We start from the raw sequence: 72089 nt of genomic DNA on the forward strand, positions 1-72089 counted from the left end.
ACAGAATGTGTCATAAATCAGGATCACACACAGCCTCAGCTGATGGCAGAAATACAGTAGGGCTGCCTACATAATCTTTCCAGTATACCTGGTCTGAAGATCCTTGAAATTTCACTTCCACAGGCGTAATGGGCCCCATAGTTTGTATACATTCGTTAAGGCTGCAAATTTGAGGTTATTTTAATTCAAAAATTATTTCACTATGATGGACTATTTCAGTTAACTGAACAATTAATAGCAGAGTGTTTTAGTAGTTTGCAAATTTAGTAGTGTAAAGATAAATCCACAGTATGTACTATAGATTTACATATAAAGTAGTATACAGTGGTGGAAAAAGTATTTAGTCAGACACCAATTGGGCAAGTTCTTCCACTTAAAAAGATGAGAGAGGCCTGAAATTGACATCATAGGTAGACCTCAACTATAAAAGACAAGAGAAAACACATCCAGAAAATCACATTGTCTGATTTTTAATGAATTTATTTGCAAATTATGGTGGAAAATAAGTATTTGGTCAATAATAAAAGTTAATCTCAATACTTTGTTATATATTCTTTTTTGGCAATGACAGAGGTCAAACGTTTTCTGTAAGTCTTCACAAGGTTGGTACACACTGTTCCTGGTATGTTGGCCCATTCCTCCATGCAGATCTCCTCTAGTGCATGAGATTTTGGGGCTGTCGCTGGGCAACATGGACTTTCAACTCCCTCCAAACGTTTTCTATAGTTGAGATCTGGAGACTGGCTAGGCCACTCCAGGACCTTGACATGCTTCTTACAAAGCCACTCCTTCATTGCCCTGGCGGTGTTCTTGGGATCATTATCATGCGGAAAGACCCAGCCACGTTTCATCTTCAGTGTCCTTGCTGATAGAAGGAGGTCTGTACTCAAAATCTCACGATATATGGCCTCATTCATCTTTTATGTACATGGATCAATTGTCCTGCTCCCTTTGCAGAGAAATAGCCCCAAAGCTTGATGTTGCCACCCCCATGCTTTCACAGTAGCGTTCAACAATGAGATTGGTCTATAATTTTTAATTTGTTGTTTATCTGTGTCTTCTTTGGGTATAAGAGTTGTTAGTGACTGTCCTGGACTTAGGAAGTTTTGCCTGCTCCAATGCTTCATTATATACCTCTAATAGTAATGTGTCCACTGGCTGTTGTATTTCTTTATAGAATTCTACAGGAATTCCATCTGGCCTCAGTGTTTCATTTATTTATTTTGAACTCCCATTTTCATTTCCATCATTGTAATTTATCATTTAACATTTCTTTAGTTATATCTGTTACTAAGGAGAGGACCCCTCTCATTTAAGTAATTCTTTATTTTATTTTATTAATTAGATTTGTATGCAACCACTCTCCGATATTCTTAATATCTTCCACTATGTTTTCCTGATTGTACAATGATGTAAAGAATTTTTGTACAATAGTCTTCTTCTCTTCCATCTGATAACATATATTTCCCTCTTCATGTTGAATTGTTGAATTAATTTTTTTCCTGACAAAACCAACCAACCAACCAACCAACCAACCTCTGGACTATATTATAGCTTAATAAAGTCCTAATAGTAATCAGACTAGTTCCCAGAGAAATTCCAAGTAGCAGGTGACCTGGAAAGCTTGATTCAGCATGTATAACTTAATGAACAACTTAGTGAACTGGAAGATGACAGAGAGTTTTATACAGAGTCCTTGTCCAAATAATTTACAAGATAATAGAAATCAGCACAAGTCTGTACTAGGCAAAGCATGTGTTACCCTAATTAGCTGAACCTCTTGTCAAGTTCAAAATCAATAGTTGCAAGAGTTCAGCCATAGCTGGTATTATTCTTTCAATAAAACCTTTTCGAGTTTGGCACCCAGGGGAAAACAAACTAGACATTTTGACCCACAACTGTATTTGTTAATTTGTCATAATTTGCATATTACATTCAATCACATATTGAATAGGGACAGGTGTGTCAGTTTCAACCTCCTAAATAATTTAGTCCAGCAAAGGTCAGCATCGCGAAGATCATTCAAGGATTTATTCTACTTCTAGACTGGTTAACTTTACACAGTCTCTCATTTACTGAATTCCTTTTTACGAACTTTTGATTTTGGTGCTGCCAAAAAGAAAAAAAACTGAGGTCACTAATATTCAAATTTATAAACGTCTACACAGATTAAAATGCTGATAGGAGGTTTTTACCATTTGGATTCTCTTGTCCTGTAGAAGGTTTCAGCATCTCCACAGCTTCTTCAGATCGATAACCCCAGCTATGCACTAAAAAAATTAAACATGTTGCTAAAAAATGCATCTTAAATGAAGATTAATCAGCAGAATATATATTTTTTAAAGAACTCAAAAGTGGGAGTAACATAGCTTCTGCTGTTGCTATGCTGGAGTGTTAAAATAAGAATAGAACCTATTAAACAATGCTTGCTAGGTAAGCTATGATTGGAAATAAAACTATTAAGTGGATATGTAAGTAAAATGCATTTGCTTATGAAAAATGTATAATTTATTGAAATTGCACTTGCCTGGCCTAACTGGAAACATCAAATTTAAGAAACTCATGCAAACCAGGACAAACTACGAAACTGTGGTTAAACAAAATCTCAGGAAATATGACCTTAAAATATATATGAAAAAATAATCATGGAATTTATTGGTTAATAGATCTATAGACCGTTGAGGGCTCCTGCCGGTATGGCTAATTGTGTGCGGCTCTGGCGCGCAACTGCGGGATGGAGCTCAATTTTGCTTCCCCACCTTTGGAGGTAGCAAAATCTCACATTGGAACACATGTGTGTGCGAGTTTCGGTGAGGGTTTTTGCTTCCCTGCATGCAGGGAAAATTGAGCTCGATCCCGCACTCGCGCGCCAGAACTGCAGAGCTGTGCTCAATTAGTTGTACCGTCGGGAGCCCCACCACTGTCTACAGAGTGCTTCTCCCAAAAACTTGTTTTTTACCCATTGTTTTCTCTCTAGTTGTCAAGACCTCTTGACCCAGCATAGTGACTTAATGATATTATAGCCACAGATTATCCTCAGATAATATTTATTCTTGAAATATGTAAGCACATTTTACCCCAAATAAGACATCCACTGATAATAAGCCTATTTGGGCTTTTGAGTGCATGGCAATAAGGCCAAGTGCTTATTTCAGACTTCAGAAAAATATAAGACAGGATCTTATTTTCAGGGAAATATAAAAGAAGATATTCTTAGTGAATAAGAAATTTTAAAAGCATATAGTTAAACAAAGGACTGCTTTCCATAATGTTTGTATATTTTAAAATTCAAATATTCTGCTCATAATATAGCACACAGCCAAAATGTAAACATTAGGTGAAATATCAAAAAACATTTACCATGTTGATTCTTTTCTAAAATCTAATTTTATTCTAAAATTGCAATTTGTTTTGTTTATTTAAGCATAGATAAATATTTTTTCTTTTCTACTTGATATTTAGACAAATAAATGTTATACAAAGTCCTTCCATTTTCTATATCCGGACTTAATTTTCCTGGTATTATATGGTTAGTTGCATTCACTGAATCTACCTTGATTATCACCTGTTATTCCAAAGTCTTATTTTCTTATTAAACTATGAAAAATATCTCACTGAACCACAAAATGCAAGAAAACATACAGAGGATTCTATATTAGAGAATAGCATTCCAATCAACAAATTAATTTTTCTAAAATGGGGTGGCTTAAGTCATGAAATAATTTATACACGCTGTCTTCCAAAATGTTGATTTGGCCTTCTAGAGCAAGGTTTTCATCACTACATGACTTTGACATAACACATTTTTATGAACATATAGAAAGGCACAATAATGAAGTACTCACTTGAAATTGTTCTCCTGTATCTGTTAAGGTAGCAGAAGAGATATTTAGAACCGAGCCACAGCCTCCAAACCGTTCATTTTGACAACCATATACAACCAATGGGATTTATGCAGATCAATTAAGGCATTAACTAGGTTAGATAAGAAATCTTACACAGATAGTATATAATATACAAATAGTAACGATCCTGTTTAATTTGTCAGTCCAGCTATTTTGAATTCCGTATTAAGGTGGAACATGACCAACATTTGGAGAAGGATACTCATCATTCGAAGTGCAGCTGCACACATAATACAAGGCTCAACTGTGACATACAATACTGTGTGTGTAAAAACTTCCTCAGGTTGCTTCTTGTGCTGTTGACACCAATCTAAGACCTGATCAATTGCTACCATTTCTGCATGGCGAGTAGCCTATAGGAATAAAGCGAGGGGAAGGGGGAAATCAGAACTGGTACCACATAAAATGGGTTACTTTGCATATAATGTATTCTGACCTTCAGTAAAAGCCCCAAAACCTGGCTTTGCCAATTGGCCTGGTGCTCCAATAGGGAAGTGTCATATTGGAGGCGATTGATAGATTAATAACAGATCCAAACATTCCCATTGCTCATTCTACTCCCACCCTCCCAAATTAGTTAGTTAATAGTGTATGCTTTTATAGTACTTTGTTCTTGTTACATACATGCTTTGTATAGTTTTATCCTTTTTAACATTGTAAATTGCCCACAGTTACACTGTGATAAGATGACCAGCAAACAAATTTAAGAAAATTAAAACAACACATATAAGGGGGAAAACTCATTTTTAATAGAATTACAAGAACTATTTGAACAAGGTGGTCTAGGACAGTTTTCCTCAATCTACTGCCCTCTAGTGTATGGAGTTGAGCATTTTCAGTATTAAAACAGAGTACCGCCACTGGTGGAGAAAGGTTAGTTTTCCTTTAGCTCTGGGGTTGTATTCTCCATGCTTTCCATAATTTCCAAAACTGGAAACCTACTTTGCTTGAGGTAGTCCCGATTTTGTTTGGATTAAGGCAATTAAGACAATTCACTGAAGCATGGAGTGAAGTACTTTCTTACGCCTGAGGATGCTTGTTATATTGTATCAGGAGACAAGATCAAGATTATAACAACGTTTTGCAGAATTTTCTTTATAAGCAAAACAAAACAAAATCATGAGAGGGACCCTTGTTGGAAATTTGTTGCAATTTATTTATTTGTTTGTTTGTTTGTTTGTTATTTTACTAGGCTTATATCCTGCCTTTTCATCAGAAATCACCCAGGAAGCCTCTATGGCTGAGGGCAAATGCTGGTGTCACCCCGACGCCTTCAAAAATATACCACGCTGGCTTTTCGACTGAAAAGGAACGACTGGCCAGGTCATTCAGGAAATTTTATGGTTCCCCAATCCTAATCTGTCACTCTAAACCTACTGGCTGTCATATAAGTATGTATCTTCATACTATCAAAGCAGTCTATCAGAATCCAGGCCTCATTTGAAAAAGCAACAACAAAAGTCATAGTAGAATAGGGCACAATATTTATATTTCTGTAAAGCACCTATACAAGCCAAACAGTTGCAATGGTTGCAATTCTTTTTTACAACAGATTCTCAAAATTTCCACTGTAAGGTAGGGAAGGTCATTGACAACCAATATAGGTGAGGTCTTATTTCATCACACCGATGTTATTTTATACAGTGCCTTTTGTTTTTATTTTACTGGAGCAATTCCAAAAGCCAATCCCAGAACAGAACAGAACCAAAAAAACCACCCCAAAACCCTGCAAGAGCCATAGAAATTCAGTGTCAAAACAATAAAGGTCATCAAAAAACAAAACAAGAATCAAAGGCATGGAGTTGTGTCTCTGCTTTACTTTCTTTTCCTTTTCAGTCTCTGAAACAAGTAAGAGCAAAGAGGACAGGAGAAAAACAGCTGTTTGATCAAAACAGGATTGACTACTAGCAAATGTTTTTCTCTATCTGTCAGGGATTAACTTTGTATTTTCTATTTAATCTTTCCAACAATTAATGCAAAGAAAAAGATTGATCTAACAGTCATAAAAAGCAAATAGACAGCATAGGAAATGCTCTTATGAGCTTTATGCATGTTCATCTATTACATCACCTGTTTTTCTTCCCCAATTATGGCAGCATTTGGCATCAAAGCCTTTAAATACACCTACAGTACTTTCATTTCTTTGCAATACTATATAATAGTGATGGTGAACCTATGGCATGGGTGCCACAGGTGGCACATGGAGCCTTAACTGCTGGCACACGAGCTGTTGCACTAGCTCAGCTCCAACTTGCATGTGTGTGCCGACCAGCTGATTTTTGGCTTGCATAGAGGCTCTGGGAGGGTGTTTTTGACTTCCAAAGAGCCTCCGAGGGGATGGGGGATGGCATTTTTACCCTCCCCTGGCTCCTGGGAAGCCTTTGGACTCAAAACATAAAAATTCCAAAACAGTAATTTGCTATACAATTCCCAAATTATACAAAACAGGTTTTAAACACAGATGAAGTAGAGGAATTTATTGAGGATCTTTCTATTTATACAGTACATGCAGTGCAAAGGATAGGATTGTCACTTACATTTTTGGTTTCGTTAACTTCATTCCTTCCTTTCCCCACAATCTCATTATTGTAGACCATGAGGCAACCAACAGGTACTTCACCACTCTCAAGTGCATCTTTAGCCTATCAATACAAAGTCATTAGCAACAGTATTGTTAGGAAGAATGTGGTGTCCTATTTTTCACAGATTGCAAGTTCAAAAGCACAATGTATCCAGCTGCATTTACTCTGTCACACTTGCACTGGGTCAATAAATGACACAAGACACTAAGTGGAAAATCATATGACTCTGACTATGCTTATAGTCTTTCCTTCAGCCTTCCTTTTTCCCACTCCCCAGCCGTTCAGAATGCTCACCCAGTTGCAGGTGCAATTAATAAGGGAATTTATGTTTGTATTCATTATAGAGGAAAACATTAAAAGAAAGTAAGCAAACATACAATGGAAAAATACATCAAAAGGAATGGATTGGCAAACAGCCAGTGCTAGCATGAGGACCCAGATTGTTGGGGGCAATATGCTGATTCTGTAAACCGTTTAGAGAGGGCTTTAAAAGCACTATGAGGTACTATTGCCATTGCTATTTTCTTTACGGGACGACCGTCCCTCTTTTTTTAAAAAAAAACCAAAACCCTTCGGTTCCGTTGCTTGTCTGCGAGAGGCGCCCTCCTCACCATATCTACAGCTCTGTCCATCCAGGATTCAGTTTCCCCCGCGCTCACCGGCCACCTCCTCGCCACTTCTTCCATCTCTTGGAAAGGAAAGCGTCGCCGCGCTTCCGGAACGAAAAGTAAAGAGAGAGCGGGTCCGAGAGGGAAAGAAATGAAGGGAGAACCGGAGCCAAGCTGCTGGGCGGAGGTGGGTGGGTATAGGACTCGAATTGCTGGAGGACGCGGGCCAAACGAAGCCGGCGTCGGAGACGAGGGGCGGGGCTTCCTGCGGCGCGCGGGGGACGGGTGGGCGGAGCGGTCGGCTTGGCTTGAGAATCCTCATCTGCCGCCGCTGCCGCTGAGATGCTGCTGGCCGTGTGGGGCTTCCTGAAGCGTCACAAAAAGAAATGTTTCTTCTTGGGCGCTTTCCTGGGCGGTGAGTTTCTCCCTCCCTTCCGGGCTTTTCCCGGGCCTCCATTTGCTGGGCTTCGCTGTCCAGAAACAGCTGTTAGCAAGCAGCTCGACTGGATCCCCAACGCCCCCTGTGCTCTTCCTGCGCTGCCCCAAGACCCAGAGGCGTCAGCCCCCTTAAAATCTGCAGGACATTTCCTGGCTCGCCCCTTTAAATTTTGCTTCCTTTATCCATGCTAGGGGTAGGCAAAGTTGGCTCTTCTATGTCTTGTGGACTTCAGTTCCCAGAATTCCTGACCTAGCATGATTGGCTCAGGGATTCTGGGAGTTGAAGTCCACAAGTCATAGAAGAGCCAACTTTGCCTATCCCTGATCTATGCTGAGTGGTCTTCTTCCCAAGGATGGGTTCATGAGGATGGTAACTCCTGATTTATTTACAGATTTTCTTCTTAGTTTTCTATACCTTATATTTATTTATTTTATTTATTTATTTTACTTGTCAATCAAGTATAAACATAATATAGAAATTATTTTAAAAAGACAATAGGACAGGGATGGTAGGCACAATGGTGTGCTTATGCTTATAGAAGTATAGTTATAGGTATATAGGTATAGTTTACCTATACTGTATTGGCTAAAAAATACCATCATCTTGCTCCAGAGGTCGATATGGAGAAAAATGAATAACTTGCCTTTCCTCCTACTGACCCTCATTTCCCTCTTTTTTAGACAAGCTCCTTGTTGTACATATCTTGGTATTTCTGTCTTTAAAAAAAATTATATGCCATGACGAATTAATTTATCTAGCATTTGTTACATTTGTTTGTTATTATATAGCATTTGTTACATTTCTTCCTGTTAATGACTACTTCACCTTCAACCACAGCAATACGAGAGCACGCAATAGATTTAAACTTAAATGTAAACTGCTCCAAATTCAACTGCAGAAAATACGGACTTCAGCAGTGGAGTGATCAATACCTGGAATGCACTACCTGACTGTGGTTTCTTCCCCAGATCCCCAAAAACTTTAACCTTAGATTGTGTACAGCCAACCTCTCCCCATTTATAAAAGGTTTGTAAGGGGAGTGCATAAGCGCACCATTGTGCCTACTATCCCTGCCCTACTGTCCTATTGTGCTCTTTTATTGCTACTTTTTACTTTTACTGCTACTTACTTTGCTTATGTTTCTGTTTATAGCTATACCTGCTATCTTGTACATGTTTGGCAAACAAACAAAAGTAAAATAATAAACAATAAAAATTTGTAAGCTATGCAAATATGCAAACTACTACTATTCTGTACATGTTAGACAAATAAAACAAACAAACAAACCAAGTTAAAATAAACTCAAGCAGTAATGAACAGGAAGAAAAATGATTCAAAGATATGCTTACCTGAGCTCATAATTTGTCAACATCAGCACAAACAGTTTTCCCTTTACATAAAAGTTATCAACCAAGCAAATTTACCTGTAAATTCCAAGAGCATTATCTTTAGCAAAAGACGGGGGAGAAATAAGTTTTTCTGTTGTACTGAAAAATAAGTGGCAAGATTTTTTTCCCCTGAGCCTTATACAAATAGGACAATGGAGGAAAGAATGACAGAGCTACAGTCACATTTGCTGGGCCTGCATGGAAGGTGTGGATTAAAGGCAATGTTTCAAAACCTGTTTTGAAGCACTGTTAATGGTAGCATTTGCTTTTGCAACTGAGTTTAAAATCTCTCTCACTAGAAGATTCTGAATTCATAAATATGTTTCTTTGAATCGGAATTTGTAATTAAAGGAAACCAAGTTGCTATCTTACCATAAATAAATAATGAAAAAATTGATACATAGTGCATCAGGAGAATGCTTGGTTAAAGAATGTTTAGTTAAGAATTTATCTTGCCTAAAAAGTTCCTCCAATGGAGACATAGTTCCTACTGATGAAAGTGGTTCAAGTTTAGACAGATTCTTTAATTAGTTCACATATTCTAGATTAACCTCCTTCTTCATTCACAATTGCATGAACAGACTTGCACAATGCTTTCCTGTTTCAAGTATATCTTGTCACCCATTTGAGAAAATATCTTCTTTTTTCTAAGTACAAAAGCTTTACCCCATGATCTTGCTAAATGCATTTCTTTGTTTAATGCTTCTCTGGATGTACACTGCTCAAAATAATAAAGGGAACACTGAAGCAACACAATATAACTCCAAGTAAATCAATCTTCTGTGAAATCAAACTGTACACTTAGGAAGCAACACTGATTGACAATCAATTTCACATGCTGTTGTGCACATTCAACTTTGTACAGAATAAAGTTTTCAATGAGAATATTTCATTTATTCAGATCAAGGATGTGTTATTTGACTGTTCCCTTTATTTTTTTGAGCAGTATATATTATTCTTGGACTGATCAACCATATCCCAAATTATCAGTAGCTTGGTATTTCAGAGAATGTAGTGTGATATGTATGTGTGTATGTCTTTTGTAGGGGTTTATGTACTGGGAAAATATGGTCAGAAAAAAATGAAGGAAATTCAAGAAAGAGAAGCAGCAGAATATATAGCACAAGCAAGAAGGCAGTATCATTTTGAAAGTAATCAGAGGACTTGCAATATGACAGGTAAGGTGATACCCTAGCTATTTTGTTTGTCAAAGAGACCAAAGTCCGAAGCTCACTGTTTGCCAAATTCCCTTTTTTCCAGTATTTGTTTTAACATCTAAATTCTGTTTCTTTAATGGAGCAATTGCTACAGATGAAATAATGCTTAAAACAATACTGGCTAATTCAGGCAGCTTATCAAAACATGATTACCATAAATACAAACAGATTTTACATGTGAGCAAAAAGAATCAAAACAGAAAATACAAGCTTGGAGGACACAACCTCGTAAATGTCCCTCACTCTCTCAAGGACCTTGAAGTATTCATATGTAATGACCTAAGTGCCAGAGCCCACTGTAACAACACTGCCAAAAAGGCAATAAGAATTGTTAATCTATTACACTGCTAACCAGAGCATACAAAAGATTCGCTAGACCAATTCTTGAATACAGCTCACCTGTCTGGAACCCGCACTGCATATCGGACATTAATATAATCAAGAGGGTCCAGAAATATTTCACAAGAGGAGTCCTCCATTCCTCTGCTCACAACAGACTATCTGTTTTTATTCTTGTGAGCTGCCCTGAGTCTATGAGGAGAAGGGTGGCCTATCAAACAAACAAACAAACAAACAAACAAACAAACAAACAAACAAACAAACAGAATACTGTACATTATTCCACCAGACTTGAAATTTTGGGCTTAGACAATTTAGAACTACGTTGTCTTCAATCTGATCTAAATTTAGTTCATAAAATCATCTGCCACAATGTCCTACCTGTCAATGACTACTTCAACTTTAACCACAACAATACATAAGCACACAATAGATACAAATTTAATGTAAACCACTCCAAATTTGATTGAAGAAAATACAACTTCAGCAACAGAGTGATCAGTGCCTGGAATGCACTACCTGACTGTGGTTTCTTCCCCAAATCCCCAAAACTTTAACCTTATACTGTCTATGGTCAACCTCACCCCATTCCTAAGAGATCTGTAAGGGGCGTGCATAAGCACATCATTGTGTCTACCGTCGCTGTGATACTGTCCTATTGTCCTCATTTATCTGTACTTTCTTTGCTTATGTTTATGTTGTACATGTCTGACAAACAAACAAAGATAGAACAATAAATAATAAAAATTTGTAAGCTATATTTTCTATTTCTAAATTGTTAATTGACTATAAATCATAATTGAACAATTTATCATGCAAAATATGATTACCCTTAACAGTGGTTTGGTACTATTTATGAAATAAATTGGTATGGTTAGTCATGCTAATATGGACAGGTTAGCATAATAAATAGAATTCAAAGAGTCTAGTTCTGCATTTTTAGGAGAGCTGGGTTTTGTTTTTTTGTTTTACCAGTAATGTGTAATCTGATATAGCAGATTCCTTTTGAAACTTACTGAAACTGTCAGTGATCCTTACATTTATTTTTTTCTAAAGATGATTTTAAATCAGCCTTAAATATTTTTCCAAATGTTAAAATTATGTTATAGAGATACTTACATCCAGTTCTACAGTAACATCCTCACTGTTACACTCAAATTATTATTTTTACTTTGTTGATGATGCTCCATGCCTTCAAATAATTCTTCCTATCATCTACTTTTTAGTACTATCAATGCTTCCAACATTAAGAGACACTTTGATGTATCAATTGAATTCTGAGAATCTCACTTCCCTGCTGAAAAACAAGTAAGCATTAATTGTCAAAATATTATTATAGGGTTTTTTGAATGTCTGTCCTTTAGATTTTGGTAATATGTACATAACGTTAGCATGGACAAAACTATGTTTTCTGTTAACACTCTGTTGAAGTACTTTCTTGCCAAAGTCATATAAGATCTAAATAGCTTAGCATGTACTGTACTACGTATATATGAATTGACTTCAGGGGAGAAAAACTGAAATATCTGAATCCTTTTTTTATGCTATTGTTTTATGCATGAAACTCATAGATGAATCTGCATTCTGGTTAAATGACTTTTTTTAACATGTCTTCTGAAATATTTATTACCAAGGCAACATTGGGCTACACAATTGTATTTTTTTAGCATCACAAATACAGATTTATTCCAATCCTATGTGAGTAAATGTGCTTATGCAATTGAACTTCCTGTTCCTTTCCAATGTGTGCAGAAGAATGGGTAGGATTAAGAATCCATTCTTTTGATGGAACAGAAATCCTTTGATGGAAATGGAGCGCCTCTCAACTGAATGGCAACATTGCATAAATTCCTGTGCTTTGCAAGCATTCTCCATATTACAGTATCACTTTCCAAAATCCCAGCATTTTTCTCCTTTATTATATTTTTATGTTTGGTGTCTTTTTTTTTTAATGTGGACTGAAATGGAGCTCTTCAATTAATTATAAATGTGTTTATTCTATTCTTTTGGTAGGCCGGCTAATAAGTTAGAAATATGGGAAGAACTGAAGATTATAAGTAAGTCAAATGAACCATTGTGCTTTTGATCCATCTTTAGGTAAACATAGAATTAGACTTTTCTTTCTTCAGTATTGGCTATTGTGCTTCAAACACTATCCCAATAAACATCATAATTTGTCATAGAAAAAGCAGATGTTGTTTGGTGTTAGAGGTATTATCCCTAGATGTACTCATTCCAAATAAAGTTGCTTTTTGCAATTTACTGATGATAATTTTATCAGTGCTGTTGATGTGGTGCACCAGATGTTTTGGGATTATACCCACCCTGTTACTATTGGTAGCATCTTTGAAGCCTTTTTCAATGATGGATATAGCCACAAGGCACTGGAGGTTTGCAGTCAGAGTTTCCCTTCTCCTAGTGGTTGACCAGGGCGCCTTTTTGTCATGCTCTTAGCATACCACATTGCTTGCAGAGACCGCCTTCATGACCGTTGACCTATTCTAGTAGGTTTCATCCGCTCAGTCCACCGGAATGTATCTTCACATGCTCAGGATAGACAAGTCCCTATCTCACTGAAAGTCAATGACCCATCAGCTACTCTCAGCCTGGTTTGGCCAGCCTGTCAAAACTGGGGTGTGGCTGCTGTGCATGCTACAGCTAGTAGGAGCCACAGGTGAGAGCTAAGTGACAAGTGGGGACCAAAGGCGAATGAGCTGCCCTAAAAGCTGCCCTAAATGAGCTGTTATAAAAGGACACAGCATGCCTCTACACCAGAGGTGCTACCCTTTTCTAAGCACCCCATACACCTCAATATACCTCATGCAGCCCAATAATCATAATAATAGCTGTTGTTTAATATAGCTGCTTGCTCTGAGACACTCTTGCCATGTCTTTGTCTTGTACTTTCATAGAAAGCCTGCTTAGTGTTGTGGTTGGCTCTGGCCCAGCTCCTGCCCCAAGGAATGTGGAGGTGGATGCAGGGGAAACATCAACATGTCATAGGCCTGTTTTATTGCCGACAGAGTCAGGTAGTGCAGTTTCCTCGGATGAAGAAGAAGGTGGGGGTGACTTGGAAGAGGAGGGCTTGCAACACAGCCCAAGAAGCCAATCTCCATTATCTTCGGTTGATTCAGATGAGGAAGTGTTAGACCCACGCAGGCGCAGACTTATGCATAGAAGAGACCAATTGAGGAAATATTACAGGAGATAAGAGAGGCCACCTGTGTTTGGGTGGGGCTCCAGTAATTAGAGCTGCTGATATACATAGCAGCGTGCTGGCTTGGGCCGTTGTGGAAGATTATCTGATCGTTGTTCTTCAGGACTGTGCCTTGCTGTTTGTTGATTTTTCACGACTTTGAAACCAAAGCAGAGCAAAGTGTGTGTGTTTCACTTCGTGGAAGAAGGAGGGCTGTGACGTTCCTTCACAACTGCTAGCTAAGTACTTAAGGACTGATTAAGCGGATTGTACAGACTACCAGGTTGTTTTGGGATGAGTACAAAAAGGGTGCTTTGTTTCTTTTGAATTTTTGTGATAAAGAACATTGTTTTTGAACTTTTAAGGGTGTGTGTCTGAAATTTGTACCCTTGAATTTTCAGGAGACTCATACCATAGAGCCCGGCAGAACACTTAGCTTAAGTGACTTCATCACCACAACCATATATCCATCCTAAGATAAAATACAGGAAATAGTATAAGGGCAGACTAGATGGACCATGAGGTCTTTCTCTGCCATCAATCTTCTATGTTTCTATGTTTCTATCACCAGGATGTGGCAAGAATTTGAATTCTAGCTGCCACACCCTCTGTGTATTATGTTAGAAGCTGTGGCCAACCTTGGTGTTCCTTTGTCGTTACTCTGGTTCTAAGGGCCAGTGTGCCTTTAAACCAAATCACTGGAAGAAGAGCTTACTACCAAAATGACTTGACCTTTCTTTGTGCTAGGCGTTTGAAGGCTTTTCTGCTTGACCTTTGCCTTCAGCAAGATTTTTCAACATGTCCTTCACGATGCTTCCTCTTTAATGTCATCCTTGCTGCTGGTCTCTCCTGCCTGGCCACACATATCTTCAGTCTCAACAAATCATCAGATTCAGTTACTATGTCACACCAAAACTCTCTTTCCCTCAACTTATATTTTACATCTGATTGTGATGTTTAAAGATAGTTTTCTTCCATCAGCTACTATCCAATAAGAGCAATTTCATCAGGAGACTCCTTAACACATGCATAGGGTGATGATATTATATTTACCTCAAAAGGATGCATTGCAATAGTAAAAACACAATTTATGGTTATTATAATTCATTTAAATGTGTCCTAATAGTAAGACTAGTGTCACATAGAATAATGTAAAAATTCTGAAATTTACCCTTTTGCAATCCTTTTGGGAATTGTTCCCCCATTTTTTTCATTTTAAGTAAAATCTTTTTTTAAGCCCTTTACTTCAGTAAATCCATGAATATAATAGCTTTTATTTACCTAAATCTAGTACTTTGATTAGCTTGAGCTTTGAATTACGCTGTTCCTTTAAAAGGTTTTAAAGAAAAATGAGATTTTCCCACCAAATAATTTCCAGAAGTATAGCCTTGATTTAAGTCTTCAAAAAGAAGCATTACAATTTGGTATTATTAATGAAATATATTATTTTAAACATAAATTCAGTATTTCATGGTAATTATTTTGTTTTATTAAAGGTTTTACAAGGAGTATTGTAGCCGTATACAGTACGTGCATGCTTGTAGTTCTCCTCCGAGTCCAATTAAATATTATTGGTGGATACATTTACTTAGACAATGCAGCAGTTTGCAAAAATGGCACTGTAAGTAGATTTTTTTCAAATAGATACATTTCTGGGTTGAAAACTAAGAAAGAAAATCATAGCTTGAATACTCCAGTATATTTTTATCTTTGCTTAAATCGCATTGAAACAAATCCATGCTGAAAATATTTATGATTACCAAAATGAAACTTATGTAAAATGGAAATTTAATTTTCCAAAATGGAATGATGATCAAAAAGCATGAGATACAGATCTTAAAATACCTTCAAAGACTATATCAGTGGTGGGGAACCTATGACACCAGAGCCATATCTGAGGTTACTTGGGCATTGCCTTATGTCAGCTCCAGTCTGCATGCGCATGCTGGCCAGCTGATTTTCAGCCTTCTGTGCGCATGCACTGGGGCAGCACGGGTGTGTGTGTGTTGTATGCATGCATGGGGGGCAGCGCAGAGGTTGTGCGCATACACGAGGAGGGCATTGCATTATGGTTGTGGCCCCACACGTACGCAATCGCACACACATGCACCCTTTTGGCACCTAAGCTATAAAAGGTTCACCATCACTGGACTATATTGTAACCTGGCACCAATCCCCCTTTTTTATATCTGGGAACTGCTCTTAAACAGTTTTTCAGGAAGACTGCAAAGGATATAGTTGTGATGCCAGATGTGACTACCATTGTCAGCTCTTTTTCATCATTTGGACCGGGAGTCACTGCTCACAGTCACTCATGCCCTCATCACCTTGAGGTTCAACTACTGTAATGCTCTCTATATGGGGCTACCTTTGAAGAGTGTTCGGAAACTTCAGATCGTGCAGAATGCAGCTGCGAGAGCAATCATGGGCTTCCTGAAGTATGCCCATGTCACTCCAACACTCCGCAGTCTGCATTGGTTGCCGATCAATTTCCGGTCACAATTCAAAGTGTTGGTTTTGACTTATAAAGCCCTTCATGGCACCGGACCAGGATATCTGCGAGACTGCCTTCTGCTACACGAATCCCAGCAGCCGGTTAGGTCCCACAGAGTTGGCCTTCTCCGGGTCCCATCGACTAAACAATGTTGTCTGGCGGGACCCAGGGGAAGAGCCTTCTCTGTGGCGGCCCTGACCCTCTGGAACCAACTCCCCCCAGGGATCAGGACTGCCCCCACCCTCCTTGCCTTTCGTAAACTTCTTAAAACCCACTTCCGTCGTCAGGCATGGGGGAACTGAAACATTCCCCCCTTGCTTATGTAGCTGTATGTATGATATGTTTGTGTGTATGCTTTTTTATATATTGGGGGGGGGGGGGTTTAGGCTTTTTAATGTAAAATTGTTATTTTAAACTTTAATATTAGATTTGTTATTGTATATTGTTTTTGTCATTGCTGTGAGCCGCCCCGAGTCTGCGGAGAGGGGCGGCATACAAATCTAATAAATAAATAAATAAATGGAAAAATCAAGATTTATTGTAAAGTTTTTTTAAAAAAAAAATCTTTCAGAGGATAGGCATTTTGTGTGTCTGAAGAATTTTAGACAAACCCCTGTTTTATGGCAACATCTTGAGAAGTGGTTTGCCATTGTCTTTTCCTAGGACTGAGACACACCAACTGGCCCAAAGTCACTCAGCTGCCTTATGGAGAACTGGAATTTGCTATCTCCTGATTTTTAGTCTGATGCCTTAAACCAGTGATGGCGAAGCTATAGCACGGGTGCCACAGGTGGCACGTGGAGCCATTATTATTATTATTATTATTATTATTATTATTATTATTATTAATTAGATTTGTATGCCGCCCCTCTCCGAAGACTCGGAGCAGCTTCCAACAACAATACAGTGTACAAATCTAACTGTTAAAAACAAACAGTTATAAAACCCTTATTTAAAGCCAATCATACAATCATAACCATACATAAAACAAGACAGTCAGGGGAATCAATTTCCTCATACCTGGCGACATAGGTGGGTTTTCAGGAGTTTACGGAAGGCAAGGAGGGTGGGGGCAGTCCTAATCTCTGCAGGGAGTTGATTCCAGAGGGATGGGCCACCACAGAGAAGGCTCTTCCCTTAGGTCCCGCCAGACATTGTTTTGTCGACGGAACCCGGAGAAGGCCAACTGTGGAACCTAATTGGTCGCTGGGATTTGTGCGGCAAAAGGCAGTTCTGAAGGTATTCTGGTCCGATGCCATGTAGGGCTTTATAGGTCACAACCAACACTTTGAATTGTGACCGGAATCTGATCGGCAACCAATGCAGGCTGCGGAGTGTTGTTGTAACATGGGCATATCTGCGCAAGCCCATGATTGCTCTCGCAGCTGCATTCTGCATGATCTGAAGTTTCCGAACACTCTTCAAAGGTAGCCCCATGTAGGGAGTGTTACAGTAGTCAAACCTCGAGGTGATGAGGGCATGAGTGACTCTGAGCAGTGACTCCCGGTCCAAATAGGGTCGCAACTGGTACACCAGGCGAACCTGGGCAAACGTCCCCCTCGCCACAGCTGAAAGATGGTGTTCTAATGTTAGCTGTGGATCGAGGAGGACGCCCAAGTTGTGGACCCTCTCCGAGGGGTTCAATAATTCCCTCCCCCCCAGGGTAATGGACAGACAGACGGAATTGTCCTTGGGAGGCAAAACCCACAGCCACTCCATCTTGTCAGGATTGAGTCTGAGCCTGTTGACACCCATCCAGGCCCCAACAGCCTCCATGCACCGGCACATTACTTCCACTGCTTCACTGACTGGACATGGGGTGGAGATGTACAGCTGGATATAATCAGCCATATCTGCTGCACGCGAGCCATTGCCCTAGATCCGCTCCAGTGTGCATCTGTGTGCCAGACAGCTGATTTTTGGCTTGCACAGAGGCTCTGAGAGGGCGTTTTTGGCTTCCAGAGAGCCTCCAGAGGACGGAGGAGGGTGTTTTTACCCTCCCCTGGCTCCAGGGAAGCCTCTGGAGCCTGGGGAGAACGAAACACGAGCCTACTGGGCCCAGTAGGGAAACAGGTCATTTCTGACCATTAGAGCGCCTCTGGGGAGTGGGATAAGCTGTTTTCATCCTCCCCAGGCATTAAATTATGAATGTGGGCACTCACACATGCACGATAGCGCACACCCACACTATTTCGGCACCCGAAGGAAAAAAGGTTCACCATCACTGCCTCAAACCATTATATTAATCTGGTTCTTGGAAGCTTTAATGCACCAATTTTACTTGTTTAAAAAAAGAAGTGCCATGGTTCTTGTTTGCTACCAAATTTTGGCAGCATAATCTTGGGTGTTCAGTGGCTACAAAACCCCCAGGAAAGCTATGGATTGCCTGTTTTTGCCGTAACTGTGTTTCCGAGATAGCTTTCATCAGAGGTGGAGTCTACTTACCTTCATACTACTTTGGAAGCTCTCGCTTTTTTACCTCTGTGCATGCACAAAGGGCTTTGTGCATGTGCAGAGAGTTAAAAAAAGAAAACGGTGGCATCCAGGTGGGTGGAGCCTCGCGCTGCTGCCGCTACCAGTTTTCCAAACCACCAGTGGAGGCTATTACCGTTATGCCTGGAGAGGGCCGAACCATAGCATTTACCCCGGCTTGCATGTAGCTTTTAATGGATGCGGCAAGGTGGAATGAATTGTTTTGTTCTACTTTAAAAGATGACAAGAGTCCTTTAAGAAAGTAGAATATCTTTGGAATTTTAGCAGCTACTGGAGAGGTAAAGGAAGGAGAAGTCTGTGTTTCGATTTACTGCAAGATCATGCAAGATAGGTAGTGTTCCTTAGGTAGCAGGAATGATATAGAATAGCTTTCTTCTTGCAGACACTTTTGGCTCCCGCAGAAGTTCAACAACAGTATTTATCAAGCATTCAACACCTGCTAGGAGATGGTAAGTTATCTATAAAACAATTGTACCTAAAATTAAATATTACGACATTTGAACAAGTAGGAATTGATCTTCAATCATTGTTTCTCTTCTGCCGTAGGCTTGACTGAATTAATAAGCGTGGTTAAGAAGACTGTGCAGAATGTATTTGAAAGGTATAATACGGCCTTTTAAAAATCTAAGCTACTTGGTTTGAATGCACGCTACTAAGTTTGACTCTTCTCATTGCAGTGTTTCTCTCAAGCATGCCCTTTCCCTCATGGAACTGGAACAAAAGCTAAGGGAAATTCGAAAGGTAATTGAACAGCCTGAAGATCCCACATGTGAAGAAACTGCATCACAATCCAAGCTATGTCATTACATGATGCCAGATGAAGAGAATCCTTTAGCTTTCCAGGTATTTTGCATATTATTAACAGCAGGGGGATCAGTCTGACTCTGAACTACAATTAGGGGGTTAATTCTGTAGGTTTTTCATCGAATTGAAACTTACCTTGAATCTAACATCTTTATTCTTCATCTTTTCCAAATTAAGATAGGGGAGAAAAACAGTACAGTGTACAATAGTTTGTTTATTTATTTATTTATTTATTGCATTTATATACCACTCACTCCAAACAGACGCTGAGCGGCTAACAATAAGTATAAATACAATATAAGTTTTAAAAAAAACAATTTAAAAAAATCACTAAAACCACATGTATTATAAAACCATACTTGAAACAATCAGTCTTAATTCCAGGCCCACCGGAAAAGCCAGGTTTTAACAAATTTCCGGAAAACCAGTAGAGAGGAGATAGTGTAAATCTCTGGGAGTAGTTGATTCCATAGGGTCGGAGCAGCCGGAGAAGGCTCTTCCCTGAGGTCCCGCCAACCAACATTGTTTGGCGGACGGGACCTGGAGAAGGCTGGCTCTGTTGGCCCTTACTGGCCCCAGTGAGGGAGGAGGCCGTCCCATAAATTTGCCAAAGATTTCATCATCTGTCATAAACAATGCCTTTGGCAGTATAACATATAGACCAGGGCTGTCAAACCTGTGAGCCGGATGTGTCATGTGATGGCCATGCCCACACCCAGTTTAGCAAAGGGCTTGATGATGTGAGTTTGACACCCTTGATATAGACCAATGATGGCAAACCTATGGCATGGGTGCCACAGTTGCATGCAGAGCCATATCTGCTGGCACACAAGTAGTTGTCCTAGCTCAGCTCCAATGTGCATGTGTGCTGGTCAGCTGATTTTTTGTTTGCAGAGGGGCTCTGGGGGGGCGTTTGTGGCTTCGAGAGAGTCTCCGTGGGGAAGTGGTTGGGTATTTTTACCCTCTCCCAGCTCCAGGGAAGCCTTTGGAAGGCAAAACACAAGACTACTAGGCCCATCAAAAGTTGGGGAACAGGCCATTTATGGCCTCCAGAGGGCCTCGGGGGCGCGGGAAGCTGTTTTTGCTGGACCCAGGCATTGAATTATGGGTGTGGGCACTCACGCATGTGCGATAGTGCGCACTCACGTTCTTTTGTCACCTGAGGAAAAAAAGGTTCTCCATCACTGATATAGACAGTAAATTCTACTCCAATACAGCTCTTTAGGGCCGCAACAATCATGGTTGAATTCAAGGCAGATAAATCCAGTTACACTAATTGTGAAAACATTCAGGTTGCCTTTATTCTCTGTCTTTCTAGGCTAATGAACTGACAGAAAAAGATGTCGCTACCATTAAGTTACTTAATGAAACAAGAGATATGTTAGAAAGGTAAGTAGGCAAAGTTTGAGGATTTCAACCTGAGTTAATGCTAAACATCTTATGACAAACAGGGGAAAAATGGAAATGTGGATATTTTCAACATTTAAGATGTTAGTAGTTTTAATGGTAGTTTCTATAAATCTTTACAAATGAAAGGTCCACTTGTGGAAATAACAGACAATAATTATAAGACTTCAAGAGAGAAATCCTTTATGCCTTTATGCCCTCATATCCTTTAATTTTTACTTCTGGGTTGAGCAAATCAATACCATGGACAAGTGGTATGAATGGAGATCAGATTTACATCAGTAGCATTGCAGACCTTTTTCTAAATTCATTGCAAATTGCATACCTGGTCCTATGGATGTTGCTATGGATGTTGCTAGATCAAAGCATAATTATTATTGTAAACAAATGGCCTGCAATTTGGGTGCCGAAACAACTTATTTATTGTCTGAGTGACAAGCAAACGGATTTATACAGTAAAACTGCGAAGAAATGTGTATTGCTGTTGGAAGCTTTGACATGAAAAGATACCTTAATTGGCATTTTGTGCTGATAAATGAAGTGGATGTTTCTATATGACTTTACTGGCAAGTATCATTTTGAACTATGGTGTTGACTTTATTTCATTTTTTATGTGCTGTAGGAAGTTGGAATGGAATTTCTGTCTTCCAATATGTAACATTTATAATTCCCTAGAGCATGTACAGCCTATGATGTTCAGCCTATGACCCATCAGGTTTTGGAAACTGCAACTGAAAAGTTCAGTTTGTGCATAAAAAGGCAGCATGATACAGCTTTAATTTTTTTCAAAGGATTGTGAATAATACCAGGGAATATTTTCTTCATTCCAGCCCAGATTTTAATAGAGTTTTGAGCAGTTGCTTAAATAGAGGATTTAGTCGATTACTGGATAACATGGCAGAATTCTTTAGACCTACTGAACTGGACATATGCCATACTGGCTCTGTGAACAGGTAAAACTGATTTTAATATTGCAAATGTTCCCAGCTGTTATTCGAGAATAGTTATATCTTTTTCCCTATCTTATTTATTTATTTATTTATTTATTTAATATTTTTATTAATTTTTTAAAAAAAGATATAGACACAAACACAACATAAAACAGGTGCTTTCTGATTAGTGCCCACCACCAGACAAGCATTCACACCCCACCACCAAATTGGGGGTGTTTCTTGTATACCATTTTAACTCAAAAGCAACGTATCTGTTTACATATTATAGAGTGATTCCAATTTATTCGTTGTAGCTTGGTCTCGGATTCTACTCGCCATATATCATTTTACCTTGTCCCATCGTCCCATCAGCTATCGCAAATCGGTTTCATTAACCGAATTCATCCTTTTATCCATAATCTCAAATTGAATATGGTCCACCATGTACCGGTACCAATTTTGCATTGTCCATTTTGTCGCATCCTTCCAACCCAGGGCTATTACCGCCTGAGCGTTTTCTATCGCTGCTTGTTTTATTTCTCTAAATTTCCCCATCACATTGCTTTTAACTAATACTGCCATTTCCTTAGTAATTATCCATTGTATATTTAACATCCCATTAATATCCTCTTGCACTTTTTTCCATAAATTCTGCCGGGCATTCCCAAAACATATGCATAAACACTCCATCTTTTTTCCCTAAGCACTAAAAATGGAATGGCAATTTCACAATGGTAGTTTGAGCAAAAACCCTGCAAATCCTCTCAAAGAAAAATTATTTAAAGTAGATGCATGGAAAATGTCAGTTTTCACTATAGTTCTAATGAAAGTGTTTTATTGTGTGAAGAGTTGTGTATTGGACAAAATAAATAAATAAAAATAAATAAAGAGCAGGGAAGAGCCAGAGGGGGCTGTCTTAGCTGTGAAAAACATGATTACTTCAAACTGAATTATACCATTACATGCTTTGCAATTTTTACCGTATACGCTAGTATATTTTCTAGTTATTGCCTCTCATTTTGTTTTTATCACCAGCTGTCAATTTAGGTACAATGTAGGTAAAATGTAGAAAAACAAGAATTTTCTGTTCCAGTCTGAGCCACACATAAATGGCTGCTCTTGTGTGTTTCCATTGCTAAAAATCTTTTGAACAGAGTTGTATTAGTGTGGAATGTGTCTTTTCTTGTTTAAACATTTTAGTAGAACCTGTTTCTGATAATTCTTGAATTAGAATACTGCTGTCAGCTACTATGCTTGGCAGCCAATAAAAAACTGTGATACTCGGCTCACAGAGATTGAGAAATGCTGAGTATGTACAGTAAATAGAAGAGTTGGGACCAATCTTTTTGAATTCCCACCTCCTTATCACTGTTGCATTGTAAAGGGACAGTTTGTATTGCATATGTTCTTGATGTCGATAGTCAATATTTTCAATCTTAGGTGGCTGTAATATCAGTATATTTCAAAAGTAATTAAGCAGACGACTTCTGTATTTCCCCCCCCCCATCCTAGTTTTTCCAGTGCCAGTCTTCCTCTAGCCAAGATAATCCCAATAATAAATGGACAGATCCATTCAGTCTGCAGTGAAACGCCTAGCCATTTTGTTCAGGTAAGAAAGCCTTTACTTGGTTTTAAAGTTAAATTCTACTCAAACGGCTTGAAAATAAGTTTGACTTAGTTTGATAGGATTTATTCTTAGGCAAGTGTGTTTAGCACTGAAGCCTTAGTCTATTTTAAAATTATATATCTTCCTTGCTAAATCTAAATTCCAATGATTTTAAAACAAAATTAAAATAACAGGAATAGGGAATATTGTTTCAAATTATAAGATTAAGATATTCATAATTAAAGTGACATTTTGTCAGCCTATTCTTTATTTTCATGACTAGGAGGAAAGACTAATCGTTTCTGACACAGAAAAAAGTTTTTACGCTTGCTTTATATTCCCACTCATTCCTAAATGTTTTACATCTTTTCCTTTTCATTATATTTTAATTTTGATTTTAAGCATTTGCGCTGCTTTAGTGTAGATATACTAATACTGCAAAGGTTCAATTTCCATTTTTGATATCACGATATAAATAGTACACCATAATAAAAAAAAGGCAAAAACTGATCTGAATATTCTTTTTAGGACTTATTAATGATGGAACAAGTGAAAAACTTTGCTGCTAATGTATATGAAGCCTTCAGTACCCCACAACAACTAGAGAAGTAAATTGCTGTTCAATATGTACAGAATATATTATTTAGTATACAGTTACTGTGACTATTCATTTTGATAATGAAACTCATTAATAAAGTGCAGTAGAATGACTATTCTTGTAAAACAAACTCATTTTTAAAAAATTCATTTCCAAACTTTTTATACTGGAATCTGACTATATACAAACAAATCTTTGTGCTGTAAGCCTTTGCATTGAGGCAGTCAGTTTTGAATAACTTGTTTACAGAAAAAAGGTACAATAAGTACTATGTCAAAAGATAGATTCTAATTATAAAAAACAAACAAACCACCAGATAGTTTCTGAAGATTAATGGCAGTTTTTACAATTGCGCAGACTACCACAAAAGCAATATGAAAGGAAAACTAAGTCCAGTTAGTTTTCAGGGTGGAGTAATAAAATCTTTTTTTACTGCTTTTCCAATTCAACATCAGTTGAATCAGAAACACAACATGACAATATGCAGATGGAACAAAAATAACCAAAGTCAGCTCTGGTATACCTGATACCATTTTTTCCCATTGGTAAATGAGAATAGCTTTTAGTTGAAGTTTCTCTTGGCACAAAGCCACCATACAATTCTTACTCTACAACTGAGTAAAAGGGGCTTTGATCAAAAGATACTGTTATATTTCTGGTGGTGGATGAGTAATTACCCTTTTCTCTTTTTTAACCACCGAAATCTTTTTCTTAAGCTGACTTGAGGGAGTAACCTAGCAGTGGGCTAAATGGCCTTTAAAGTTTTAGGTTTTCTTTGAACTGGGACTACTGATTACTATATGCTAAAGATCTGCTGGTATCTAAAAAGTGCAATGTTGACCTTGCTGTACGAGTTTGGAATTGAAATGTATTGTTTCTAGCAAAAATTATGTTTACACTGTTTATAAATGGCTTTTGCTGTATACATTCATTTTGTAAATATTTTTAATTTGTATTTACTTGGAGCCCTACCCTAGAAAATATCAAAATCACAATAAACTATTTTGACAGATTACATGCTGTTCTGATCAGTATTGTTTATAGAATTAGGAACTTATTGTTCTTTGAATATAGAGTGAAACCTCAGATAAGTACAAAGCTGCAGTGTAATCAATTAATACAAATAGTAAAAGATCTAATGTAACAATACAAGGTAACAGCAACTAAATCTCTAAGTGAATTTATTCTTTTTGAAGCTGTTTTAGACAATTTCATTAGTGATGCTCTGCACAGACATTTATTATAAACACTTAAATTAAAAACTTATTTTTAATGGTAATAACCTATGTATTTTAAAGTATGAACCAGGTCACTTGGAAATAAGAGTACATATAGAACAGGGCTGTCAAACTTGCAGCCTGCAGGCTGGATGGGTCACAAGCTGGCCATGGTCGATTTAGTGAAGAAAAATCACGATACGTCATGTTACACCACCATAGTAACGGGAGTTTGACACCCCTGATGTAGGAAGTCTATACAGCCCTATTGAAATGCCAGGGGTTTTTTTTTTTGGGGGGGGGGGGGGGGGATCAGAGCAAGATAAATCAGAATTTTTTTCAACTGTCATCAAAATATAAGCTGTACAATTCCATTAAAATACTGAAATCTTTTGGACAAAAAAGCCCCCATACAATAACATGGTTGCATAAGTGTGCACACCTTTAAATTAATAGTTTGTTGAAGCACCATGGCTTTTGTTGTAAGAGGCAACTGAGTAAATGTCAAAAACTCCTACTAGAACAGTTGAAAATGGGCTTGATCAAACACTTTAATTATTACTACTATTTAACCACAATTTGAATATGGTCAGTTAATTCTGAACAGAGCCAAATCCCTACTTAATAGAAGAGTGCAACCATGTTATTATAAGGTATTTATCCCCCCATTTTTACTATTTTTCTTATAAAGAAAAATAATAATTATTCAAAGTTTGTAACCTTCCAACAATTGATCTGGTATCATCTCATTTATTACTGTTTTCTTTATTTTTCCCTTTAATCAAAATTTAATTCAAACTATAATGTTTGTTTGTTTATTCATTAATCAATCAATCAATCAATCAATCTGTATGCTCCAATCTAATATAGAATTATTAACTTATTAAAAAACCTTTTAGTAAGATAATTATGCTGATTAATTATACACACTTATATTTGTGTTTATAAACAACTTCGTGTGTATAAACTTAAGTTTTATATTTTGACACAAATATAAAAAATAATTCTAATTTTAAGAAAATATGTCATGTATAATGACCTTTAAAAATAATTATACAGCACTTATAACATTCCAATTTCAGTAATTGTCTAAATACTTTTCAATATTAAATAAATTTTATAAATTATGCAAATCTTACATAAAAACAAATCTTATACAGAAAATTTGTGATTATTCAATTTTTATAGCCTTCCAACTATTTACCTACTATAGTTTAATTTATAATTAAATTAATTATAATTATAATTAATTATTAATTTAATTCCCTTATTTTTTCCTTTTAAAATTTAATTTAATTCCCTTTTTATTTTTTCCTTTTCATCAAAATTTAATTCAAGCCAAACCTTTTAACGAAATATTTATGCTAATTATACTTATAGAACTAATTGTATTGATACAATTAAATGTAAAATAATTCTTAAAAATTTTTCCTTTCTATTACCTTCTTCTTTTCATCCATTCTCTTTTGATCTCTCAAAAATGCCACTTTTTATAGATTTTCTCCTTCCAACCCCTTCTCTTTAACTTTTTTTTATACCAATGACTTTTCCCTCAAATTCCTTCTTTTAAATCTATCATTTGTGTAAATCTAATTGTAGTCTCTTTTCCCTATTACCTCCCTTTTTTTAATTACTTCTTTTTATACCAATGGTCCCCTCCTACTTTTTCCTTATCACTTTAAATCCCAATGTAATCTTTAATCTGTTTTTTATTCTCAGTCCCTTTTTCATCTGTGTAATCTTCTTGTTCTTGTTCTTCCTTTTCCTTTTCCACCATTGTAAAGTGTTCTTTATGATCCCGCTTCATTTCTGTTTTCTTTCCACCTTTAACTTCAAAAAGGTAAGTTTTAATGTCTTCATGAATGTATTTTAACATCCCCGTCAATTCTTCATAGACACAACACCTGGTCTTTTTACAGGGTTGTGTTTAACATGGCTTCCTATAACCACACAATATTTATTTTTGTTTGTTTGTTTATTATGAAATTTATTTGCTGCTCATCTCATATCCCACAACTTTGCAACATAAAATCATAAAATCATTTTTTTATTGCTGTACACCGCCCTGAGTCCATTTGAAGAAGGGCGGCTTATAAATCTAAGTCATTAAATTAAATTACATTTTTTTAAAAAAACATTAAAATCATTTATAAAATAGTACAAGAGATAAAATCATTAACAGAAGATGGCAAAGGAGCAAGCTGGATGCATGGGGAGAGGTGGGATTAGGTTTTAGTCAAATCCAGTGTGAAATGTCCTCTTTAGGTCCACAAGCCATCTGACAGAGCCAGGTCTTAAGGTTCTAAATCAGAAAGGTAAATCAGGAGGGTGGGAGCCAATCTCGCCTCTGTGGTAAGATGTGGTAAGAATACAGGAAATAGTATAAGGGCAGACTAGACAGACCATGAGGTCTTTTTCTGCCATCAATCTTCTATGTTTCTATGTTCAGAGGACAGGAGCCATGGCATAGAAAGCTCTTCTAGATCCCACCAGCCAGAATTCCTTGATTGTCACCCATCCCATGCAGGCTTTAAATGTGTATACAGAATACTAGATCACCTTTATCCCATCAAAATTATGATCTAAGTGCCAGTGGAGAAATTTTATAACCTTTTTGGAATCCTCTGAGGTAGTCAAAACTGCGATAAAAGCATATTGTTAAGAGAAAGATTAAAACCCCAATTTTAAATCAATTCTGAAACTCCCTTTTGTGGGAACATCTTTCACTGAATTCGGTATTCTGTTTCACAAAGTAATATTGTATTAAGAGCTATATTTAACATTATAAACTTCAGAATTTCGGTTATGTCCATAATTCAGTAGAGAAAGATTCTGTCACTACTGTACATTATTAAGCTGTAGAGTCCAGGCCCACTGATAGGGATATTTATTGAATGGTAACAGAGGTGCAGCTACCATCATTCCTTTTTCTCCCATAGAAATCCAAGGCAAAAATTCTTCATATCCTAATAGTTTCACCTGAAATTTTAAAAAGGCTATTATAAATGGGAGGAAAGTAGAAAGAAAGCTTTTCAAATGAAAAAATGGATTCATATCCAGTAAGAAGAAATAATTAGCTGCTTTCATGGATTGCACAAAATCATGGCTTGTTTTGAAGCACAATTTAAATTAGAAATTCGTTAATTGGCGTTTCAATCCTGTAGATTGCAAATCTGTTCATATTCATAGTTCATAGTCAAAGGGAGTTCATCACAAAGCAGATAGCTAAATGTCTCTGTAGATTCTCAGTCATCCAGATGATGGTTATCCCAAATGTACTTTCTTTCAAAAGGCAACTGGACTTTCTTGCTTTGCTTGAAGACATTTCCCTTCATATCTAAGAAGCTTTTTCAGTTCTGACTGAATGGTGGATAATTGCAGACTACAGGACTTACCACGAGGACACAGATAAACCTCCAAGTGGCTTCAACAACTTTCAGAAAGAACTAACGACCACGACTGCAAGGAATATAAACCCTTCCATTCTCCACCATTCAGTCAGAACTGAAGAAGCTTCTTGATGAGAAGCAAAACATCTTCAAGCAAAACAAAGTCCAGATGCCTTTTGAAAGAAAGCACTTTGGGGGCAACTATGACCAGGATGACTGAGAATCTCTACAGACATTAAACCACAAAAACAAACTGGGAACTAAAATTATGGATTGTTATCTATATAGCATGCTCAGCCACAATAGTAGTAGTAGACTAATGGCTATCTTGATTTGATAGTCTAAAACTGTTTTTTCATCCACCTTCCACTAAGTTTAAAAAAAAAACAACACTAAACCCCATTATCTAAATTTAGCGGTGTTCTGCACATTTGCTTGGTGGTGACTTAAGCTTCATGCACAGAGACTGCTAAATTACACACCCAAATAAAGTTCTAGGATGCCTGTGTCCTTTGAACTTCTTCCACTGAAATAAAATTTGTTTGGGCTACAAGAGTATCAGGCATTTTTTGGTTTAAACGTACTTGAAAAAAGTCATTCTATCATGTGATCTTACTATTGCTACCTGTGCTATTATGGTCTTTGTATCAGCGCTATGAAACCATTTATGGCTAGGCTATTTGGTTCCTGAAACTTATTACACATTCTAGTTTCCCATTTCAATTCCTGAAAGGAAATTTGAAGGTGGAGTAGGACATGGTGATAGACATGAGCAGTTGCATCAATTATCAGACATTTCTGATTTAATGAAAAATCAGTTAGTTGTGGTACTTAGATAGCCCAGTCTGATATACCGGTAGCATGTTCTGTATGCTAGTGCTAACTATTTCTCCAAAGTTCCACCTAAGCAGCAGTAAAAACAATCTTAAAATTCCATCATCACAAAATTTCCCCAAAGGTGGACATTAATAACCCCTATTCATTGGAAGAGTAAGTGGATCTATATGAAGAATCTATAATTTGCAAGGATGCTGCCTATTGACATTTTCTGATGTCTTCAGCTATACTGTAATCAAAATCGCTTACCGTTGTTTTCCCAAGAATAGCTTTAGGTTCACCCATCATCAGAGTTCCGGAAGTTGGCCACTTAAGGAAAATGGCATACAAAATGTTTTCTTTTGGTTTGAATGTGTACCTGATGGGGATAGTTTATTCTATTACATATCTTCAATCTTTCAGAATAAAAGTCTTTCTAAGCATTCTGAGAAGTAACAGTAATAAAACTATAATAGATATTTTAAACTTTAGGTCACTTTCCAGGAACTAAGTATGATACTTATTTTTTTCTGGAAAAAGGAAAATCTAGGGGCAAAAAGGAGCCCCCCTGCTTGTTATTCCAAATGGGGACAGCTGATGTGTGACGAGAGAATAAAGTGAGGATTGAGTTTTGTGATAATCATTTCCAGCAACAAATTATCAATACTTGGTCATTAAATGTTCTAAAATTACATTTTTGCAAAGCAAAAAATGTTATTTAATAGCTTGCAGTTTTTAGAAATCCTAATAACACTGAGACTGAAATATATGTACTGAAGTCTTAATAAGTAGCAGATAAGAGGTGATGGGAGCCAGGGCATTTTCTGGAACATATTACAGCAATCTAGGTTGTAATCTTACTTCAGGAAGGAAGCACATCTTGAAATCACCTCTTGAAGCAAACAGCAGTCTCAGGAAGTGATTAATTTGTATCAGAATAGTGTCCCTCCTACATATATTTAGCCCTTATAGCTACTTCTTTCAAACTTTGTATCTACTTCTTTCAAAACATATTAGAGATCAAATAATACACAAGTATGTACTAGCAATTGATGTCTGTAGCCAATAATCTATCAATTCATGTATAATCAATCCCACTGGAAACATCTAAACGTGTAAGTCTCTCATTTTTACCATTAAATCTAACACTGAAAGAAATAAGAAATGCATGTTTCCTTTTAAGTGCGTTAATTTTAAATGCAGCTTTATCTAATAATTACTGCCCTGCATTCTTATTTCTGATATAATTTTTTAAAAATACGTTATCTACAAGTTGATGTTTTCAGAGCACTTTCAACTGAAGAAATTTTGAGCAGCAAGTTTATCTATGTTCAAAGACAAACCAAATGTGAATAATAGGAAATTGTAAGTGCTCATCTTCAGCTCAGCATCTATTTTGGTTGCCTCCCTCTTCTACAGCCATCTAAATATAAAAATTCAGGCACAAATTGACCATAATTTTAACAACGTAATCCTTCTTGTACGATTGCAAGGTAAGGCCCAGATTACTCCCAAGTAAATCTTGTTCAGTTTAAACATGTTTAAGACAGGTTAGTTTCTTTAATATTATCCAGATACCTGATTTCATGAACTCACCAGATTCCTGGTGTTACACTATCATTTTGGGCTCGCCAAGGTTTAGTGCTGAAAATAGCTTCACCATTCAATGCCAACCAAGTTCCCATTTGCTTCAGACGCTCTTCAAATACAATAGGAATGCGTCCATCATGGGTGGGCCCAATATTCACCAAAAGATTTCCTCCACATGCTACTGTCTCTACAAGTTGCTGAAACAATTTAGGAAAATTATCAATACAGGATTCTAAAATTCAAAACATCTGTTTTGTGTTTTTCCGGTCTAAATTGGTATTTCTCTTGTAATACTGTGAGTGCACTGCTGTCAGTTGAAGCAAAGTACAACAATTCAAGTGGAATTGCCAATTCTACGAATCACTACAAACATCTTATTCATGAGCTCATCAACATGTTGCTCTGTACTTTACATTGTCCTTTTGCCCTATGTTTGGCATTGGCCAGCTCTGTTCATCTACCTAATAGGTCAGGTTTCTCTTACCTCCTAGTGTTTTTGCTCATTTGACTGAAGAACAGCTCTATTTTCTAGAGCAGGGGTGTCAAATTTATGTTGTCACGGCTTCATCATGTGACATATCACGATTTTTTCCCCTTCGCTAAACCAGTTTGGGCGTGGCCAGCGTGTGAGACATCTGGCCTGCAGGACGCAAGTTTGACAGCCCTGTTCTAGAGGGATACACATATAGCAGACTACTTACAGATTACAACTGCAAAGTTCCCATCCCTATATCTGTTTAAAATCCACTGAATTCATAAAATAGTATACTGGTAAAAACTTATTATTTTAAGCATTTGTACAGTTTCTTTCCAAGCCTGAAATTACAAAATAACCAATCAGGATTATGAGGAGCTTCTTCTAGCACTACCAAAATGCTGAAAGAAATAACCTCCAGACTTCTGTTGAGATAACTTTGTTTCTTAGTGGAATTGGCCTGAGTGAACATAAAACGAATTTCTAGTAAAGCATCTTAAACCATAAAACTTTATACAAATAGAAATGATACAGGCTTCATCACACATTGATCTAAGCCAATGCTTACTTGATTTTATTTTATGAACCAAGAGATTGTAATTTTTGTGCCATATGGTTCAGTGCAGTGTTTGAACATATAAATCTAAGCCACGACATATTTAAAAGATCAGGTTTTGAATGGATCTGGATGCTCTTTGGGAATTGGCTTGCAAAAACTGACAGTATATTCTTGTTTTTCTCTGAATTTGAGAAAATCAATCACATAATATTCTGGCTTAAATTTTGTAATGTGATAGCAATAAGAGAATGATTCAAAATTAGATTGCACAGTACCTACATCCTGTATTTGCAAAGTTTCTCATACAAATGAAAGAAGCAAGCCAAAATAGAAAGAGTAAAATATGGAGTGAAATTGGGAGGGAAAGATGAGAAGGCAGTGAAAAGATGGGAAATATTCCCATTTAAATACTTTTTGCAACCTCTAGGATAATAAACGGTAGAGTTTAATTATTTATAAATTAGTTTAAAATCAATGTCAATTCTTATTGACCACATAAACAGATTTTATTCAGGATAATCTATCCTCTAGCTACTCCTTCTGGTCTTCCAATGGTGAAACCATTGTTGTATATCAATCCATCCACCTTAATGCTAGTCATCCTGCTGTCCCAACAACATAGACTTCTTGAAAGGTCTAGATCTTGGATTACTCTATCAACCCGAGGCTAGTGGTTTGTGCCTCAAGTGGGAACTTTGGGTTCATTTTTTGGATGATCCATCTGTTTGTTCTCTTCGTTAACCACAGAATTTTTAAGTCTTTTACAACAAAATTCAAAAATATCAATACTCCTTCTAGCCTACTTCTTTAAATTACAATTTTCACCTCCATTAGTATACCTTCATTTTTTACAGAAAAAAACACTGCGTGCATTAAGTCTGATAACTGTAAATATAAATATATTCTAATATATTTTCCAAGGTCTTTATTGCTACTCTACCAAATGCAAATCTGTGATTTAATTTTTGCTGGTTCTGGAATTGTGTTCTAAAAGGCAGAAGCTATCAATTCTCTTCACTGTCCATTCTAAGGCTAGTCCTATACCTGTTGTCTTTTAATTTTAGTGCCATTTTTTCACTGTACTTTTGATTTTTATTATTAGAGTTTGCAAGTCTTTTGTGTTTTCATCTATCAAAATAGTATCATCAGCTTGGGGCAGATTAGTGATACATCTTCCACCAATTATAAAACCATGTTCACTTTCTTCCAATCGATCTATCCTTGTCTCACTCCTTTGCCAACCTAGAGCCAGTCTACTTCACTGTATTCCGTCCATACTATTGCTTCCTGACCTATGTATAGAATATGCATGAGGACAATAAGGTGTTCTGTTAATTAGTTATTCTAACTAAATATATAATTTGTTACAATTTTTTTTAAATAAGCAATTGTTTTTTGGATAAAAATAAGAACTAGTAGTCTCCATACAATTACACATATCAGTTTGAATTGCCTTACCTGTATGAGCTCTTCAATAGTCAGATAATCACTTAATTGTGCTTCCCTTCGGTACCCCCAAGACTTTTTGTCAATTGTCATGCAGTCCTCCCACTTATGAGACAAAAGATGTTTAGGGCTATATCGATCTGCACAAGTGTAGAAACCTCCGTGTTTGCATATTGTACCGGCTCCCCAGCGATCATTTGTTACAACTGTTTTCTGAACAGGGCTGAAAAATTAAAACACATTGTTGGTATGTGGTGTCAACTCAAATCTACAGGCTCCTGAATATAATAAATAAACTTTAGAGGAAAGGCAGGATATAAACTTACTTCAACTGAACTAAAAGAATAGATCCATTATTTCCAAATGTCAGATAAGTTTGTCTATCTGTCTGTCTATCGTATAAGTAATATTTAGGTTACAAAGATGATCGCAGGCAGAATTTTCAGTACTAAGGAATGCAGTGGTAAAGCACAACCGTGTCACTTAGTAATGGGAATTCTGGCATTCCTGGTTGCCATTATTATTCGTTTGTTTGTTTATATTCCTATGTCTACGGAAAGGGGCGGCATACAAAATTAATTAATAATAATAATAATAATAATAATAATAATAATAATAATAATAATAATATGTCACCCTTCTCCATAGACTTCGGGCGGCTTACAAAAAATAGGAACAAAATACAAGATACAACAAGAAATACCCAAACATAAAACTAGTGCTAAAACCTCAAATTTATGTAAAACCAGACATTCATATTCATTCAATCACAATCCTAATCTGAGGGCCACACAGGTCTTAATGCAAGGACCTCACGTGATTTCAATTCCCTACTGGCTCCCCCATTACCTCTGTGGGAAGAGGCAGGAATAAAGAAACTACAATCATGTTATGACAGCCAGAATTCCAAATATCAATCATAAATGCTATTCATTCAGTGCCACTAACTTTGAATAGTCAAACAATTTCCTTCTAAATATTTAGGCAAAATGCACTACTTCAATAAAAAAATAACACATACCTCTCATTATACAGCCATGCTAGGAAGGCAGTGCTGTTCCAGTAAGTATCTGGAGCATTCCCATCGCCATCTGACCACAGAATCTCTGGCTGATATTTCGTCACAATCTCATAAAGCTCTGGAAGAGTTTTGACATTTGGAAACTGTTGTTTCTTGAATTTGCTAGAAACATCATCACGGAAGAGAGGGTTGAACCATTCAAACAATGAGTGATATAGCCCGAAACGTAAGCTTGTCCGATTTCTAATGGATGTAGCTAACTCTCCCACAAGGTCCCGTTTTGGTCCCACATCCACACTGTTCCAAGCCCAGGAATATTTGGATCCCCACAGAGTAAAACCTGGTCAAAGAAAGTAAATGGTTAGGAATGAAATACTTTCAATGTGTACAGTATAGAGTCTGGAAACCTTTGTTTCACACTCTTTTTTTGGCCATTGTTATCTCCTGACGATGATCATCCATCATGTTCGAAGAGGACCTTGACGTCTAACAGGTTGTGGGCTGTCCACGATGTGTACACAGCTGGCTGGTAAGGCCTATGTGGACATGAAATGTTCTGCCACATGTTAGCACATGTTTTTTGCCATTGTTCTCTCCTGATATGAGATTAATGAGACTGCATTGAATAAGGCATTTTGCAACAAAACGATCTAAATTTGGATACTGATACAAGTTATCATTAGATGATACACTTGTTCTATACTATTTTTACACTCTCTGCATGTCTTAGAAGAAAATATAAGATATAAGTGACATATTAATACATCATACTAAGCCACGCAACGTTTATTTTTGGCCCAGAATGACATATCACTCCATCCTTTACATATTATCACTTAAACCAAGCCATTCTTACTTTTTCTGTAAAAGGATATAAAGATATCCCTAAATTGAACTGGAATCCTTTTTGGCTGGGTTTGCCGTTGCTTTCTTCCATGATATTCTTTCATTTGTGAGATTTTACAGTAATTCTGTACCAGAGCCATCTCAACTTGGCTTATAATATATGGCTAGCTACTTCCGCTGCCTGGCTTTTTCCATCATCATCATCTTCATCCTGGTTTAGCATAACATTACTTTCAGTCATCTTGAGCCTCAGTGGCGCAGTGGTTAGAGTGCAGTACTTCAAGCTACTTCTGCTGATCACCCGCTACTAGTAGTTTGGCGGATCCAATCTCAGTAGGCTCAAGGTTGACTCCGCCTTCCATCCTTCCAAGGTCGTAAAATGAGGAGCCAGATTGTTGGGGGCGATAGGCTTACTCTCTGTAAACCACTTACACAGGGCTGTAAAGCACTGTGAAGCGGTATATAAATTTAAATGCTATTGCTATCTTTTTCTTTTTCTTTAGAACTAGTTGATTACCTGTCGTTGCCCGGGTTCATTGATCCCAATTTTGTATTAGACAGGAAAAGGAATGAATTATATCTTTAATATCAAATCAAAGCAATTTTATTTACAGGATTTTAAAAGTATAAGGACCTTATTCAAATCCCAACTATGGATCCTCTTTGACAGCTAGGGGATTTAGAAGCTCCACCCCCACCCCGCCTCTGCCACCACCCATTTTGCCATTTCCTCAAGTTGGCCCTGGGACTGGAATATAAATCCCTGAACTGGCCCATGGTGTGCCTCCTGAAATAGATTGGGCCTCCACTCTGGCCTCCATACCTCTTTCAGCATGGTTGGGGTGGTCCTGTACTTCAGTGTTTCCCAACCTTGGCAACTTGAAGATATCTGGACTTCAACTCCCAGAATTCCCCAGTCAGCATTTGAAGTCCAAATATCTTCAAGTTGCCAAGGTTGGGAAACACTGGTGTACTTAACATGATGAATATATATGTTTTTGATGAATTTGAAAGTTAAGGGGGACTAGGATAAATCTATTTCAGCCTCATTTTGGCCTCATCAGCTAGCCATAACCTCACTGGGACTTGAACCTGCAACCTTTGCCTTCTAAGGCAGAGAATTAACGTCTAGGCTACAGTATCCAAACCCTTCAGCTCTGTACCACACACACACACACACACACACACACATATATATAATGAGAATATCTTACTCAAGCCTTTCATCTGGTAAAACAACTAAACCGAACCAATTGAGATGCAAAAGAACTATGGTCACTTTACCTTCATGATGTTTTGAAGTCAAGACAACATATTTGGCCCCGGAAGCATTCAGAATATCTGCCCAGTGGTTGGCATCAAACAACTCAGCTGTAAACATAGGGCCGAAATCTTCATAAGTGAATCCAGGATGGTAGTTTTTATTCATAAAAGTAACATAAGGTTCTTTCTTTTCTCCTTGCCAATACCACCTGCAATGACAGGACTAACACCTCTTTACAATGACAGGACTAATAAAGATAGACTGGAGCAAATTCTTACACATCTCTTGAACGTTCTACTATATGAGCACATTTTGTACAAGTGCAGAACCAGTATTTTGAAATATTTTTTTCTGATAAACTCAAGATGTGTTCTCTAAATAAATAAAATTCAAAGATTGATAGGCCACAGAATTCTGGAAACATAGCTTTTGATGCTAAATATAAAAATCTACAGTTTGAGGTAAGCAGAGCATAATCTGGTTCAATTTGCTAACTTTCCAAAGAACACTGGGGAAAGATGCTGGGAAACATGGAAAGAAATAAGATGACTGGTAGCAAATTGGATGGGCTGAGTTATAGCGGTGATAAATATAACTTTGGAAGACATGAAACACCATGTTAAGGATAGATTATGACAGGGGGAAATTATCTATTTGGTTACTAGGCGACAATACTGTGCTGATGGCACATAATCAATCTATCCATGCCTGAGGGAAAAACCAAGGTCTTTGCAACCTCCCAAAAGGTCAGTAGGCTCAGGCTAGCCACTCTCAGGAGAAAACTGTTTCACAGGAAAGGTATTGCAACAAAGACCAGTCTCCTGGGTCCTATAATTGAAACCATTGGAGATGGATGGCCATGCAGGATTTTAAAGGAGGTAACCAGCATCTTCAATTGCATCTTGTACAAAAATGGTGTCATATAACGATGCATTGCAAACTGTGTGCCATTGCATTCTGGATCAGAATATTGTTCACACTCCATGTAGACACAATCTGCTATGACAGTATAATTCCTCTAGGAAAATAAAGTACAGAAGAAATGGACATGACTAGTGATTTAAACTATGTATTTGAGAGCAAAATGACAGGACAATTAACAGCAGGGTATATATTAATATATTTATATATTAGATTCGCCAGGAATCTCTGAAACTTACATGGGAAGAAACCCGAATATGCCAACACCTTCATACCTGTACCCCTGAAAATCTACAAAAACAATTATATTAATATATACCCTGCTGTTAATTGTCCTGTCATTTTACTCTCAAATACATAGTTTAAATCACCAGGGGTTTTTATTATTATTATTATTATTATTATTATTATTATTATTATTATTATGTCAATACAACACAGCAAACAAGATCATTATGCTGGATTTCGTATTTCATCACCAGTCGCCCGAGCACCTAGGACTTTCGTATTTCATCACCAGTCTTCCCAAGCACCTAGGACTGCGTGATGTAGCGGCGAATTATGTTTGCCGATCCCAGTAAAGCGGCCTTTTGCAATTGACAGATGGAGATTTTGTCAATTCTGATGGTTTGCAAATATTATTATTATTATTATTATCATCATCATCATCATCTGTGATTGGACTTTGGAATTTGTCTTTGGTGCATATGCTCTTACTGTACATAAAAGAAAATATACATTTGTCAAGAATCCAGAGGTACAACACTTGATTGTCATAGGGATCAAATAAGCAATCAGAAAACAATATTAATAAAAATCTTAAGGATACAAGCAACAAGTCGACGTCATAGTCATAAGCAGGAGGAGATGAGTGATAGGGATGAGAAAAAATCTACCAGTAATAGTACAGACTTAGTAAATAAAAATAGAAATAAAAACGGAAGCTGCGCAACCTGAACTAAGAATGAGAGACTTCTCCAAAGCCCCCAAAATAATGTCACATTAGCTGAGAACGTTAGCTGGAAAAAAAGGTAAAAGGGTGAATATTCAAGATTTTTTTAAACGGGGATAGACAATACAACGCCTATGGGTGCCTCTCTCATGATTCGCAAACCTCCAGGTAGCCTGTAGATTCGCAAACCTCCACGTAGCCTGTAGATTCGCAAACCTCCAGGTAGCCTGTAGAGTGCTTCCGGTCAGGATTAGAAGGGGGCAAGTCCACTGATGTGAGCCGGATTCTCACATGACCCCGGGAAGGGAGGAATTGCAATGACATTCAGAGCAACTCATATCCATTTTATTTATGCCCGTCTGCACAGCAGAGAGGAATCCTAGTGCCAGTAATCCTAGGGATACTCCCACTGCTAGTTGCGAGTATCCCTAGGAAATGAAGCGAGTAAATAAAAGAGGGGAAGGAAAGGTCAGAGAAAAACGCGTGGCAGCGCTGGCAGAGGGAACCTCACCAAAACCACTCGCTGCCGAAGCTTGGCACGGAAAAAACACCCCAGTGGATGAAAATCCCAAACTTGGCTTCATCGAACCAGGGCGGGAGCGGCCGGGAATCCAGAGAAGCCCAGCTGGGGTCGTAGCGGCCACCCTGGCCGCCCGAGGGGAGCAGGAGGAAGAGGAGAAGCGGAGGTAACAGCAGCAAGAAGCGAGGGAATTCCCGCCGGAGAAGGGAGAAACCATCCGCCTCAGCCATGGGAACCCGAACGTTTCGCGCTTGGCTTCTTTGCCGCTTCCCGAGTCACGTGATGACGAGGCGCCTGACCGCCGGACCCTTCCGCCCACGAAGCTTGAGTTCTGTTTTTCCACGGAACCGGGTTTCATATTTCATATATTGGGTGGTCATGTAATTGCACACGGGTTTGTTTATTTATTTTGTCAATTACATAATGAAGGTTAATGAGATTAACCATGGGGTAGGAGGCGTGCAAAAGTGTACCTTTGTGCCTACCGTTCCTGTCCTAATGTCTTTTTTATCTTTTCTATCTACTTTATACTTACGTTAAACATGCTGCAACACAATACTATATTTGTATGACGAATATTTTATTTTATTTATTTATTTATTTATTTATTTATTAGATTTGTATGCCGCCCCTCTCCGAAGACTCGGAGCGGCTCACAACAGGAATATAAAATACAAATCCAATTATTAAAACAAAACAGTTAAAAAAAAACCCCTTGATTAAAAACACTGATACAACCGGAACAAACCATACTTAAAACAAAGCAGCCGAGGGGAATCAATTTTCCCATGCCTGGCGACAAAGGTAGGTTTTTAGAAATTTGGGAAAGGCAAGGAGGGTGGGGCTAATTTCCGGGGGGAGTTGATTCCAAAGGGCCGGGGCCGCCACCAGTGTTCTCTCTAAATTTTTTTTGGGGTGGGCGGAAAAGTATAGTGTCTGAGCGGCAGTCCCTTCAGGACTGGGCGACACAGAAATAATAATAAAATTTCCCTCTCGGCTTCTGGGCAGGTTTGGAAAACTCTGAGTTGATGATGATTTTTAAGTGAGCGATTGCTCACCTGCTCAGCTTAGAGGGAACTATGGCCGCCACAGAGAAGGCTCTTCCCCTGGGTCCTGACAGACGGCATTGTTCTGTCGACGGGACCCGGAGAAGGCCAACTCTGTAAGACCTAATCAGTCGCTGGGATTTGTGCGGCAGAAGGCGGTCCCTAAGGTATTCTGGTTTGATGCCATGAAGGTCTTTATAGGTCATAACCAACACTTTGAATTGCGACTGGAAACTGATCGGAAACCAATGCAGATTGCGCAGTGTTGATGTGACATGGGTATATCTGGGAAAGCCCATGATTGCTCTCGCAGCTGCATTCTGCACGATCTGAAGTTTCCGAACACTCTTCAAAGGTAGCCCCATGTAGAGAGCGTTACAGTAGTCGAACCTCAAGGTGATGAGGGCATGAGTGACTGTGAGCAGTGACTCCTGGTCGCTGGGAATTATGTGGTAGAAGGCAGAGTTTCCATCCATTGCTTCTTGTCCTGCCTTCAGGGGCTTTGGAGAATAGCTTGAGACTATCTTGTAACACTTCTCTGGTAGAACTCACTATTTTTACCTTCGAATTAGCATTGAATCAGAATAGAGCTGGAGGGAACCTTGAAGGTCTCCTAGTCCAACCCCCTGCTCAAGCAGGAGATTTTAAACCATTTCAGACCAGTGACTGTCTAGTCTCTTCTCAAAAACCTCCAGTGATGAAGCACCCACAATGTGTGAAGGCACTGGTTAATTGTCCTTATTGTTAGGAAATTTCTTCACAATTCCAGGTTGCTTCTCTCCTGAACATGTCTTTTGGGGGCAAGATTTCAAAGGTGGTTTGCCCTTCCTTTCCTACTTCTTAGGTCTGAGGGTGAGTGTCTAGCATGAGGACTCCCAGCTGGCTTCATGGCCACAGTGTCCCAATGTCTAATGTTGCCTTAGGCGCTAGTCCAAACTGGTTCAGTTATTACCATTGTATAAGATTGTGATGTAAGTCACTGTTATCTTTATTGGCCATTTTCATATGATCCTTTTTGACTATGCAACTGGCTCTCGGATGTTTTTTATTGGCTCTATTATTGTGATTTAATGCCTGCTCTTCTTTTAATATTTAATTTTCTCTAAGATAATAAAAACCTAGTGAATGATTTATAAATCCAATAAATGGAAGTCTGGTAAAAATAGTCATCTACGTATTTTAACTGTAAGGGCAGCTATCTTAAAGTGTATGGAATTCTGAATGGTTGCTTTTAACAAAGCGGACTAAGGAAAACTTAATTTCAGCTGTCTTATTTTCATTTCTCCTACTATTTTATTTATTTAATTTTAAATGACGACCATTTTATTAAGCAGGCCCAATGACGTCAACTGACAAGGGAAAGAAGCAACTGTCTTGTATTGCAATAGTGCTGTACAAGCAATATAATATTGTTGCCACGGTAATATGTCACCACTGTTATTCAAGCTGTATTGGTTGCTAGTTGACTTCCAAGTGTGATGTAGGGAGTTGGCTGTAACTCTGTGGGATAGGGCCTGGATATCCCAGGGTCTGCCTATCTCCAATCAATGCTCTCTGCCAGATATGTTCCCCACAGTATGTGCACCCCAAGTTCCCCACTATTAAACACTGTCATCTTGTGGGACTAAGAAAGTGTGCCTTCTCTGTTATTGCCCCTACTTTATTTTTAATATTAGATTTGTTTACATTGTCTTTTTATACTGTTGTTAGCCGCCCCGAGTCTTTGTAGAGGGGCAGTATACAAATCTAATAAATAAAATAAATAAATAAATAAATAAATAAATACTCCAAGATAAGGATCCAGCCTCTCTCCTGGGGTTCTGAAAAGTTCTCAAGACCTAGCTTTGGTCCCAGGTCTGGGGTTAATGTACAGATAGTCCTCAACTTACAACAGTTCCTTTAGTGACCATTCAAAGTTACAACAACACTGAAAAAGGTGACTTATGACCATTTTTCACACTGTTGCAGCATTCGCCAGGATCCCGTGATCAAAATTCAGACACTTGGCAACTGACTCATATTTATGATAGTTGTAATGTCCCACAATCACGTGATCATCTTTCACAGCCTTCTGACAGGCAAAATCAATGGGAATGCCAGATTCACCTAGCAACTGTTTTACTAAGTTAATCGCAGTGATTCACTTAACAACAAAGGCAAGAAGGGTCGCAAAATGAGGTAATGTTCACTCAACACTTCACTTGTTTATCAAATAAACTTAGGACTCAGTTGTGGTCATAAGTAGGGGATTACCTTCATTTTTCTATTTTGATGGATGTTAGGGGGGGTTGGTTGTTTCTGGTGTTTTTAGATTGTTTTAGTTTAGCTTATTTTTGTGATTTTCTTTCAATTCTTTTTATGAAATTTGGGGAGTTATGTACACCAACAAAACTCCTTTGGGGTTGGGCGTAATATTTATTATTTCCCATTCTTCAATCTCTTGAAAATGGAGATTATAATGATGTTTAGCACATCTGAGGCCTTAATCTTTCTGATATCATTCCTGTGCATTTGATCTATACTATTTACTCGATTGATTATATGCCCTTTCTTCCATGATTCATACATGCCATAAATTAGCTGACTAGAATAGCTACATTAGCTTTTACATTATCCCCACCATTCTTCCTACCATTTTGTATAATTATTTGGAGGGTTTTTTTAGTATTTCAGTTTTCTAATTTGGCCAATTTTCTTGAGCTATTTTTTTCTTCAACTTTTAAAAACCAGTTACACACTAATCCTAATCCAGAGGTGGGTTCTTACAGTTTCGGATCAGTTCTATAGAATCATTAGCGGGAATTCCCACTCACCCCCGTTTGCCAAACTGGCAGTGATCGCCAGCTGGCCACGCCCCTCTCTCAGTGGTGCCCATCTTGCTTTTTGCTTCTGTGCATATGCAGAAGCTGTTTTTTGCTTCACATGTATAGAAGCCGGGTTTTCAGCACTGTGCATGTGTGGCTACAAGGCATGGGAGGAAGTGAACCAGCAGCAAGGTAAGTCAGAACCAATGAAGGGCTACCAAAAATTTTACTACCACCTGTGGGAGTGGCTTATGCAGGATGCCCTGCATTTTCTTTCAACATCTTTCAGTGAAAATTGGGTGCTCTGGGGTGGAGTTCCATTTTCAGTACCCCACTGCTTTCCCCCCCCACCTCGTCTGGGCAGTGTTATGCCGGGCTTCTCGTTAATAGCCTCCAGTGAGAGAGGAATGCAAAGTCAAACACACACACGCCGTCCAGGAGAAATAAAAGTAGTTTATCTGAAACAGTGTTAAAAGCACACAAGTTTTAGCAGAGTCAAATTTCTCTCACCCAGATAACAGTCCTGGAATGCCGTCAAAAGCAGGAACAAGAGGGACCAATTAAGGCAGATGTGATTCCTTACAACTCTCCCTTCTTTGAGTCCACAAGAGTTAACTGTGAATTGTCCAAAGAGTCAACAGAAATCCTTGAATAGTCCAAACCTTGGCAATGATCCTTCTCCAAACAAATAAACACCCACATGCGCACTCCCCAGCGCCCGTAATTTATCACCAAACACATTAACCTAATTGCCTCAGCAACAGTTGTTCTCCCTTATCTCCGACGATACCTGCGCAGTTGGTCCCTTCTAACCATGAGCCTGTGCATGTGGGCATCTATCCACCGATCCTCCTCCGAGTCTGATGACTCACTAATGGGGTCATTAACTAATGGACTGGCTGCACCCATCTCTCTGTCTGATTCTGCTTCCCCACCATGTGACCTTGGCAATGAATCCTCACTATCAGAAGCTGCTGGCAATAATACAAGTCTCTGTGACCCTAAACCAACGTCCTAAACCAACGTCCAAATTCCCCATTGCAGGAGCTGGCCCAGAGCCAACCACAACAGGCAGTAACCCACCCCTTGTCAGAACCCACCCCTGTCCTAATCCAACCCAAGCATAATGTGATTTAGCATACTATGGAATCCAGTCCATATAATTTTTAGAGCCAAAAAAGCATAGAACAAAAGATTTATTTACTGAATGTAGTACAATAGTCAATACATATATGATAGCCAGTGCAGAGTAGCAGTTAAGATGCTAGCCTAGAAACCAGGAGACTGTTTTTTGGCTTTTCTAGAGCTAGAAAGATGGCTGGGTGACTTTGGGCTAATCATTCTCTCAGCCGAATGCATTTCACAGGATTGTTGTCGACAAATTAGGAAACAAAAATATTGTGTATTTGTTATCCTGAGTTATATATTAAAAAGGTTTGGGGATGGAACCTAATATTAATACTAACTGACTAAGCCCATGACTTTCAAGATCATTGAATTCATTCTTATTGATCAGGATTAAATCTAGTATAAAAAAATTAATATAATCTATCTCTTCAGAAATTACATATCAGCAAGACAAGAATACATTAGATGTTCCATTATGTCTTCAGATCTTAATTTCATCCTGGGGTTTTTTTTCTTCTCCTGCATGCATTAGTATATAGGTATTGGATGCTATGAATATTGCATTTTACTAATTTCTTTATTGTATTTACTTGAAGGTCATTTGGCCTCACTGCCACTCTCTTTGTCATGCATATTATTGTCTCTAATATTTTGCCATTTAGCCCTAAAGTTTTAGCCACCCATCCTCAGCAAAATTTTGCTATAAGCAACTGTAGTGAACTAATTCTAAGAATCTTAGTAGAATAATAATAATAATAATAATAATAATAATAATAATAATAATAATAATTTATTAGATTTGTATGCCGCCCCTCTCCGAAGACTCGGGGCGGCTCACAACAACGATAAAAACAATATTATAATGGCACAAATCTAATATTAAAAAACTAAAAACCCTATCATAATTAAAAACCAGACAACACATTCATACCAAACATAAATTATAATAAGCCTGGGGGAAAGATGTCTCAAATCCCCCATGCCTGGCAGTATAGGGGGGTCTTAAGTAGTTTATGGAAGACAAGGAGGGTAGGAGCAGTTCTAATCTCCGGGGGGAGTTGATTCCAGAGGGCCGGGGCTGCCACAGAGAAGGCTCTTCCCCTGGGGCCCGCCAGAATCTCGTAACCTCCTCATGGCACGTCCAGTTTGTAGATAGCTGCTTCTGATCTTCTCAAAAGAGATCTCCAAATAGGTGTATTTTTCAGTTTGTTGCTAAATTTCCTTTCATCCAACTATTAAGCCTTTCCTTTATCGTTCTTTGGAAAGCAGGATGTTCCAAAATGTGGGCCAAAATGTGAAAATTATTGTGATGTGTTCAGGGGTGGGTTGTGGATTGTATTACTGCCTGTTCACTCAGGGATGTGCCACACAGATGGGAATGTGTTGTGCGCATGCACATGTGCTGCACACCATGCTCACATGCGCAGTACTAAAAAAATTCTGTGCATGCACAGAAGCAAAAAACAAGGTGGCACAGCCTATGGCACTGCCACAGCTCAGGCACATGGTAGGCCTGGGTCGCTGCCAGTTCCAGCAACCCAGACCGGAAATGGTCCAAACCAGTAGGAACCCACCTCTGGATGTGTGGCATAATATTAGTGATACTAAATGTCCCTGTAGTTCCTGTCAGATTCTTCTATTCCCCTATCTCTTGCCTTTTACTAATGCTTCTTAAAACTACATCCCTTTCTAATGATCTTTCAGAAGGATTACCTACCTTCTACACAAAGCCCATTCGTGCTGATAAACTGAATTATACAGAGGCATACTTTCATATGTTTGATCTTCTCTTTTTGAAGAGCTTTTAGCTTGCACTTGCTATAATTATAATCCATTCCTGCTGTCTCTGAAGAAACATGGAAATGAACTTATTATCCTCTAGATAAAAGGAACAGGAAAAATCTAGCAAATTGCTATCTATGTCAAGGGTTTTACATATGTAAACCTTCACTGGCCAGGTTTTCTTGCAATGGTGCTTACAAAAATAAGATATAGGGTACCTTGGTCACATGCAGTGAAGATTACTGTACAGATGACTGTAAAGTATATAAATCCTTCCATTCTCCATCAGTCAGTTAAAACTGAAGAAGCTTCTTGTGTGAGAAGCAAAAGGGTTTCACCTTAACCTTTTAACCTTAGTTTGCATTGGCTTCTGTTTGATTACAGTGGAACCCCGACATACGAGCAGCTCTACTTACGAGCTACTCGAGATACGAGCTGGGAGAGTAGAGAAATTTTTGCTCGACTCACGAGCTTCCATTCGGGATACGAGCCGAGAAGAGCCGGCCTGGCTTGCTTTGCTTCCGAGCTGATGCAGAGCCGAATAAAGCGTCACGCCCCTCTGACGCTTTCGGCGGCTTCCGAAGCGATGCTGGGCTCTTTTGCCGCCAAAAGCGTCAGGGGGGCGTGACGCTTTATTCGGCTCTGCAAAGCAAACCAGCCTGGCTCTTCTCCGTTCGTATCCAGCGCTTGGTGAGTCCTTGGCTTCTGCTGGGGGTGGGGGGATCTGAACGCTTTCTGCTGGGGGTGGGGGGATCTGAACGCTCTCCCTGGCTGGCAGCACTTTCGCTGCGAGAGAGGGCTTTCCCGAAAGGGACGGAGAAAGCCCTCTCTCACAGCGAAAGTGCTCCCAGCCAGGAGGCTGCGAGAGAGGGCTTTCTCCGCCCTTTCGAGAAAGCACGCCTGTCTGAAAAGATCGCCGCCGGTCTGGTGGGGTTTTGCAGCAACCTCCGAGCAACCTGGGCTCGGAGGTTGCTGCAAAACCCCACCGGACCGGCGGCGATCTTTTCAGACAGGCGTGCCGATTCTCCGCTTTTAGCAGTGAGCGGAGAATCGGCGCGCCTGTCTGAAAAGCTCGTAGCTGGCATGGAACATCCCCCCATGCCAGCTACGAGCTTTTCAGGCAGGCGCGCCGATTCTCCGCTCACTCCGGGTGAGCGGCGAATCGGCGCATCTGTTTAAAAAGATCGTAGCCGGCATGGAACATCCCCCCATGCCAGCTACGAGCTTTTCAGGCAGGCGCGCCGATTCTCCGCTCACTCCGGGTGAGCGGCGAATCGGCGCATCTGTTTAAAAAGATCGTAGCCGGCATGGAACATCCCCCCATGCCAGCTACGAGCTTTTCAGGCAGGCGCGCCGATTCTCCGCTCACTCCGGGTGAGCGGCGAATCGGCGCATCTGTTTAAAAAGATCGTAGCCGGCATGGAACATCCCCCCATGCCAGCTACGATCTTTTCAGGCAGGCGCGCCGATTCTCCGCTCACTCCGGGTGAGCGGCGAATCGGCGCATCTGTTTAAAAAGATCGTAGCCGGCATGGAACATCCCCCCATGCCAGCTACGAGCTTTTCAGGCAGGCGCGCCGATTCTCCGCTCACTGCTAAAAGCGGAGAATCGGCACGCCTGTCTGAAAAGCTCGTAGCTGGCATGGGGGGATGTTCCATGCCGGCTACGATCTTTTTAAACAGATGTGCCGATTCGCCGCTCACCCGGAGTGAGCGGAGAATCGGCGCGCCTATCTGAAAAGATCGGAGCCAGCATGGAAAGCCCCCCCATGCCGGCTCCGAAGCACCGGGCACCCCTCAGCCGACGTCTTTTCCCCTCAACCCTCGGGCTTGCACGCATTAATCACTTTTCCATTGTTTCCTATGGGAAACAATGCTTCGACCTACGAGCTCTTCGACATACAAGGTTCCTTCCGGAACCAATTAATTTCGTATGTCGGGGTTCCACTGTATTTCGTATCAAAAGGGGAAACTGACCCAATGACTAATGCATCATAACATCAAATGCAATTATTCAAATAATGATAGAATGACCTCTGGCTTCTTTTGTAAACAACAACAGGTAGTTAATGTTGATTGTTTGACCAATGAATCAGTTGGTTCAGTATTTTGGTTTTATGTGATTAACTATTACTTATTTTCTCATTTGAAAACCAATTTGGTGTAGTGGTTAAATAGCAGCTTAGAAACCAGAAGACCATGAGCAAAAAAGCAAAAAAGTAGGAAGTCCAGTTAGCTTTCATAAAAAGCATCCTTGAGACACCTCACAGTAAAGTATAAATGCAAGCAAAGTTCCTTTCTAGCTTTAGATACGAGATGATACTATGATGCTAGCTTTAGATACGAGATGATACTGTATAATGATAAAGAGCCTACAAATGACAAGGAATTACAAGGTTAAAAGAAGAAAGGACGTTATTGGCATTACAGTATAGCTGTTGAGACCTGGTGATTGCATTTTAGTAGTGAAGGACCCCAGAATATCTGGTGTTTGCAGAGCCCTTGTGGATATCTTGTGATCAGCTTGTATCCACGCATGGCTAATTCAGGTATGAATTTATCATAGGCATCATTATACATGGGAAACCCCAGTGCTAAGCAGAATAGTTTAGCTGAGGGTCTGAAGCAATGTTTCTCAGCCTTGGCAGCTTTAAACAGCGTGGACTTTAGTTCCTAGAATCACCTAGCCAGCAGGCTGGGAGTTGAAGTCCACACAGCATAAAGTTGCCAATGTCGGGGAAACATTGGTCTGAAGTAACAGGCAGACTAAGAGGCACTTGGCACAATGCTCTATTTCAAATGGCTACTTTCCCATTCCAGTACCTAAAGAATGCCATTTTCTTTACAATTTTTTTCCCAAGAGGAGACTTACTGGAGCCCATAACCAGCTGTGCTGATTTTTCAGATAATTTAAGACTTAAATCCATCCTATCTTTCTATACTTTTCCATTTTATACAATGATATATAAACTATATGATGGAGCATATGCATGTATATAAGTGATCTGTATTGAAGAATATCTGTTCTGACAGCTATCAGATATAAAGCAACTGTTTCATGTTAAACTCTTGAAAATTCTTTAGCTTTGAATGCTGCCAGAAACTTTAGCTGAGTGACTTTTGCCTATTTACTTGCTCATTCAATTATCTTTGAATGATGAGCCGCTCATGTTTAATGCAGCATAAGTGTACCTTTTATCAGTAAGTGCCTTTGATGATCTGAATATAGTTCTCCTATACAATACTATAGGCATGATTGGCAGACTCTTACATTTTGAAAGGAAGAGTGCTTCTTAATGGATGGGATTGCCTCCTTAACCTTAGTTTGCATTGACTTCTGTTTGATTATTTAGTATCGAAAAGGGAAACTGACCCAATGACTAATGCATCATAACATCAAATGCAATTATTCAAATAATGATAGAATGACCTCTGGCTTCTTTTGTAAACAACAACAGGTAGTTAATATTGATTGTTTGACCAATGAATCAGTTGGTTCAGTATTTTGGTTTTATGTGATTAACTGTTATTTATTTTCTCATTTGAAAACCAATTTGGTGCAGTGGTTAAATAGCAACTTAGAAACCAGACGACCATGAGCTCTAGTCCTTCCATGAGCCCAGGTAGCTGTCACATAGGCATCTGAGTGACCCTCAGCCAGCCAGCCACTCTCAGCCCTAGGAATGAGCAATGGCAAACCACTTTTGAAAAACATTGCCAGGAAAACTGTAAGGACTTCTTCAGACAACCTCTGAGATTCAACAGCAATTGAACGGAAGAATTTTTCTTTCTTGTTCAGAAAAAATTATAATCTGCCATTCAATTCAGCTTAATTCTCCAAATAAGAATGTTAATAAGATGTAATATATAATTTGAGAGAAATAAACAAGGATTTAATGTTCATCCATTTTAAAATATTCTTTGAGGGCTCCAACAAGCATCACATAATATTTTAGATCAATGGTTTTTTTTAAAAAAAAACATATGACGTAAATTTAATATTTTAATGACTAAACCCATTGATTCTCTAAAACTAGATACTCAAATGCTTCTTTCCAGAGTTGAAATGTAGATAATAAAACTAATTTTTATTTCACCTTTTAATATCTTATAAAAGTGAACTGTTGGTTTCCAATGAAGGAAATAAATAAGTTAGAATTGCAGGTGCCGTGAAGATGTTTAAAGCCTACAGGACATACTATTCAGTTAGTATGTGCAGTATTCATTCATTCATTCATTCATTCATTCATTCATTCATTCATTCATTCATTTGACTTCTATGCCACCCAATCCTGAAGGACTCAGGGTGGCTTACAAAATAATACGATACAAAAGATAAAAGCAATAAAAAGAAGTTAAACATAATTTCTAAAACTAATCTCGTGATATAGCCCATTTATATAAAAAACAGGCAAATCTTATACATACACACCATTCATAAAGTTTGGCCATGAAAGATGTATAATTCATGGCCCCCAAGCCTACCGGAAAAGCCAGGTCTTCATGGCCTTGTGGAAGTCCAGCAGGGTGGGAGCAGTACGGACATCGGGGGGTAGTTGGTTCCATAGAGCTGGGGCAGCCACAGAGAAGGCCCTCACCCGGGGTCCCGCCAACTTACATTTACACGTGATAAGTCAAAATGCAATCTCTCAAAATCTTTAAAACAAATTGAAAAAATATATTTTTATTTTTATCCCTTGTTTAACCCAAGCATTCCAACTTCTCCATTATTTTGAAGTTTGAGTTATACCACAGCATTTGTTCCCTATGTGATTCAGAAATCATATGTAACTACTTGCCTATAAATAACCAGATATGCCTAGCACCTTTCAAATGAGGAAGTTTTTGTAACGGCATCCCCCAAATTTATAATCAGCTATTACTTATGAAAAATCCCATATAACAAACATTTGAGATGAATATCAGTAAATGTAGTTGTGCTAGTCAAATTCCCATAACTAGAAGCTCTAAAGCTATATAGTCCTTTATATTATCTACTATTGAAGAAAAGGTAGCTCAGTGTACTCAAATACAGTATCAAGATGACACCAGCAGTTCCTCACAACATCCAGCCTCTGCTTTGCCAATTAACAGGTTTCATTTTAAACATTTGTTTCTAATAGGCCTCCTGAAAGAGCAGATCAGCAAACTTCTTTATTAGTCAACCTAGAGTAGTAACCATATGGACATTGTGTATATATTATATTAATATTATTCTATGCTTCTGAGCTTAGCACAATATAGGAATTACTCAATCTTAGTGTTTTTGGATCCTGTATATCAGTGATGGTGAAGCTATGGTATGCATGCCACAGGTGACACACAAAGCCATATCTGCTGGCATGCAAGGGGTTGACCTAGCTTAGCTCCAGTGCATATATGGGCACTGTCCAGCTGATTTTTGGTTCGTGTGGAGGTTCTGGGAGGGCCCATCGGAAGTCGGGAAATGGAGGGGAGTTGGGGTCATGCATGCATGCGCAGGGGCAGTGGGAAATTGAATTATGGGTGGGGGCACTCGCACATGCATGATAGCAAATGCACTTGCACTTTCGGCATCCGAGGGAAAAAAGGTTCACCATATCTGCTGTATATCTTTAATTGCATCTTTGCTATTATATTGCAAGTACACTGAGTACGTCTGCACTGGAGATGAATTCCTTGTATGTCTAATCACACTGATACCATACCAAACAAAGTATTCATTTAAATTGAATTATTGTTATTTAATAGTCTCATTCCACTCATGATGTTCTATTAATAGGGTCCTAATACTTGGTGCAACTGGACTTCCTAGTTTTTTTGCTTTTTTGCTCATGGTCTTCTGGTTTCTAAGCTGCTATTTAACCACTGCACCAAATTGGTTTTCAAATGAGAAAATAAGTAACAGTTAATCGCATAAAACCAAAATACTGAACCAACTGATTCATTGGTCAAACAATCAACATTAACTACCTGTTGTTGTTTACAAAAGAAGCTAGAGGTCATTCTATCATTATTTGAATAATTGCATTTGATGTTATGATACATTAGTCATTGGGTCAGTTTCTTGTCTTCCCACCAATGGGCAGAAGGATAGATGTAGATGTTACTAATAAATAGATATTATGTTACTAATACATAAATGTTCCTCATTTTTTAAATTAAAAATAACCTGTTAGTTAAATACCAGTGTACCTGCCCTTTGTGTCCTGATCAGTGTACTCTTCAGGCAGTACAGCAGAACACAATTAATATTGCTAGTTTCTGGGAAAGATCTGTTTAATGTGTACATATTTTAATATTTTAAATTGTATGGTATGCCTTATTTTAATTGTGATGCATCTGACATGAATAAACAAACAAATAACAGAGTTGGAAGGGACCTTGGAGGTCTGCTCACCCTATATCATTTCACTAATCTTTGATCTTGGCTGCTGACAAGCGATAACACATTTCCTGCTATTTGTAGAAAAGCCTGTGCAAGTATATCACCATTAACCCTCTACCCTCACAACCCTGCCAGTCTTCTTCGGCACAGCCTCCTACTGTCATATCAAGTGCAGCCTCTTGGACCCGTCCAAAGGTCATGCCAGATAACATCTCAGACCGGGGGTAAATTCCTCTTACTGTCTTACCAGTGCACTGCATGCGCTCGCAAGGTAGAAACATAGAAACATAGGAGACTGATGGTAGAAAAAGACCTCATGATCCATTTAGTCTGCCCTTATACTATTTCCTGTATTTTATCTTACAATGGATATATGTCTATCCCAGGCATGTTTAAATTCAGTTACTGTGGATTTACCAACCACGTCTGCTGGAAGTTTGTTCCAAGGATCTACTACTCTTTCAGTGAAATAATATTTTCTCACGTTGCTTTTGATCTTTCCCCCAACTAACTTCAGATGGTGTCCCCTTGTTCTTGTGTTCACTTTCCTATTAAAAACACTTCCCTCCTGAACGTTATTTAACCCTTTAACATATTTAAATATTTCGATCATGCCCCCCCCCTTTCCTTCTGTCCTCCAGACTATACAGATTAAGTTCATTAAGTCTTTCCTGATACGTTTTATGCTTAAGACCTTCCACTATTCTTGTAGCCCGTCTTTGGACCCGTTCAATTTTATCAATATCTTTTTGTAGGTGAGGTCTCCAGAACTGAACACAGTATTCCAAATATGGTCTCACCAGCGCTCTATATAAGGGGATCACAATCTCCCTTTTCCTGCTTGTTATACCTCTAGCTATGCAGCCAAGCATCCTACTTGCTTTTCCTACTGCCCGACCACACTGCTCACCCACGTGCGTCCCCTAGCATGATTTTGCTTCTACACATGTGCAGAGGGATGATTTTCCTTCTGCGCATGATCAGAGAACATAAAAACCACTGGAAAATAGGAAAAAAAGATGGCGGTGTACATGGACTGGTAAAGACAGCACTGGAGCCATTGAGCCCAGATTGCACAGAGGGCCACCACCAGAGCTGCGCAATGGATCACACTTGTAGATACCCACCCCGTCTCAGACCTTTGTTTCCTCAGCCACAGTCCCTTAAATGTTTATTAAGACAAAAAATGTTGTACTGTAGCTTTTGATAATATTAGATTATTAATTAGATTCATGATACATTCTTGACAAATGTATCTTTTATGTACACTGAGAGCATGTGCATCAAGATAAATTCCTTGTGTGTCCAATTACACTTGGCCAATAAATAATTCTATTCTATTCTATTCATATATGTACAGTAAAATAACCCTAGAGGTATAAATGTGTGCATGTATGTCTTGTTTCTCGTTTGTATTGTACAATGTTTCATTTGTCTATTTTTATTTTATGTTTTTAAAGATTATAAATGAATAAAAAATATTTTTTTAAATAAACAAAGGTTATTAATTTTGGTATGGTTTTCCATAAAAAAACGTAAGTATCAATTGTGGGTAGATGGCAATTTCTATTGGGAAAACCACAAGGGAAGAGGGAGGTAACAGGTGTTTGAACTTCCAAATTGTGATCTTTGATTTTTTTCAAAATATTTTTAAAATATACTAAATATGAGATTATTCAAAGATATCCCTCTCCTTTGGGATATGTTCCAGATACCCAATATTTATAAACTTATTGATATAGGTGAACTAAGTTCCAGGAGTATAGACTATGAATAAAAAGTGCTAATAATCTTTGTTATCAAAATATTTAATAGAACATATTTCAATGGCACACTGTAGAAGTTCCCATATAGAATATTTTGTCAGTGAAGACAAGAAAATAAAAGAATAACAGTGTTTTATACTGTAACTGCTGAATCGGGAAATGGACATTAAAGCACTTTCCATGAAATTTTAATGAAACCATTGATTTTATATTCGCTATCCAAAGATTGTAGTGTCAGATACATTAGCAATACATAAGAGAGACATTATAATATCATATGTCGATACTAGTAAGTTTACTTATATATTCAGAGTCATTAGCAAAACTAAAAACATTGTTGAATCAGCCATCTTGCAGAAGATTTTCAAAAAAGGGAAATAAGTGGAATCAGAAAATTATGAAGAAGTTAGCTTGACATCAATATCTGGGAAAATCTTAGAATAGACAGTACCACCACTAGATGAATTTGCAATTGGCTGACCAACCACACTTAGCATGTAGTCCACAATGGAACTCCATCTAAATGGACAAAAGCATGCGGTGGAATAATCAAGTTTCTGTCTTGGTCCCAGGGTTCTTCAATATCTCCATTTATGATCTAGATGAGGGTATAGAAGGGAAGAACATCTAATTTGCAGATAACACTAAATTGGGTGAAATTGGAAGATAAACTCAAGAAGGATCTTGATAAACTAGAGAAATAGGCCCTATCTGATAAGATGCAGTTCAGTGGTGAGAACAATGAGGTCCTACACTTAGGCAGAAAAACCAAATGTGCAAGTATAGAATAGGCAGTATCTGGTTTAACAATAGTAACTCAGGAGGATCCAGATGTCTTACTGGACCACCATTTAAGTATGAGGCAGCAATGTGCTACAGCTGCCAAAAAAGCCAATGTAGTCCTAGGCTGCATCAACATAGGGATAACATCAATATCATGTGAAATGATAGTACTGCTTTATTATTATACTGCATTAATGAGGCCATACTTGGAATATTATGTCCAGTTCTAGTCTCTACAATACAAAAACAATGCTGATACCCTAGCAAGAATTCAGAGAAGAGCAACAAAGATGATAAGAGGTCTGAAGACTATATCATGAGATGAATGGTTAAGGGAACTAGATACATGTATGTGTAGCTTAACAAAGAGAAGGAGTAGGAGCTTCCAGTGCTTGAGAGGCAGTCTCCAAAACACCTGAGGGCAGGACAAGAAGTAACAGAAATTTCCTGACAGAACAATTAACCAATGGAACAGTTTGCCTCCTGGAGTCATGAGTGCTCCATTGCTGGAGGTTTTCAACAAAAGGTTGGACATTCATTTCTCTGGGATGGAAGATGTCTTGGAGTATGCCGCTTCGAGTCCTTGAAGACGGGCGGCATACAAATCTAATAAATAATAATAATAATAATAATAATAATAATAATAATAATAATAATTATTATTATTATTATTATTAAGATTGGGCAGAGAGTTGAACTAGATGACTTCCAAGTTCCCTTCCAGCCCTATAATTCTAGGAGAGATATTGCACATCTTTATGCTAACGTTCATGATTTGATTATGGACAGGACCATAGTGCTTTGTATCATAGAATCAATGTATTTTTCATTTTGAAACTTTTTTATTGTTATTATTCATAAGTTAAGGCAGGAAGTAACTTTATAGCAGTATTTATTACATATTTGAGTATACAACAGAGAGAAAAGATGCTTTTGTTTCAATATTCCTTTTATTATTTTATGACTATTTCATATGTAAAAATTATTACTGACAGCTACCTTGAATTGCTAGAATATATTTCTTAAATAAATAATCCGTTTTTTGAGGAAAGACATTCTGGTGGAGTCATATTTTTATGAATGAAGTTCAACTTAACCCCTCCTTCATTTCAGTTGAGTAAGGAGTCACAATTTTTCAAAGTAGTGCAGGTTTACTTTTATTGGATGAAATAGTGAGTATGCAATAAAATCCATTTTCCCTAATGAACTAACAGATCAGTACACTGACAAGCATTCTGTATTCCAAGTGCAAATCCTCCAGGGTCATCAAAGGGCAACCATACCTATTGTCAAATAAATAATACACACACACACCTATCTATGTTATATGTTGCCCGTGGATACTTTCCTGAAAGCAAGCACACCTCGGCATTCAAAATTCACGCCTTGCCTCAAAACATCCCCCGAAACGTGGGGAATCCCAAGTGCAACTCCTCAAAGGGTCATTCAGAGGGCAACCACGCCTCTCGACGAAGGAATGGACGCAGCCCCATCTCGGCGCGCGAGGAAGGGGAAAAGTCACCATTTCCATTCCCTGCGAGATCTCTTTGCTGAGTTGGGACGGTCGACAGTCTCTACCAAAGAAGGCCGTCGTCGCCGCCCGCTGAGGAGCAAGCCCAGGCAATGGAGGCGGCGGCGGCGGCTCGGCTGACGGCGCGGGAACTGAGCAAGTGGGGGCGGTCCCTTCCTGTCAAAACTTTTCTCGCGCGGGTCCCCTCGGGTTGCTCCGGCCGGCCGCTCGAGGGAGGCGCTGCACCTGCTGCGGAAGGAAGCGCCGAGCGCGCCCAGACGGCTCCGGGGACCCGCGAGAGGAGGCAGAGCAGACGGGAGCGATGGAAGAGGAGGAGAAAGGAAGGAGCCCTCGAGCCGAAGCGGCTGCTCCGTCCCCTCGCCGGCTGCCGCTTCCAGCCACCGAGCTTGCACCCAGAGGCCGCACCCAGAGCGACATCTCCGCTTTCCGGACCCGCAGGAAGAGTCCCCTGCTCCGAGCGCCGCTCTCAGGCTCAGGTAGGGCTGCGTTTGTGGGCGGCTGTCAACGGAGGATGCTCTGTTTGCTGTTGGGTTTTTTTTGCTGCGGAAATGCTGGCCTTTGCAAAGAGACCTGTTTTTATTTTATTTTATTCATTTCTCATACAAATATAGTATTGTAGTATGCTTGACATAATATAAGTATAAAGTAGAGATAGAAAAGATAAAAAGACATTAGGACAGGGACGGCAGGCACGAAGGTGCACATGCACGCCCCTTACACGCCTCATAGAAAAGGGGAGAGATCTATAGTAGATAATGTAAGGTTGAAGATTTTGGGATTGGGGGGAGGAAACAACAGAGTCCGGTAGTGAATTTTGTCCGGTAGTGAATTTCAGGCGTTGACCACTCTATTGCTGAAATCATATTTCCTACAGTCTAGTTTGGAGCGATTTACATTCAGTTTGTATCTATTGTGTGCCCTTGTGTTGTTGTTGTTAAAGGTGAAGTAGTCGCTAACAGGGAGTACATTGTGATGTATGATTTTGTAAACAATAGTTGAATCAGTTCTGAGGCGGCGTACCTGTAAATTTTCTAAACATAGTAATTGAAGCCTGGAGGAGTAAGGTAATTTGTTGCGTGAGGAGGAGTGGAGAACTTGTCCGGCATCCCGGATTTGGCAGCTCCCACCTTTTTCACCCTTGATTTTTAAAAAAATATAAAACCCTTTTCTTGGCACATGGGGTTTCGGAAGTCGCGAGGGCTCCAACCCTGGAGGTTTGTTTTTAAGGAAAGACTGGAGTGTCTGAAATGGTATACAGGGTCTCCTGCTTGAGCAGGGGGTTGGGCTAGAGTCCCTCCAAGGTCCCTTCCAGCTCTACTCTGGTTGATTGATTGATTGATTGATTGATTGATTGGGTTTCTTGGCTTGCTTCATCACTAGATGGTTTTAAGGGAAGACTAGCTGGCCACCTGTCTGAAATGGTCTAGGCAGCAGTACATTGCTGCTACTGCTGCTATTAATATATATATATTTATCCGATTTTTATGCCGCCCTTCTCCTTAGACTCAGGGCGGCTTACAACATGTTAGCAATAGCACTTTTTAACAGAGCCAGCATATTGCCCCCACAATCCGGGTCCTCAATTTACCCACCTCGGAAGGATGGAAGGCTGAGTCAACCTTGAGCCAGTGATAAGATTTGAACCACTGACCTACAGATCTACAGTCAGCTTCAGTGGCCTGCAGTACAGCACTCTAACTGCTGCGCCACCCTGGCTCTCTGGCCTTTGTGCACTGTGTGTGCAGCTTTGGCTGTCTTGTGTGTAGGCATGTGTGCCCCCAGCACGTTTTTGCTTCTCTGCATGCGCAGGAAGCAAAAATGCACTGGAATCTCATGAGGGGATGTGTATGAGATTTTGCTTCTGTGCATGCGCATGAAACAAAACAAAACAAAAAGATGGTGGTGCCCATAGGACTGCCACCGGAACAGTCGCACACAAATTGCACAATCTGGTGGCCACTACCAGTGGGCAGTCTGTTATCGCACCAGTAACTAGCAACCCACTATTGGGTACAGGGATTCCTGCTTCTGCAGGGGTTTGGATTAGAAGACCTCCAAGATTCCTTCCAGCTCTATTCTAATTGGTTGGTTGGTTGGTTGGTTGGTTGGTTGGTTGGTTGGTTGGTTGGTTGGTTGGTTGGTTGGTTGGCTTTTCCTGGCTTTTCCTAGCTTTTCCTATTTGGCAGGCAAATATTGGGGTGATATCCTGCAATTATCTTCAGGAAAAAACTACAATCACTCAACAGATGCAAACTCAAAGTGAACCTCTCCAAACTTGACTTTAGAAAATACGACTTCAGCAACTGAGTAGTTAATGCCTGGAACTCACTACCTGACTCTGTGGTTTCATCACCAAACTCCCAAAATTTTACCTTTAGGCTATCCACTGTTGACTTCACCTGATTCCTAAGAGGGGCGTGCATAATTGCACCAACATGCCTATCATCCCTGACCTAATACTGTATTTTCCCCTTATTCGTACCCATCCCATGTATATAAACAGCATTGTATCTATGTATACTACCAATATGTACTTTGCAAAATAAAATAAATAAGTTTGAATTTGGATGATATCCTGCAATTATCTCTGGGGAAAAAATTGCAGGTGCTGAATTGGTTGTTTGCTCAATTATTGTAGTCTCCAGGTTAATCTTTTTATTAGCCACAGGATAGCATCTACCAAGCAATTGGGCTCTAAGTGTTGTTGGTTGTATTGTTCCTTTCTCTTTTAAGAGAAAATGTATAGGGCTTGGATGAATTGTGTAGCGGAAGGTTAGGGAAGGCTTTTTATTCCTCATTTATTAGTGGCTTCTACAGGGACTTTGTCGATGCCTTATAACATTTTACATGGAATGGAAACACTGTTTATTATTATTAAATTACTATTTGCTACATTTTTATCTCACTCATCTCCCTTATTAAGGTGACTCTGGGAGGGTTGCATTCAAGAAGCAATATTTCATGTGGTGTGCAGTAACAGGAAAAAGCTCTGCTTTGTCGAACCATTTGCAAGTTGTACAGCTGTTGAATTTAGTGGTTAACAGGTTGGATTAACGATAGCAAAACTAATTGGTAGACTCAGATTTCCTTAAATACAAATTAATCTCTTAAAGCAACTAAATGCACTCTGTTAAGCACTGGAACATCTCTAGCAAATCAGATAGCAAATTTATATAATTATATAGGTGAGTGTGAAGGGAAGAACAACATAAGTAGTTACTGGTCAAACTTGAATGGAGAATGAAGATGTGATTTTTAAAAAAAATTGCTTTGGATTAAATCTTATGCATATTCTAAATTAATGGATTCTGTAATAGGTCATGGGCATGATAAGCTGTTAAAAAAACCCTGACATGCCCAAATTCCATTTAATTGTTTTAATAATACTGACCTACTTATAGTGGTACAGGCCTTTTAAATTTAAATATAATATTTTGAATCCTTAGGAGAGGTAGAATGATTATTGCTTTATATAATATTTTTAACATGCTGAGAGAATGTAAGAACTAATTTCAAATTTTTATATTGTGAACAATAGTTTAACTTCAGTGGGAATGGTAGAGGAAATAATGTGATCCAAGAGCCTACTCTTACTCTTTATTTATTAAAACTGAATGTGCAGTGTCTGTTTCCAAAAACATGGCTAGAGATATATGGCTGTATGTATCCTACTTCTATATGTGTCTATATGTATACCTTATTTTGGAAGTGGGGCGCAAGGGAAGAACCAGAGGAAGCTTTTAAAAGATCAAAATCAAAAAGGTTATTTGCTTCCATTTGTTTGTTTGTTTGTTTGTTTGTTTGTTTGCTTGTTTGCTTGTTTGCTTGTTCATTTGTTTTTTTTGTTTGTTAGATTTGTATGCCGCCCCTCTCCGTAGACTCAGGGCGGCTCACAGCAACAATAAAACAATGTACGACAAATCTAATAATTTAAAAACACTAAAAACCCCATTATTAAAAGCAAACATACACACAAACATACCATGCATAAACTGTATAGGCCCGGGGGTGATGTCTCAATTTCCCCATGCCTGATGGCAGAGGTGGGTTTTAAGGAGTTTACGAAAGGCAAGGAGGGTGGGGGCAATTCTAATCTCCTGGGGGAGCTGGTTCCAGAGGGCCGGGGCCGCCACCGAGAAGGCCCTTCCCCTGAGTCCCGTCAAACGACATTGTTTAGTCGACGGGACCCGGAGAAGGCCAACTCTGTGGGACCTAACCGGTCGCTGGGATTCGTGCAGCAGAAGGCGGTCCCGGAGATATTTGTCCTTCTTAGCTTTTAAAAATAATATATATCACTGCAATATACATTAAATAAATAATAATGCTTAATTCTTCTCCACATGCCTCCCACACATGAAGGCTGGGGTGCAAAAATAGAGACAACCACTAGATGATGGGAGGCACGTGCTAGTATTTTCATTGTTTCTTGCTACCATTTAATGACCAGTTAATAGACCTGATATCAGAGGGCTTGTTCATTTATTTTCATTATAGGATACTACTTTTATTTGTTATTGAAACAAATAGAAGAGCTCGTTTCCTGTAACAACAAACCTGTAAGATAGGTAGGGTTAAGACCAGAGGTGAGTTCCTACTGGTTCTAATTGGTTCTTTAAAACCGTTAGTAAATCAGTGATGACGTTTCTCCATCTTGGATGTTGCTTCTGTGCATGCCCAGAAGCTATTTTTTATTGCTGTGGGGGGTGGGGAAGCACCCCCACCAACTTGGCGTGATTCTGAGCAAAACAGTCCACCAACCGCCCCTAATATCGTCCTGTCAACTTCCAAGGCTGAGTTTCTTGTATGCTCGGTTGTGTAAATAACTTTGCAATTATATCTCCTCCTAATTGTGAAACACTGGCATAGAGATCTACACTTTGGAGAAAAAAACTGCTGGCTGAAGAGGATTAGAGAAGTACTTTCATATAATTTTGTTAGGGTTCCCCCTCCCCCCCTCCCGTTTTAAAAGCATCTTATTCCATGTAGATTTCAATTCAGATTACTTAAGAAAGAACCCTTAAATTCCCTTCCGAAATTAATCTCAGGAATTTTCCAAAGCTTGTGTTTGGGTATAGGATTTTCTTGCAGTCTCTAATATTCTCAGACAGAGAGTTACTTTTTATAGAAGATAATGGGAAACCTCCTTCTATCTTTATTTATATCTGAAACAGAAAGTTGTGGGGGATTAAAATAACTAATCGGCAGCAGCACAGGTCATAAGCCCTAATTGTTCTGCTCCAGTGAGTTCAGCAGTGCAAGAAAAAGTTTAGGAAAGAAAAAAGTAAAAGGAGAACTGATACTGGTTGACATTGTCTTGAACTGGAAAAGGGTGTAGACCAGGGGTCCCCAAACTTTTTACACAGGGGGCCAGTTCACTGTCCCTCAGACTGTTGGAGGGCCGGACTATAAAAACCCCCCTGCGGTTTTCTTAATGCCGCCGCCTTGAGGGAAGAGGAGGAGGTGAAGTGGAGCAAGTCCCCAACTCCTTGCCGAGTTTTCTCTTTCTTTCTATCTCTTCCTTTCTCTCCTTTCTCTCTCTCTCTCTCTCTTTCTCTCTCTCTCTCACTCTCTCACTTTCTCTCTCTCTCTCTCTCACTTTCTTTGTATCTTTCCCTCTTCCTTTCTCTCTTCCTCTCTCTTCCTTTCTTTCTCTCTTTCTCTTTGTCCCTCTTTCTCTCTCTTGCTTTCTTTCTCTCTCACTTATTCTTTTTCTATCTCTTCCTCTTTCTTTCTCTCTCTCTCGCTTTCTTTTTCTGTCCCTCTTTCTCTCTCTCTCTTAATTTCTTCCTCTCTCTCACTCACTCTATCTCTCCCTCTCACTCTCTCACTCCCTATCTCTCCCTTTCTTTCTTTCTTTCTTTCTTTCTTTCTCTCTCTCTCTGTCCCTCACTCTCTTATTTATTTATTTATTTATTTATTTATTACTTAGATTTGTATGCCGCCCCTCTCCGAAGACTCTTGCTTTCTTTCTCTCTCACTCTTTCTCTTGTTTTCTTTCTCTCTCTCCCTCTCTATCTCTCCCTTTCTTTCTCTCTCTCTCTGTCCCTCTCTCTCTTGCTTTCTTTCTTTCTCTCTCTCTCTTTCTTTCTTTCTCTGTCCCTTTTACTTGATTTTTCTCTCTCTCACTCTTTCTCTTTTGCTTTCCTTCTCTCTCTTGTTCTCTCTCTTGCTATCTCTATTTCTCTCCCCCCTCTCTTGCTCTCTCTTTTTCTCACTTTCTCTCTCCTTTCTTTCTATCTTGCTCTCTGGCTGTTGATCTCTCTCTCACACACACTCTCTTTCTCTCTTGTTCTCTCTTTCTCTCTTCCTTACCTCTCTGCGGAGGCCGGGGGCGGGGAGGCATGTCACCAGCACATCCGCAATGGGCAGGGGCGGGGGCAGCCACATCTCCCTTCTCCCACTGCCTATGTCTACTGCCGGCGCCTCCCACCAAGTCGGTGGCCAGCGCTGCAGGTTTCTCAGGCGGAAGCTGCCACTTCCCTACGGACAGCCCATCCAGGCGGCCGTAGAAAGTGCAATAATCTCTGCACTTTCTATGGCCACCTGGCTGGGCTGCCCAGAGGGGAGAGGCAGTTCCTACCTGAGGAACCTGCAGTGACGGCGACCGGCAGTAGATATAGATGGGAGAAGGAAAGGAAGCCACGGCCACAGCCACTCCCCCCTCACCGCGGATGGGCGGGTGCTGAGCATCTCGGTTGTGGCCTCTACGCCCCCATCCCCCTGCCAGCCCGCCTGGCATGGAGCAGGAAAACTCAGCACCAGCATTTGCGGCGGGTGGCCGCGGCTCTTTCTTTCACCCACCGCCATCGCCTCAAGCCAAGCCGGCAGCGGTCACCGCGAATTCCTTGGGCAGGATCTGCCATTTCCCTCTGGGCAGCCCAGCCAGGCGGCTGTAGAAAGTGCAATAATTTCTTCACTTTCTATGGTTGCCTGGCTGGGCTGCCCAGAGGGGAGTGGTAGCTCCCGCCAAGGAACCTGCAGTGACGGCCACCGGAGGTAGATATAGGTGGGAGAAGGAAAGGGAGCCACGGCCGCAGCTGTTCCCCCCCCCCCGCCATGGATGGGCATGTGCCGAGCATCTCGGTTGTGGCCTCCCCGCCCCCATCCACCAGCCAGCCCACCTAGCGTGGAGCGGTGAGGCTCAGCACCAGCACATTTGCAGCGGGTGGGGCGGCCGTGGCTCTTTCTTTCATTGACCGCCATCACCTCCAGCCAAGCTGGCAGCAGTCGCTGCAAGTTCCTCAGGCGGGATCTGCCACTTCCCTCCAGGCAGCCCAGCCAGGCGGCCGTAGAAAGTGCAATAACGGCCGAAGCCGCTCTTCCCCGCTGCAGATGGGCGGGTGCGGAGCCTTTCGGTTGTGGCCTCTCCACCCCTATCCTCCTGCCAGCCCACAAGGGAAGGGGGAGTGCGCACACATGCGCAACATTCAGAATAAGAAAAACCTTTGCCATTCAAAAAAAGAAAAACTTTAGCCGGCCTCGTACTTTCGTCGATGCCCGCCTCCAACTCCAACGCCCGGCTCCATGTAAAATCTCGTGTGCTGCCGCAGGCCGGATAAATTGCCTCAGCGGGCCGCATCTGGCCCCCGGGCCGTAGTTTGGGGGCCGCTGGTGTAGACCAAGTGGATAAGAATAGTCTGGTAAGCGTAATCATACACTAATGAGGGGAGAAAAGATACTTTAAAACTAGTATACATATTGTACACGGTAAAAATATACAAGAATGCAACTAAAAAACAATTTTTAACATGATGAAATTTATACTTAGTAAGTCATATTTTTAAAGAAAGAATTGAAGTAAGAAACAGTATTGGGAAATCATAAAATATGAGTTTCAACAAAGCCTCTTTAAAACACATGAAAAAGGAGATAGTTTGGATAAAAGATGGAGGATTTATTTCTTGTGCATTATTTTTCTTTATTCATTTCAATTTAGACACTGCCCAATTCCAAACTGATTTGGGTTTGTGCCATACATAAACCACAATGTGGTTTACTTGCTTCTTGCTTTGCACATATTACATATTAGTGTAATATGTGCAAACGCCACACATTACAGTTGAATGCAATATTCCACATTGTTAAACCATGTGCAACAAAGCATGGATAAAGGTCTAGTTTATAATTATGCATGAATGCAGCTATTAAAGCTATTAGTAAATAACAAATTTCAATTCAATATTGAATTCAATTTCAACTTCTTTTATATGGGTTAAAATTGTGAGGTTAAAGTAGAGATAAAACATTGCTTGGGAGCAGTATCACAATTATAGTTCACTTTCAATTGAAAACACTCAAGTTGTATATATAGTTTATTTGTTAAATTTTTATACTGCATTATACAATTTTGATAGGAGAAGGGCGGCATAGAAATCTGATAGATAGATAGAAAGATAGATAGATAGATAGATAGATAGATAGATATAGATATAGATATAGATAAAAGATAGATAGATAGATAGATAGATAGATAGATAGATAGATAGATAGATAGATAGATAGATAGATAGATAGTGTTCACATGCTCAAACATCTGGTACAATATTACAATGTGTTTGCCCTCCAATATATGTATACATATATTCATATAGATAGATAGATAAATAAATAGATAGATAACTAGCTAACAGTGGATTTCCATCCTTCCAAAAAATAGGCATGCTGAATTATAATGGTAAGCCAATATCTTTCGGTACAATATTTATTAGACTTTTGAACCTGGAACTGCTGTGAAAGAGAAATGTGACTTTCCTTTCATGATGACATCAAAATATTGAGGGAATCTATCGACTGTAATCTTCACTACTATGCACAGAATGCACCAATTGCTGCAAGAAATTGTTAATGATAAAATTCTGGTTAGCAATGTACCTTAAAAGCTATTCTGGCAATGATTCAGAGAATCCATCTGTCTATCATTCTGTATAATCTATGCATCTCTAAACAGATAATTGGTATTTCCCGCATAGAAAACAATATCCTGCCATCTGTCTATAGAGTTCTGCTAAGATGTAGACCTCATTAAGTAGACTAGGCAATTAAATGGTTGGCTTGGTATTGATATTGTCTAGATGGTTTTCTGCACAAAATGGCAATGATAATCCTATGATTGCTGTTCTAGGTACAGTGTGGGTTCCATTAAATACAGCAATGAGATGGATATGACTGGAAATCAAGATCTGATAATCCTATTGACAAATCCAAAACTGAAACATTCAGGATAAAAACAAGAACTCAAAGAAAACATTCCATCAAATTCCTATGCCATTTATTTGAGTACTTATCCAATTGATACTTAAAAACAGGTCAGAAAATCACATGTACATTTTGACCTATAAGGATCCATATTTGGATTGAATTTGGTCCTGGTAAGATAATTTATCATGTAGACAATAGAAAGCTATGAAGATTTTACTTTTATCCCATATTAATTTTTTCTATAACTCAAGGGGTTTGTTTATTTTTAAAAACAAAATATCATTAAGCATTTATACTGACATGACTATTTCAATGATAAGGAGATTACACAGTGCGAAAGAGCAAGAAGAAAATTGTCTTTTGACTTTTCAAAATTGAGAGACATTTTACCAATCCGTCGTAATACTTGATGATGCCTGTGATTTTATATATGAGTTGCGATTTTGATATGCAGTTGTGGGAGCTGCGTAGTACTTATGATGCTTATGTATTATGCTAATCTTTTAGCTAACCTTGTTTATAAATCTACTGTAAAACTTCCATATTGGAAACCTGTAATAGTTTTTGATACTCTAGTTGATATTTGTAGACAATTGAAAGCAACATGTGCACTGCAGAGATTTTGTAAGATGGTGAAAAAAATTAAAACCTCGGTGACTATATATTACATCCAAATACCCAGTCATGAAATTTTGCAGAAAACTTTTAATTCTGCTGTTTTTCAACTTCTGTCTTAAATTCTACAACTCATTTTATTGCTAATAGTCCTAAGGGGAACAACCAAGTAATATAATTTGTTTGGGGTTCAGAACTGCCCTATTATTAGAATTGGGTCATTCTTTGTCAAGTGGACCAATTTTCTAGAGCTCCTCAAACTTGGCCAAAAGCTTTGCGGAGCTCACGGGACATTTTGTCACCCTGTACTTAAAGGTCTCTGAAACCTTGAATGTTTGGAATAAGGACCTAAAATTTTGCACATCTAATTTTTATACCATAAGGAATATACAGTGATACCTCGTCTTACAAACGCCTCGTCATACAAACTTTTCGAGATACAAACCCGGGGTTTAAGATTTTTTTGCCTCTTCTTACAAACTATTTTCACCATACAAACCCACCACTGACACTGGCAATGGAAGTCTGGAGGTGGGGTTTCCCAGCGAGGGGAGCCTCAGTGAAATCGCAGCATCACAAAAACACAGAGGTCCGGAAGTGGGGTTTCCAGGACTTTGGTGTTTTTGCAATGCTGTAATTTCACTGATGCTCCCTTCACTGGGAAACCCCACCTCTGGACTGCCGTTGCCAGCAAAGTGCTCGTTTTTGCACTGCTGGGATTCCCCTGCTGGGATTCCCCTGCAGCATCGCAAAAACATGGAAATCTAGAGGTGGGGTTTCCCATGGAGGGGAGCCTCAGGGGAATCCCAGCAGCTCAAAAACCCGCGCTTCGGCTGGCAAAAGGGGTGAATTTTGGGCTTGCACGCATTAATCGCTTTTCCATTGATTCCTATGGAAAACATTGTTTCATCTTACAAACTTTTCACCTTAAGAACCTCGTCCCAGAACCAATTAAGTTTGTAAGACAAGGTATCACTGTATGTGCAAAGTTTCATTGAAATTGAAGGTGATCGAGTGGGATCACTTGGTCCAATTGACAAAGAATTACCCAATTTGTATTGAAATTTTTATTTGGAATATAGAGGACAGAAAAATGGAGTATCTCTGTCGTTAATATACACATAAACTAGTGTAAAAGGCAAAAATGCATCTGAAAATTGTAGTGCTCTCTTCAAATCAGAAGTTGGACTGCTATGATTAGCATCAATTCCTAGTTAGCATGGCATATGTATAGTATAAGAAACAAAATTGAGGACAACAAATTCAGTACTCTGTAATTGGACAATGTAAACTAATGATAGACCAATTATATAAGTTACACTATGGTATTTAATCCTGGTGTTTTTGTCTTTATGTAGACTCAAAAATACCTTTTACATTTTAGAAGATGTTTAACCATTTTTTAAAAATCCATTTTCGATGGTAGCATATATTTTTTAAAGGCAATAGCTTTCGTCTTTCTGGATACTGTATATCATAAAGCTTCCTGTTCAACTATATAATTTTCTACCTAAAATTGAATCCAACTAGAACAACTTCAAGTAAGAGGGACAGAATAAGTATCACTGAACCAGTAGTGAGTTCAAAAACCCATTGCTAATGATTCACATGCGTGCTTACGCTTGCATGCAATGTTTTTGTGCATATGTAAAAGTGACCCAGGTGGGTGGGCATAGCCTCCCACCACCACTGCTACTCGTTCACAGAACTGGGCCAAACCAGGAGCAACTCACCACTACACTTAACTTTTTATTTACTTTATATGTAAATTATGTCTTAACTGCTCCAGGGGCATATTTGCAATTTCCTGTTTCTTTCTGAAATCAAGAAATGACTGGGCTCAGGAAGTACTGCTTTCAAAATTGAGGGTTTATTTACTCTTTTGATCTCAATTTTCGCTATTTTATCCTAGACAATGTAGGAAGAGAGTTTTATTATGGCTGAGAAAAGTCAGGAGTTTGTAATAGCTTTTCATGCTAGTACAATTTATTTAAAGGCATAAGCTTTTCTGAATTGTAACTCATATCACAGATGCATGATAAGATTAAACTGATATAGGCTTTATATTGAGCTGGGTGGGTTGTGGTGGCGGAAAAAGAGTGGTAAAATCCTCGGAGAGGGGCAGCATACAAATCTAATTAATAATGATGATGATGATGATGATGATGAAGATGGTGATAATGATAATAATGATGATAATGAAGATGATGATAATGATAATAATAATGATAATAATAATAATAAGTATTTCCTCAAGATACTCTTCAACGACGATGTAAAACTTTTCAATACCATAGATAACACAGCTACTCTCCAAAAAGACCCCAACTTGTGTCTGAATGGTCAAACATCTGGCAACTCCAAATCTCAACCAAGAAGTGCTCTGTCCTACACATTGGCAAAAAGAATCAGAACACCAAATACAAGCTGAACAAACAAGACCTTACAGACAGCCCTCACTCCGTAAAAGACCTTGGAATACTCATATCAAATGACCTAAGTGCCAATGCCCACTGCAACAACATCGCCAAAAAGACTTCAAGAGTTGTTAATCTAATTCTACGTCGCTTCTGCTCCAGTAATCTCACACTACTAATCAGAGCATACAAAACTTTCACCAGACCAATGTTTGAATACAGTTCATCTGTCTGGAACCCACACCACATTTCAGACATAAATATTCTAGAAAATGTCCAGAGATAGAGTGGGGGGGGCTTAAAAAAGTTTGGACAATTTTTTTCTCTCTCTCTCTTCCTCCCTTTCACTCTATTTCTATCCCTCTTTCTCTCTCTTCCTTCCTTCCTTCCTTCCTCTCTCTCTCCATCCCTCTTCCTTTCTCTCTTCCTTCCTTCCTCTCTTTTTTGCTCTTTCTATCTCTCCCTCCTTCCCTGCCTATCTTTCTCTCTCTCTCTTTCTTTCTTTCTTTCTTTCTTTCTTTCTTTCTTTCTTTCTTTCTCTCTCTTTCTCTTTCTCTCTTGTTTTCTCTCTCTCTCTCTCTTGCTTTCTCTCTCTCTATCTTTCTCTCTCTTGCTGAGCTTCGCGGCACACCTGACCATGTCTCGCGGCACACTAGTGTGCCGCGGCACAATGGTTGAAAAACACTGCCCTATGCAACTAGACTTACAATCCTAGGTTTAGAAAGCTTAGAACTACATCGCCTTAAACATGATCTAAGCATAGCCAATAAAATCATCTGCCACAACGTCCTTCCTGTCAATGACTACTTTAGCTTCAACCTAAACAACACACGAGCACACAAACTTAAAGTAAACTGCTGCAGGAAATACGACTTTAGCAGTGAAGGGTTACCATAATTTTTACTACCACACTGTGGGCATGGCTTATGCAGGATGCCCTGCATTTTCTTTCAACATATTTCAGTGCAAATTGGGTGCTCTGAGGTGGAGCTCCATTTTCACTACCCCACTGCGTCCGTCCCCCATCAGGGCAGTAGTCCACCCCAGATTTTAGTAACAGTTGATGCATGGAACTCACTACCTGACACTATCCACTGTTGACCTCTCCCAATTCCTAAGAGGTCAGTAAGTGACAAGCATAAGTGTACCAGTGTGCCTTCCGTCCTGTCCTAATGTTTCTCTCTTACTAGTATCATGTATATAAACCCTGTTATATCTTGGTATACCTCCAATATGTAATTGACAAAACAAATAAATAAAATAAAATAAAGCAACAGATTAAAACACCATTGTGGTTGTTAAAAACTCCTGAGATGACCTGAAACCTTTCAATGTGAGTTGTGCAGTTTGTCAAGTCTATAGTGCTGGTGTAGTTTGGTTCTTCTGAAACTGCAATCTTGAGATTTCTGGAAGATATCCTGTCCCGTTTGTGTCAGAGGTACCATTTAAGGCACTTCGGATTGAAAGGATTAGCTGGTGGCATCACTATTGCCCAGGGCATGCTCTTGTAGGCTACTTTCATGTCCCCATCAAGGAGCAAGTGACATCCCGCCACGCAGCAGTACCTGGGTCTCAAATGCGGTCTTGCTAACCTGGGTCTCAAATGCGGTCTTGCTAACCATATGAGCCACCATTCTCCTCCCAGGAAGGTTAAAAGGCTCTAATAATACTCTGTCCCTGCTTTGAGTCCTGATACTAAATTTGTATCCATTAGTTCTTTTGTGCGGGACTTTACTGGCAGTTGAAAGAACAGCATGTAAAGCTACCTGTAATCTTGTGTGTGGTCTATGACGGTGCTGTTGATATAAATGTAGGGGAAGATAAACATCTGGGTTTACTGTGGAATAAGTAGCATCATTGTTCCATGCTTTATTGTTGCTTGTGAGAATCTGATGTTTCCTCACATTTGTCAGTAATGCTTTTAAGATAGCTATATTTCACATAAAGTGATATTATAGTTGTTAAATCCTTGCAGGAATGAAGGACTGCAGACTTAGGGTAAGTAACGGTTCTTTTATTAACAGAGCAGAAGGTAACAAAACAAGACAACAACATGGCCGTGCCTGGCAGCCCCGCTCAGCCAACCAATCACCTTGTAGTATTTTCCCGCCAAAGGAATATGGGGCGGGTACAAGGCCTAACTGTCCTCTGGACCAGTGTTTCCCAACCTTTTTTGAGCCGCCGCACATTATTCATGTTTTCAAAATTCTGGGGAACACTGAAGGGGGGGGCGGGGGGGGCTAAAGAAAAGTTTGGACAAAAAAAATATCTCTTCCTCCATTTCACTCTATTTCTCCCTCCCTCTTTCTCTCTCTTCCTTCCTTCCCTTCTTTCTCTCCATCCCTCTTTCTTTCTTTCTTCCTCTCTTTTTTGCTCTCTTTCTCTCTCCCTCCTTCCCTCCCTCTATGTCTTTCCCTCTCCCTCCTTCCCCCTTTCTTTCTCTCTCTCTCTTGCTTTCTTTCCCTCTCTTTCTCTTGCTTTCTTTCTCTCATTCTCTCTCCCCTCCTTTTTCTCTCTCTCTCTTTCTCTCTCGTTCACCACGCCAGCAACAGAGAGAAAAAGAAAGAGCGAGAGAGAGCCGGAGAGAGAGTGGAGTGCGCAGCAGCCATCAGCCTCCTCGCCCTCCCAGACGTCCCCAGCGCCCGGCCTCGCGCCGCCTCCCGTTAGCCCGGCCGAAACCACACAGTCCCGGACTCCCGGATTGCTCGCTTCTCCGGCCAGCGCGGCGCTTTCCTGGGCAGATGGCTTTGCTGACTGGAGAAACGAGCGATCCGGGAGTCCGGGACTGTGTGGCTTTGCACCATGAAGAGAAAACGGCAGCAGGGAAAAGTCGGCCGTTTTCTCTTCATGGCGCAAAGCCACACAGTCCCGGACTCCCGGATTCCTCGCCCCAAGGCAGGAGGCGGTGGCGGAGAAGAGTGGGCGGATCGGGCGGGCAATGGGGCAGGACGGAGAAGCCAGGGGCGCGTTTGGCCGGAGGCACCGTGGGGAGGCAGGGGCAGGGAGGTGCGGCAGTAGGAGTAAAGGGAGCCGCGGCTGCCCCTGCCTCCCCACGGTGCCTCCGGCCAAACGCGCCCCTGGCTTCTCCATCCTGCCCCATTGCCCGCCCGATCCGCCCACTCTTCTCCGCCACCGCCTCCTGCCTTGGGGCGAGGAATCCGGGAGTCCGGGACTGTGCGGCTTTGCGCCATGAAGAGAAAACGGCAGCAGGGAAAAGTCGGCCGTTTTCTCTTCATGGCGCAAAGCCACATAGTCCCGGACTCTCGGATTCCTCGCCCCAAGGCAGGAGGCGGTGGCGGAGAAGAGTGGGCGGATCGGGCGGGCAATGGGGCAGGACGGAGAAGCCAGGGGCGCGTTTGGCCGGAGGCACCGTGGGGAGCAGGGGCAGGGTGGTGCGGCAGTAGGAGTAAAGGGAGCCGCGGCTGCCCCTGCCTCCCCACGGTGCCTCCGGCCAAACGCGCCCCTGGCTTCTCCGCCCTGCCCCATTGCCCGCCCGATCCGCCCACTCTCCTTCGCCGCCTCTCGCTGCGGCACACCTGACGGTGTCTCGCGGCACACCAGTGTGCCGCGGCACACCGGTTGGGAAACGCTGCTCTGGACACAACACCAGTGGCTGTTGCTGGTACCA

At 39.5% G+C, this 72089-nt stretch overlaps 3 protein-coding genes across 4 annotated transcripts; 1 reads left to right on the forward strand and 2 right to left on the reverse strand.

Annotated features, from left to right (window-relative positions):
• Positions 1 to 459: 459 nt before the first annotated feature.
• ADAT2 (adenosine deaminase tRNA specific 2) lies at positions 460 to 7358 on the reverse strand. The gene is given in 7 exon segments (XM_070733653.1): positions 460 to 2109; positions 2196 to 2259; positions 2262 to 2270; positions 3846 to 3952; positions 4108 to 4258; positions 6443 to 6547; positions 7099 to 7358. Coding segments are annotated over 7 exon segments (552 nt in total). The 5' UTR covers positions 7174 to 7358; the 3' UTR covers positions 460 to 2068.
• On the forward strand, positions 7008 to 25023 carry PEX3 (peroxisomal biogenesis factor 3). 2 transcript variants are annotated; one of them, XM_070733652.1, is made up of 12 exons: positions 7008 to 7214; positions 9969 to 10100; positions 11705 to 11786; positions 12492 to 12535; positions 15171 to 15295; positions 19044 to 19110; positions 19208 to 19262; positions 19339 to 19504; positions 20784 to 20854; positions 21703 to 21825; positions 23317 to 23413; positions 23939 to 25023. In XM_070733652.1, the coding sequence occupies exons 2-12, from the start codon at positions 10004 to 10006 to the stop codon at positions 24020 to 24022; spliced, it is 1011 nt and encodes a 336-aa protein (XP_070589753.1). In that variant the 5' UTR covers positions 7008 to 7214; positions 9969 to 10003; the 3' UTR covers positions 24023 to 25023. The 2 variants fall into 2 exon arrangements, with proteins under 2 accessions (XP_070589753.1, XP_070589752.1); XM_070733651.1 differs by lacking the exon at positions 7008 to 7214 and adding an exon at positions 7245 to 7510.
• Positions 25024 to 27181: 2158 nt separating this feature from the next.
• On the reverse strand, positions 27182 to 39402 carry FUCA2 (alpha-L-fucosidase 2). Its single transcript, XM_070733654.1, has 7 exons — positions 39016 to 39402; positions 36652 to 36839; positions 34522 to 34861; positions 33513 to 33723; positions 31027 to 31217; positions 29701 to 29809; positions 27182 to 28204 (listed from the first exon to the last, which is right to left on the reverse strand). The coding sequence occupies exons 1-7, from the start codon at positions 39252 to 39254 to the stop codon at positions 28064 to 28066; spliced, it is 1419 nt and encodes a 472-aa protein (XP_070589755.1). The 5' UTR covers positions 39255 to 39402; the 3' UTR covers positions 27182 to 28063.
• Between the last annotated feature and the right edge of the window lie 32687 nt (positions 39403 to 72089).

Source organism: Erythrolamprus reginae, chromosome 1 (genome assembly GCF_031021105.1).
Source record: "Erythrolamprus reginae isolate rEryReg1 chromosome 1, rEryReg1.hap1, whole genome shotgun sequence".
NCBI classification, from domain to species: domain Eukaryota; kingdom Metazoa; phylum Chordata; class Lepidosauria; order Squamata; family Dipsadidae; genus Erythrolamprus; species Erythrolamprus reginae.

Excerpts from the sequence above, each read along its gene's own strand:
- PEX3 (XM_070733651.1), top strand. The coding sequence starts at position 7,438 with ATGCTGCTGGCCGTGTGGGGCTTCCTGAAGCGTCACAAAAAGAAATGT. Across the intron at positions 19,505-20,783 it reads AGAATCCTTTAGCTTTCCAG|GCTAATGAACTGACAGAAAA; the intron begins GTATTTTGCATA and ends CTGTCTTTCTAG. Across the intron at positions 21,826-23,316 it reads CATACTGGCTCTGTGAACAG|TTTTTCCAGTGCCAGTCTTC; the intron begins GTAAAACTGATT and ends CCCCCATCCTAG.
- FUCA2 (XM_070733654.1), bottom strand. The coding sequence starts at position 39,254 with ATGGCTGAGGCGGATGGTTTCTCCCTTCTCCGGCGGGAATTCCCTCGC. Across the intron at positions 31,218-33,512 it reads CTATTGAAGAGCTCATACAG|CAACTTGTAGAGACAGTAGC; the intron begins GTAAGGCAATTC and ends AAATTGTTTCAG. Across the intron at positions 28,205-29,700 it reads CTATTCTTGGGAAAACAACG|GTGAAACTATTAGGATATGA; the intron begins GTAAGCGATTTT and ends TTAAAATTTCAG.